Source organism: Zingiber officinale, chromosome 8A, assembly GCF_018446385.1.
Source record: "Zingiber officinale cultivar Zhangliang chromosome 8A, Zo_v1.1, whole genome shotgun sequence".
NCBI classification, from domain to species: Eukaryota; Viridiplantae; Streptophyta; class Magnoliopsida; order Zingiberales; family Zingiberaceae; genus Zingiber; species Zingiber officinale.
The window spans coordinates 52,275,242-52,347,330 of record NC_056000.1 but is presented as its reverse complement, the minus strand read 5'-3'; the positions used below and the strand labels follow the sequence as shown (position 1 = coordinate 52,347,330).

General features: G+C 37.3%; 5 protein-coding genes and 1 pseudogene across 5 annotated transcripts; 2 read left to right on the top strand and 4 right to left on the bottom strand.

Moving 5' to 3' along the window:
• The first annotated feature begins 9,596 nt into the window (after positions 1-9,596).
• LOC122009065 (probable transcription factor KAN2) lies at positions 9,597-11,950 on the top strand. The gene is made up of 6 exons (XM_042565062.1): positions 9,597-10,305; positions 10,416-10,492; positions 10,649-10,697; positions 10,774-10,873; positions 11,456-11,510; positions 11,591-11,950. Exons 1-6 carry the CDS (start codon positions 9,774-9,776, stop codon positions 11,669-11,671), a joined length of 894 nt encoding a protein of 297 aa, XP_042420996.1. The 5' UTR covers positions 9,597-9,773; the 3' UTR covers positions 11,672-11,950.
• A 28,754-nt stretch (positions 11,951-40,704) lies between these two features.
• LOC122010802 lies at positions 40,705-41,487 on the top strand. The gene is made up of 2 exons (XM_042567275.1): positions 40,705-40,995; positions 41,041-41,487. The coding sequence occupies exons 1-2, from the start codon at positions 40,705-40,707 to the stop codon at positions 41,485-41,487; spliced, it is 738 nt and encodes a 245-aa protein (XP_042423209.1).
• A 3,062-nt stretch (positions 41,488-44,549) lies between these two features.
• Positions 44,550-45,584, bottom strand: LOC122010800 (annotated as a pseudogene).
• Positions 45,585-46,738: 1,154 nt separating this feature from the next.
• On the bottom strand, positions 46,739-47,260 carry LOC122010799 (glutathione S-transferase T3-like). The gene has a single exon (XM_042567274.1). It carries the CDS (start codon positions 47,258-47,260, stop codon positions 46,739-46,741), a length of 522 nt encoding a protein of 173 aa, XP_042423208.1.
• A 993-nt stretch (positions 47,261-48,253) lies between these two features.
• Positions 48,254-50,005, bottom strand: LOC122011998. Its single transcript, XM_042568443.1, has 2 exons — positions 49,653-50,005; positions 48,254-49,574 (listed from the first exon to the last, which is right to left on the bottom strand). The coding sequence occupies exons 1-2, from the start codon at positions 49,958-49,960 to the stop codon at positions 48,299-48,301; spliced, it is 1,584 nt and encodes a 527-aa protein (XP_042424377.1). The 5' UTR covers positions 49,961-50,005; the 3' UTR covers positions 48,254-48,298.
• A 2,211-nt stretch (positions 50,006-52,216) lies between these two features.
• On the bottom strand, positions 52,217-64,255 carry LOC122010798. Its single transcript, XM_042567273.1, has 4 exons — positions 63,905-64,255; positions 53,133-53,332; positions 52,538-52,679; positions 52,217-52,477 (listed from the first exon to the last, which is right to left on the bottom strand). Exons 1-4 carry the CDS (start codon positions 64,253-64,255, stop codon positions 52,361-52,363), a joined length of 810 nt encoding a protein of 269 aa, XP_042423207.1. The 3' UTR covers positions 52,217-52,360.
• Between the last annotated feature and the right edge of the window lie 7,834 nt (positions 64,256-72,089).

The following is a 72,089-nucleotide window of genomic DNA, read 5'->3' as shown; positions in this document are numbered from 1 at the left end:
GTCAGTAGGAATTAATTTCTTCTAATTCTTGAGTAGTGAGGTTCGAGTTCCGAGTCCGAGCAACAGAGTTTGAGCGGACTGATGGACCGGGTGGACAAGCATAGGATTGGTCGACCGAGCAAACAGGTCGAGCAAGCAGTTAGACCATGTGGGTGAGCAACCAACCCCGCATGTGAGTCGCACAACAGAGAGGTCGATCGGGTAGTAAGGCCAAGCAAATTCGACCAGACAGAAAGCCGACCAGCGAGAGGTCAATCGGGCGAACAGACAAGTCGAGCGAGCTGGTGCTGGCCGAACAAAGAGGCCGAGCTGATAGGCTAACCGGGCAGACGAAGATTGATCGGGCGAGACACCGACCGAGCGTGCAGACGTAGAGGGTGATCGAGCTGACCGAGCAAGTGGTCGGCCGAGTGAGCGAATGGTTGGACAAGTGAGTGTCTGACAAGACAGATCGTGAAGAGCAGTTCACAAGCAATGCCACTCGAGCGATAGAATGAGCCGAGCGAGCTAAGAATCCGAACGGACAAATAAACTGAGGCCAATCTATTGCATGTTTCTTCTGCCTGTGTCAAGCATTCTCTTGGGTGTCAATGTGAAAGCGAAAGCTAGCTGCTGTGGTACATACAAAATCATTACGATAACTATTCGGTATTTGCAATTGTTCGAGTATGAATTTAGTTATCTTTGATCGTCATTCATTGGCTCTGTAAAAGAATGTGCAACGACGCTGCTAGATTGCAAAAATGCGAACTTGTATCACAATGTGTACTAGAATTCAACAAAAATGTAATGCCTTTTGCTGCTGTTGGTTCGGAAAATGGAATGAGCTATCAGGAAAATTCAGACAAATTCAGAGCTAAGGACGTGAATCTGTTAGTCTAGTATAATGATTTGATTTAAAGTGATTTAGAAAATTTTAAATTATTTTATATGGTTAATACTGAAAAGTAGAGAATCTTCTTTCTTAATTTGTCTATCTGTCTGTCGGATAAATTTAAAATACAACTTATACACACAAAAAATTGACCTCCAATAATGATTATTTATAAAATATTTAAATTATAGTGGTGTTATACTTTATTTTTTTCTAAGAGAATTTCTTTATCTTGGATTTCTCCGAAGGCTAGAAAATGTTTATCATTTGTGCAAATTAGAATAAAAAATATATAACTAGTCTACAAAGGAAACACAAATAAATTAAAAAAAAAAAAAGGTTGAGCATTGGGTCGGGAAGACAACCATGATAAAATGCTATGGTTTGACAATGATAGGGCATCCAATTGAGGAGCAAGAGTAGGAGAAAAGCACAATATTGTTGTGGCAATATCATGTATATGATGACATGTTAGGACCCTTGGCGATCAGTTGAGGGGAGGAGGGGTGAATAATCCTTAAAAAAATAAAACAAAAAAGACCTTTCTCGAACTTATAATTTAATTAAAATACTTATATAAACATAGAAATAATAATAAACTAAAAAGACGAGGCTCAATAGATTTACTTAGTTACAACCGAGGAGTTTGTTAAAACAAGACAGATAAAAAAGCATACTAAAAATCTCTTCTAGACAGAGAAGCCTCTTACAGTAATGAACGCACAAAATCAGAAAGCTAGACACAGACAAACTAAAGCACAAGTGTTGTTACTTTGTAATTCTTACTTTTTTTTACCTTCTGGGAGCAAGACTGTTTATATAGCCCTGCTCGGGGCGTCTGGAAGGGTTCCAGACACCTAGAATGAGATAAAATTATCTCTGAAGCAACGTTCAAACGCCACGTCAAATTGGCTAAAAATTGGGTTCCGGGCGCCCCGGACTGGTCTGGGCGCCCCAACCAGGTCCGGGCGCCCCGGGGCCAAAAATCAGCTTTGGCCCCGGTCTTCTACTTTGGTTCCGCTCGCATCGATCCGGGTCTTCTGCTCCGGCTCCGCTCGCTTGGGTGATTTCGGCCATTCGGAATAGGGCTCAACCAAACCCAACTTCCGGCCTTCTTGAGCAAACTTCCGCTTCGGCTTCTCGTCCCTCGGAATCGTTACTTGCTTCCTTCTCGTCCGCCAGTATACTCTTCCATAGCTTTTCGTCCCTCGGACAGCTGCGTCTTTTGCTCCTCGAGCAATCTTTCGTTCCGGCTTCTCGTCCCTTGGAAACACCGCACACTCTCTCCTTGTCCGTCGGTATACTTTTCTGCAGCTCCTCGTCCCTCAAACGCACCGAGTCCGTCGACTCTCTCCCATGTTGTCATTCTCGCTAATTGCATCTTTTGTTTGACGTCCTTACTCCTATGTTTCTGTACATTTAGACATAAGGTTAAATATAATAAGACTTAACTTAACTTGTTTGATCAACTTAGTAGACTCCATGTATTTCTACATCTCATGATATTTGTAGTGTTATGGAGGTCAAGTTTGACATAATGATGTGCCTGATGCATTGTGCTACTTTAGAATAACTATTGCATCATCAAAAAGTGAAGCTGTTACTTTAGGGACCTCTTAGAATGACCCTATACATTCCAGAATAGGGTAAATCATGGGAACTTAATTAATCTTAAGTCGAACGGCCTTCTTAATTGGGGGATGAGATAATTCGAAATAATATTTATACACAACGGAAATTGAACCATGCTTTTTTAATGACAAACAGTATTTGAGTACCAACTCGCTATACCAGCAGAGGCGTTTTCCTATTAGTCCTTAAATTCAAGACTTGTGGATGTGTGCATTCCACAACACACATAATACTCAAAAGCATTATTAATTACTGATTTCTACTTGCAACAATGCATATATCAAACGTGCTAGCTCTCTTTTTTCCTATTGGATTCATCACCACATACACTCTTCCTTGTTGGTCAATTCATAATTGTAGCAGGATCAAGAGTGGTGGCAGTGTTTCAGCTTTACAAAAAAGATATATTATTAATTATTTGTTATGCAATCAATAGAGTTAATTAGTTGTTTAAGTGGATACAGCATAGTATGTTAGGTACAACATAGTATGTTAGGTACACAAATTCTATCAACGTATCCAGAACAATGAAGCTGATGTATGTGTGTGTGGTTTCTATGGTAATAAATATGGTTATCAAATGTGGCAATAAATATGGTTATCAAGATGTATGTGCGTGTTGTTTATATGGTAATAAATATTTATTAGCCCCCACAGACTCAGCTAAAGTGGTACGTGGTTAATAAATAATTATTAGTCTCCTCGGATGGGTCTAGTGGTTAGCGCATGAGGTATTGTCATAATAAGGTCTGGGGTTCGAATCTTGGCAAAACCGAGGTAAATACCTTTTTTATATGTTAATCATTATTCCAAAGACTAGTAGCCGTCCGTGATTTACCTCCTCCGTATTGACATTGGGATGAATTGACGGGGGCGCTAGGGACGAACGTATTCATCTTTTACCATAGTAGGGGCTAATAAATATGATTATCAATTGACCATGTGGTGGATAAAAAAAAGCATGCAAGAATTGTGGCTTTAGTGAGATAGAAGGTTCCAACAATGAGGAACCCTTTGAATGAATCAAAGTTGTGTGCTTTCGATCTACCTGTGTTAGTTGTCCAAAATGAACTTTCTGTTTGGTCACCCTTTGTTTCAGGTACATTAGTAGGACTTAGCATTTTTAGGTGACTAAAATTTGAATTCTGGTTTATGCCAATAGATATTTTGTTGGACATTAGGAGACCAGTGATGGAGTACTAGTCGGCATTCTCCATTCTATAATGACACTGCATTTTAGAATTTGATGGTCTTGACTCTTGTGGCACTTTTTCGACTGAATTAGTTATTTCGATCAATTGAAATATGAGTTTTGATGAATAAAATATTTTTGTTTGAGGTCATTCGATTGGATGACCTTAGTAACTTGACTAAACATTATTATTCGGCTAATTGAATATTTAGGTCAATTGACTCAACAATGTATGTTGGCATTTTAACGTTTATGTAGATTAATCAGTTGAAGTTTTAGTTTAATTAGTCAACTGAAGGTATGAAAATTATCTTTTCATATTGAAATCAAAGGTATATAAGCTCTGACAGAGCGTTTCGAATATTCTCCCCATTGTTGTGATTCCTTAAAGCAATGCAAGAGTTCTGCAAGCTTAAATGTTTCATATATCTTTGTCTTGCTCTTGCTAATCTTTTCTCTCCTTGTTTTTTTTTTCATTGTATTTAGAGGGAGAGTGAGTGTTACACTTGTCAAGTGGTTTTCTTACTTCTAAAGGATATCTAGAAGCTTGGTTTAACTAGAATTGTAAATTATAATCATTAGTTAATTAGAAGGTTCATGGTGCAATTGTGGGCTTCTACTCAAGAGTTTCATAATATAATATCAATTCTAGATCAAGGATTCCAAGTAACAATCCTACTTATTTGTTACATCAATGCTTTGAAGTTCATCATTTTGTTAAGTTGTAATGATGTATTATTTATCTTTGTAGAGGTTTACCCCATTGTTTCATTTAAAAGGTGGATTATTTAGAGATGATGCACCGAACATATCTTAAGTCATGGGGTAGAAGCGATGTCTCGAAACCACGTTACGGTTGGTGCAAGAAGTACCAGATGATCGAACCTAAGTTTTGATAATAACAAAGGGTTTAAAGTTAAGGGTTGTTGTTGTTCTAACAAGTCTGACTAAGTGTACCGGAAAGTTCTAAGTGATCTTAGGCAAGGTGAATGCCTTAGTTGAAGCTAGGCAAAGAAGTCATAGTGGAAACTAGGCAAGTTGAAAGTCCTAGTTACGGCTAGGCAAGGAAGTCCTGGTCTGTAGGACTGAGCGAAGTCAAGGCAGGTCGAGGACATCGAACAAAAATCCTAGGATCGAGGACACTAGGTGAAAGTTCTGGAGGTTGCGAACACCAGGCGAAAAATTGGACAAGTCGGGATTCGGATGTCTAACAGAAAGTCCTGAAGTCTCGGATACTGAGCAAAAACCCAAATGGTTTGGAGGACCGGTTTGACATCAGGTACACTTTCCTAAGAGGATTAGTTAAGGACTCATTCCCCGTAAAAAGAACTGTAAACGTCAATTCGACCTAGGATTTTTAAGAAATCCAAAGTTAGAACCAGACAGTCTCGAGACTGTCCAAATTATATTATGTCTATTCTTTTCTAACACTATGATGCAGAATAATGAAAATGAAAGTTGGCTGGAAAAGGCGGCCCAGGCTCCCAGATTAGGTCCAAGCGCCCAAGAAGGAACCGAGAGGGCGACTAGCAGGCGCTGAGGTGGCGCACACAGATTGGTCAACCTACGTTATAGTCCAGATGCCCGGAGTTGGAAAAAGTTTCAGATATAAACTTACGATGAGGAACAGCCACATCAGCTTGATGGGGGAGCCCAGGGACCAGACTAGGGGCTTGGACAGGGTTATACAAGGAGGGTTTGACTAGCACCTTAGAGAGACTCATTCCAACGATCTTCTCTCTTGCGCATTGCTTAAAAGATGACTCTACGATGTTGTAATACTACTCCAACAACCGAAAGCTCGAAACTTTAATTCTTTAGTTGTTGGTATAATTTCATTATTTCATTTACTACACTTAAATTATTATCTCTTTGTATTTTTAATATTTGGATTTATTAGTGGATTGCCCAATAAAAACACTCTCACGTGAGGGTCTTATAGTAGGAGTCGTCACAGATTCTGAACCAAGTAAAAAATTTTGGTGTCATTATTCTTTTTTCTTACTTTCCACTGTCTCTATACTCAATAGTTTTACGAAAAACGTGAAAAAACCACGAATGCTATTCATCCCCTAGTACTTTCGATCCTACCGTTACAATAACTTGTAAGCATGTGCATTTAGTTTATTTTGCTTTCATTGCCATTATTAACAAGAATGGAAGGGACTTTGCTTCTCCAACCTTTTAATAGAGAGTTCCTATTAAGGAAGTCCAAGGAAGAAGGAAGTGAGCCTGTTCAAGGTCATCTCAAAATACAGAGCTCTAGATTAGATACAATTAAAATCAAAGCAAATTTTCAGAATCTTGTACTTAAAATGTATTTATAAATATAAATATAGACGTATTAATCGTTCAATTAAAAGCATTCAAAACTTATCATTTTAATATTTTTGTTTAAACTACAACCACTAGACCAAAAATCTCAAAGTTTAAAACATTCTAAATCTTAATTATTAGTGTAGATGAAGGATTAATTTTTGTCCTCCTTTTAATTGAATTGGACTCCTATGTTTTCACCAGCAAACCTCACCTCTAACTCATATATGATGGAAGTACTATCTAGTGTTTTTTTCACATGAACATCAAGAAATCTCGAAACGGTTGATGACACCATCCTATATCATTAAAGTGTAGCAATTTAAATGGAGAACGATTATAAAAATCTAACTTAAATTTAAAGTCTCTAATCAATCCATAGATCATTTCAATTTCATTAGAAAGCAAATGAGGATTTAGAATATTCCATATTGATCGATCAAACAGAGATTCAACAATTAAAAGAAAATTTGATTATTTGGAGTTTTTTCTTTTTTCAAATGGAACGAAGAGATAGAATCATATCAATCCCGAAATATCTTTTTGAATTTTTCTCAATGTCCCGGCTATTCATCTACTTCTAGAAGAAATTGAAAAATTTTGTGAGAAGCCTACCAGATAAATTCATTCCTTTTATCTTCATTTGGATTGTTGCTACAACAATTTGGAGATCAAGAAGGAACAGTTGATATTCCAAAGGAGCAAGGAGATACGTCCGTTATTTTCTTCCGGATGGGATGGAAAAACAATTCCAGACACCCTATCCTATAGGGACTCCAGCTCTTTATATACCTTAGGCCCATTGTGCTTAATTCTTAATGACAATACCATGTGTTACAATCTTAACATGCAAACTCACAAATAGAGAAATACATTCCAACAACATATTCTCTTCCAGCCAAATTTCGTCATTCAAACGAAAGGCATGTATGTGAATTTTCTCTTGCTATCTCATATCTCTCAAGACTTTTGATGACCATTGATACGGTGAATATAATATATTACGTGGTTCGATCAAAGGTTTTAGTCAAAAGTCAAAATAGATGTTAAAATTGTCATCCAACTTTTTCTATTCAATCACCCGACTCCTTCAATTAGGGATGACAATGAGTCAGGTTCAGATCGGATTCTATATCCTCCGTCCTCATACCCATCGGGTATACGCTCTCCGATGGATATACTCATACCCATTAAATGATCGGATATCTTCTATAATTATAGTTTTTTTTTCTTTCTATCCAACTATTATCATTCAACAAAAATATATTTAAAAAAACAACTTATTAAAAAATATATATATAATTAAAAAAATAGATTAAACATCTATACAGTCTCCTCCTAATATCAACAAAAATAGTAAATTGATTTTAGAAAAAGAAAATTTTCTTTAATATATATATATATATATATATATATAAAATTTAATCGGGTATTCGAGTCGGATATCGGGTATTGATAGTCCCTCCATATTCTCCTCCATTCGGGTCGGATGTCGGATCCTCCATCGGGTTTCGGGTGAAATTATCATCCCTACCTTCAATTTGATCATCTGACTCCTGCTACTCGATTAACAAACCTCTTCGACTAGGTTCACCAAGCTCTTTTGGCTTGATCACTCTCGATTAGGACCTACATCCTATGCGGCTTGTTGTACCGTGTTGGTGCGGGATGCATCCGACGATCAAACCTTAGTTTTGATAATGACAAAGGGATTCAAAGTTAAGCTTAATTGTTATCTGATGTGTATGATTGAGTGTTTCAGGAAAGTCCTACCTGCGGTTAGGCAAGGGGAAAACCCTAGGGATGATAACCCTAGGTCATAGGGGGTGGTAACCTTATGCGGAAAGTCTTGGCGGGTCGGAGCTTCGGGCAAAAATCCTAGGGGGTGGTAACCCTAGGTTAAAATCCTGGTGTCGCGAACTGGGTAGAAGTCTGGATGGGTCGAGGGTTGGACATCCAGCATGAAGACCGGAAGCATCGGACGCTGAGCAAAAAGTCTAGTCGATCTGGAGGATCACACTGGCAACAGGTAAATCTCCTGAGAGGAGTAGGTGAGGGCGTGTTCCCCGCGGAGGGAACAGTAGGCGTCGGTTCGACCTAGGGTTTCCAGACGAAAATCTGAAATCAGAACCGGACAGTCCGGAGACTGTCAAAATATTCTATTCATATTATTGTTTTGTGTTAACTTTGTTTTGCAGGGTATTTTTGGGACTAACATACTTTGCAGGTACAAAAGAGCACCTAAAATCTCGGATGAATAGTGTCCGAGCCGCCTCCATGGAGCTTGGAGGCACCTCGGGTGCAAGCCGGAGCCAGCTGTCCAGAGGAGCTGGAGGCGCCTCAGATGAAGCTGGAGGCACCTCGGACCAAGGCTGGAAGGTGCCTTGAGGAGGCTTTAAGGCGCCTTGAACCAGATAAGGTTCGACCTGGTCTGTGCTGATCCAACCGTGCGACTTGGCGGGCTGGAGGCGCCTTGGACAAGCTTGGAGGCACCTCCAGCACTGTATAAAAGGTGTATTCGAGCAGCACCTTAAACAATCAATTAAGAAGTTATCTCTCACTAATCTGCTGCTCAAGAGTCGACGCTAAAGTGCTGTTGCAGTCCCCGACGACCCGAAGCTTCATTTGCTATTACTCTGTTGTCGATATTGTTTCAATTTCAGTTGTATTTATTCCTACTTGTACTCATTCACGATATTTTAATGATTGCCCAAAGTAAACGCTCAAGGAGCGTGGGCCTTGGAGTAGGAGTCGCCCAAGGCTCCGAACCAAGTAAAACCACTTGGGTCTTCTGTGTTTGTTTCTTATTTCCGCTGCGTTACTCGTTATTTTTACGAATTCGAAAATAGTGAAAGCCACGAGCGCTATTCACCCTCCCTCTAGCGCTTCTTGATCCAACATACCGTTTGTTTCAGGAAATGTGGGTAATATAGTCGTTTTTCCTAGAAAATGTTTACAATGTAGCCATTTCTCTTGAAAGAGATGTGGGCAAACACATGTGCATTATAAGGGCACAACTATATCCCTATATCTGTGTCCACCTGCACCCACTCTTATACGGGCACAGGTGGACACCGAGAGTCATCTAAACTTTTCTACTACTACACAACTTTAACTTTTCCCTCGCTCTTTCCTAACTTAAGTGTTGGAATGATCATCCAAAGTCTAATCTCAGTGCTTATTCTAACCTCTTGCTGAGTGTTTGTAGGAAATTTATGATCCCTTTGCCATAGTGTCATCTGCAACTTACTTTACAACAATTACTCTTAGCTTACTCACCTGACAACGATACCAAACAGGAACAACCATAAAACACCAAATGCAATTATGTTCGTTTCCATTTCATAATCAATCAATCACTCTCATAGTAATTAATTTGACACTCGACAACTAATTCAAAGACTTCCCTTCTCAAGTTACACTTAGCTTTTTGAAAGGTGCAGTTCTTATGAAAAAACACTAGTCCAGTTTGCCCCAGAGATATATGTTATCTTTATGGGCATGCACAGTTACCCAAAGAAAAAGAGGAAGAGGGTTTATAGTGATGTACCACCCACATGTGCAGTATGCATAGATCATACATAATCTTTGACACTGTAACACCATTCAATACACAAATTCCTCCACGTATATCTTACCAAACCATCAGAGTATTCCACACACAGCTCTAGCAGGGACGACTACTATAATAGAAAGTGGGAGGAAGAGTAAGAGGAAGAGGAGGAAAGATCTCGAGTTTAATTTCTTCAGAAGAAATCCATGGAGCTGTTCTCGGCGCAGCCGGAGCTGTCGCTGCAAATCAGCCCGCCAAGCGGCTCTACACCATCGACATGGAGGCCGAAGCCAGGCCCAGGCGAGGAGAGCATTGAGATAGGCTTCTGGAGGAACCCGGCGGTCGACAGAAACATCAAGAGCTCCTACTCCAGCGAGCCGGCTGCTTTTGATCTCTCCTTGGCAGGCCCGCAGCAGCATCATCACCGCCAGTGCCACCACCAGGTTCCATCGGAGCCAGGACTCCACGGCATCAGCTTGCTGAAGCCCATAAAGGGAATACCGGTCTACAACCGCTCGCTGCATGATCTGTGCGACTCCTCTTCCACCTCCAACGCTTCTTCTCTCTTTGCTCCGACCCACTTGGGGCTGCTGCCGAGGTCGTCGCCGTCGTCGAGATGCTACTTGCCGTCGAGATTCTTCCTCGGAAAACGGGGGATGAGGGCGCCGAGAATGCGCTGGACCGCCACGCTCCACACCCGCTTCGTCCATGCCGTGGAGCTTCTGGGAGGCCATGAAAGTAATCGATCATATATCGATCTAGTCGTTCTTGACGGACATGTATATGAGTAGAAGCTAGCTAGCACATCATCTAGCTCTTAACCTCCTTGTATTACTTTGCTTGATCAGGAGCCACACCCAAGTCGGTTCTCGAGCTCATGGATGTCAAAGATCTCACCTTGTCCCATGTCAAATCTCACTTGCAGGTAACGTAATCACAAGGGGTCGGGGAAGACATACAAATCTGATATAATTTGTTCTTGCTAGCTCCCCACCCAAGATTTCAAGAAGTTAGTTCACTCTTCTACTCCTAGCTAGCTCTTCCTTAATTCTAACACATATCTTTTGTATGCATACTGCAGATGTATCGGACTGTGAAAAATACCGACCACAGGGCAGCACTCTCTTCAGGTAATTCATTCATTCTCGTCCCTGAAGCTACAAATTCATATTTCTTGCTATATTTTTGTTTCCCCTATCGTTTTAGGTCAACTTGATGGGATTGAGAACGGGTTAGCCAGGGAGGTCTCTGATGACAACTCCCCTGAGAGCCCAAACCTGCGTACATTGGGATCATATCACAGAAGGTGAGCTTACTTAATTCATGCATTCCTTTGTAGCTAGCTAGCTAGCTAGTCGATATGACTGCAATTTAGCTGGCTGAAAGAGATCTCAAGACTTTAGCATATGAACTGCCTTATCATTGAAGTGGTCACAGTGTGTGAGATGGCTGCAAGTTTCCCATTTCCTCTTTCTAGCTAGTACCAATATCTTTCATGCCCTTTGCATGAAAGCCTCCCTGACTCCTTTTTAACTTTCTACTTGTATTGATCTCCTCACAAATGCTCAGAAAAATTGCAGTCTATTTATACAAATTCTAGCTGTACCTTCATCATAGTGGTAATGATGATTTGATATGATCCGATTTCTGCATTCCAAAAAGGACAACACAGAGACCAAAATTTTCTCTCTTACTCCAAGACAATGGCTCATCTGAGAAATCTGCGCAGAAGAGACAAATCAAAGAGCTGCTGTTTATATTATTAAATACGCCTTTGTTTTTTACTGTTGGAAGATCGTATTTTTGACAATAGTCTACTGCGAAGCTTAATTAATACAATAAATACTCAATTAATTAAGTGGGGGTGGGTTGATTTTTACTGCATCAGGGAAGTCTGCTTCACTGGTGAACTCGCCACAAGGAATGCTGCTGAATCAGTTGAGGTACAGAAACAACTTGAAATCGGTTGAGGCAGGCAGAAAATATCGCAGCTAATTTCCTTCTTCCATGTGTTTTCTTGCAGGAGGACATGCAAGCAAACATGTTTTCAGAGTTGAGTCCAAGCAAACTCAATCTCGAGTTCACGTTGGGTAGGCCGCAGTGACTTACAATACACAAGAAGGATCCACTGGCAAATAAATGATTCAAAAGATTTTCAAAAGTGAAAGAGACAAGAAGACAATTGAGGCAAACAAAGAATGAAAGGAAAAGGTAGAAGAAGGAAGGAAGGGAGGTTTGATTGAAGGAATATTGGAAAAGCTATTTAACTAATCAACAGATATGCTCTACTACATATTAGATATGGCTAGCTCTAAGTGAGTGTAAAGATTTGTTTGCCAGGACTTTGTGTTTAATTTTCTTTCATAAAAGTGAAAAATTATAACATGAGATGCTTTGCTTCCTCTCCTGATCAATGGATGAGCATGTGATGTGCCTTTCTTTGTACTCTCCCAATAACGCCAAAGGACAGTCATGAGTCTAAGCATGAGAATTGTACAAAGCAAAAAATGCCTCATATTGCTGTAGAAATAAGTATAATGAAAACTAGATCGACTTCATATAGATGAGATGGTATCATTTTTGTTCACATAATGCATATTATGGTGCATCTAATAATTATCTATTCAAGTAGAAATTTGAAAAAAAAATGATCCTTTGATAGTGCAGCTTAGGAACTATTCTGGAAATAAATTTCTGAAAATCTTCCAGATGCATATTAAGTTGAAAAAAAAAACATCAAAGTTTGTGTGTGTGACCTATAATGGTGTAATAGGATCAAGCATAGAATCTTCAACATCTTTCCATCTTTACTTCAGTGAAGGAGAATGATTTACATTAGGAACATTTGACTTCTCCTTTAGTACTGGAGAATAATTTTCTACTGATGAGAAACACTAATTAAGGAGAATGGCATCAACGTTGCCAAAAGGGAGGTCCTGCAGAGTTTCTTTTGGCCTTTGTTCATGTGGTCGTGCTCCCTGTAACCATTCTCTGCATCTCATGCACTTGGAACCATTCTGTTTTATGCTCACTTTTTCTTTATAACAAATCTTAGTTTCTCCAGTTTCCATATCTAATTAAGATGCGATCTCATGTTTCATAGTTTTTTTTTTTTTTGCAAATATCAGACACTTATCTTCTTATTTGAATTATCAAAATCCTAAGTGGACTTGTTGCCTGTTAGAGATGGGGAAAATAAAATTGGACAGATGAGAGAAGGTAGGGCAATTAAAAGCAGCAGCAGAAGCAGCATGGTAAAGCAGTAAAGTTAAATGGATAGGGAGTAAATAAAGGCTCTTTAGAGCAGCAGCTGGATGATAAAAGACATCTTTTCAGAAATCATGGTACATCAGCATTTGTTGCTTTCAGACCCTCTTTATTAAAGAAAGAAATTCACTCTCATTCTCTTTTTCTTCTCTCAAGTTTTCCTGAGAGAAAAGAAAAGTAAAAGAAAGAAAGAAAAAAAAAAAAGAATGATTGCACCATGATGATATATAGCATGCACTCATTCTCTCATCACAAGGTTCCAAAGCTCGTGGCTTTTTTTTTTTTCAATTATCCCCCTCTTTCTTCGCTGTCACAGGGACAGAGCAATGTGTAGTCCTCTCGTGGCCTTGGCTCGGCAGCAGAGATGGTCGGGCCTGCGAGGTGACGTCTCTTTAATGGATTCCTTGTTTTCATGCAGAGCTTTGCTTCTTTCCCATATGGCTTCATTTTAGGGCACTGTGCTTTGCTAGTTTACCTTTTGACTCTCATGGCTTTCTCTCTTGTAGGGTCAAACTAGGATGTCCTTGTCGGTAGGTAGCTACCTGGCTAGGCAAGAACTTGGTCAACACTCAAGGTGTAGGGTTTGCTGTGAATGTGAGAGCCTGTGAGCAGGAGGTGCAGGTAGAGAGTCATTGGAAGGAAGAAATTCTATGAAAATTGATTCAATATTTTGGTACAATTTACCATCTAATTATTCTGTTTATCCACACAAATTATATGGATCAACATAGCCATTTCTCTTAAAATAATAATCCATTCTATCATTACTCAAAGCTAATTACTTTAAACTATATATATATATATATATATATATATATATATATATATATATATATAAAATACTTTTTTAATTTTAAATCAACCAAGTGTACATGTTGTATGACGAGGAATAATTGATCCTAGAGATTTCATACACCATTTCTTATATCTACTTACACCAATGGGACTTTGCCCTTTTGGTAGAGAAATTGCTCAAAAGTGTTATTCTTTTTATTTGCTTAATTGGATATATCATTCACCTTGTCCCTCCCTTCAATGGTCATACCGGATGTCCCTATTAGTATGCCATAGTAGCTCGTGGCCTAGCTAGATTATGGCTCATCAAAGTTAGAAGATGATGATAAAAGGGTAAATTGATGGAATTATGGATTGACAAAATCCCAACATAAAATACTAAATTCTATCCAATTCTTAAGAAATCATAAACATAATAATCAGAATTGTGGGAGCATACCAAAATCCATAATTTGTAGTTAATCTTGGATGATGATCTTTAATTTATAGATTTCCTAATATCCAAAGAATTTTGTCTATAGGAAACAAAACATAATGCCTAAGTTTACTTTTTTCTAATTTAACCCCTCGACAAATTAGAAATTACATATAGTATCCACATTATTATATTCATAACAATTAAAACCTTAAGTTATATTCCTTAATTATAAATTTGATCACATTAAATTATAACTTATTTAATTGTTGACATTAGACTTTTATAATTAAAATTATAACCCTAAATTTCTAATATAAATATATTTTATCAAAAGAATACACAACTGCGAGGATAATAATGTGCATGACAATTAGGAGGCCACTCGTCAGAGGGTGGTAATTGTTGGGGTGAGGCTACTCGAGAGTGTTAACTCATGTTTATTGAGACCTACATTAGCATTTAGACATATCAATTGTAGATATATATATAGTGAACATACACAAAAGAAAACTTCATGATATATAAAGAATACATAAAAATAGAGTTGTAAATGAATCAGTTATTCATCACCAAGCTTGGTGTTCAATTCTATAAAACCCATTAAATTTTGTTCAATTGTAAAATATAAAATAAATAAACTTGAACACTAGTGAACTTGGTTCAATATCGTTCATGAACAATGTTCTTGGATAATGTTAAAAAAATTATGCACATGAATAATTTATAAATAAACTTATTTATTAACTTATATAAAATTTAATTTTAAAAATACTATATATATGAAAATGTTCATGAAAATTTTGTAAATTTTTTTGTGTTCTTTTCAAATATAGTATTCATGATATGTTAAAAATAGTATAAAGTTCATAAATAGATAAAAAAAAATTATAACAATATTGACAATTGAGCTCATTAAAAGTTTGAACAATATTCACGAACAAGCTTGAGTTTGGCTCAAACTCAATAAGATTTTTAATAAACAAGCTTGAATAAACTTAATAAGTAAATAAATAAACTTGAATACAACTAAGCTTCACTTGGCCCGGTTCATTTGCACCTCTACATCAAATTAGGTAAAGTTAAAAAAAAAAGAATGTTCATTCCTTAATAATATAAGATACTATTAAAATAAAAAGAGATCAATTTTTAAAATTAATCATGTATTTTAGAGATTTTTTCAGTTAGTACCTGATATCTAACTTATGCAACTAAACCTAAGGCTAATCAGTCAGGTCATACAGAAGTTTTCCACCGGTCACTAGGGTAAATCGAGAAACACTCTCATGGGGCATGCAGCCCATCAACCTATTTTTAGGCCAACTATTCATTAAGAAAAATTCATCCTAATTTATCGAGGTTAAGACTCGATCCTTAAATGCATAGAATATGAGAAGGTACTCCTGTCGCCATAGTATTACCCTGGGGGCTGAATTTTATAGATTTGAAGCATATAGACATACTATTTTGTTAGAAAATGTAAGCATCATCACCTAAAAGAATTTGTGTTAGAGTCAAACTCTTTGTTAAGAAAATGCTATTTGGCTATGGGAACAACAAAGGGTGCAACTTCAACACAAACCAACAAGGAGCACATGCTTAGATTTTTTTTTTTTTTTTGAGAAAATAGTATGTTTACTTGTTATTTTTGCACCATATTTTTTTAAAATATTAATACTACTTTATCCTTGAAATAAGTCTTGCAAGGACAAAGTAGGAAAATAATTTTTTAGGTAAATAAGCAATGTGAATTGGAACCTTTATACTTGAGTGCTAAAGTCACATATTTGTTCATGTTTACTCATCTTTGCTGGTTGGACTGCCTCAATAGCTTTATCATTTTCTTTCCTTAGACTCATATATATTCAAAAAGTTATTGTCACTATCATTAGGTTGGTATGATGAAGATGTCTCACTTGTAAGAAATGTTAATTCTCTATCAAACATCTCTATATTATACTCCTCTACTACTAGAACAAAAGGCTCGTCTAATTCATCTGCTATATTTATTAAATGATTACTCGATCACGTTGAATATTAACCTCCACAAACCTATATTTTGCATTGATATAAACTCTCTTTCTAGTGTTGTTCTATTTGAGAAATATATTGATCAATTGCAACTTGGTTGTATTGAGTGTAACTCCATCACCATTGGAGTACTAATTCATTTCCAAGTGTTGTTCAAGTAAAGTGTCATTAATTTTAAGGGATTACAACCTTGTTTGTGCACAAGTTGATCCATGAGTTTTAATAATTCATTAATTAAGTAAAATAAATAAATGTGTTATATTATACTCGACATCTGAGTTAATTACCTTTCGATTAATGGGCATAACTCTTACAATATATATAATAAAGTCAAAAGAAATTGACCTTAATTAATATTTTTAGCGATATCGATCATGCCTAAGCTGTGCATGGGTGGTCATGCTTAGGATGCCTCATCTTATAGCTCATGCCCAATTTTGGCCAACTTAGGTGGAGCCATGTCTAGTTGCTCTTGTTTGGTCATGCCTAGCCTATCATGATAAGCTAGACAACAATTTTAAAATATAAAAAACTGTTTTAAATTATATTTCATAAAAAAAATTAAAAATTAAATAAATAAACTTCAAAATATCAAAAGAATTTATGAAATTAGAAAAAATATATATATATTTTTGAGGTGTACATCTAACCTATCAATCTATTGTAGATTTCTCTCCTCATATAGTACTAATTCTGGCACATCTCATTTATACTTTGGATTGATGTAAAATGTACAATTCATCAATTAAATATTTTATATCTAATATTTTATGATCGAACCTAAATCTTGATTATGAAAAAGGGTCGAAAGTTAAGATTACTTGTTATCTAACAAGGTTGAATGAGCTTACGGGAAAGTCCTAGTGAATTCTAGCTAGGTAGGTGAAAACCGTAGGGGAGGTAACCCCAGGTCCTAGGAAGAAGTAACTCTAGGTGGTGGAAAGTCCTAACTGTAGTTAGGCAAGGCGAAGTTTTGGCAGATCGAGCACTTTGGGCAAAATCCTAGAGTCGGGGACTCTAGGTGAAAATCCTAGTGGTCGCAGACTAGGTAGAAGTCTGGACGGGTCATGGAGCGGACGTTCAGCATGAAGGCTTGAAGTCTCAGATGTTGAGCAAAAGTCCAAACGGTCGTGGAGGACCGATCTGGCAAAAAGTAAACTCTCCTGAGAGGAATAGGTGATGACGCGTTCCTTGAAAAAGGAAACAGTAAGCATCGGTTCGACCTAGAGTTTCAACGAAACTCAAAGTCAGAACGGATAGTCAGAGGCCGTCAAATTTATATTATATGTATTGTTTATTGCCCATACTAACTTCGTTTTGAAGAAAAAAAATAAGGCTGAAAAAAATTGGTCCGGGGGACTCGGACTAGCCTTGCCCAGGGCAGGCGGTAGTCGCCCAGGCGGTCTAGGCACCCAGACTCGAAAAATCATCCATAAGCCTACATAAAGTGCGTCAATTGGCCAGGACACGTGGTTCAGGTGCCCGGAGGGGGTCCAAGCGCCTGGAACAGCCTATATAAGTAGCATTCAACCAGGGGCTAAAAAATAACATTCAGAACGACTTCTACTCTTGCACGCTACTCAGAAAACACCTCCTCGATGCCCAAACGTTGCTCTGACGACCAAGAACAAGAATTTTTAGATCTGTAGTTGTCGGTATTTTCATTTTACAGTTGTTTTAATATTGTAATTCCATATTTGTACTTATTCGGAACTGATAGTGAATTACCTAACGAAAGCACTCTCACGTGAGGGCCTTGGAATAAGAGTTGCCATAGGATCCGAAGCAAGTAACTCTTGGTATTTGTGATTGCCTTGTTACTTTCTTTCTTTTCTTTCTTATCCCGCTGCATCTTAACTTGAACATTTTTATACGGACGTGAAATTCACGAGCACTATTCACCCCCCTCTAATGCAACGATCCTACAATTGGTATCAGGGCAGGATCGTTTCGAATCAGTGAAATCACCATTCAAGCAAGCTTTTTTTCGTGGTATTAGATTTTAAATTTTTTGGAGTCAATCGGAATCGATACAGTTGCCTCATTTTGATCAATTTTATCGTACTTGAGCTTTCTTCTCAAAACTAGTGCAACACCACTCGAGTTCGTTTATTTGATTAATACTTTATTCTATACTACTAAAGCAAGACCTAATCTTGGGACAAGTTCTATTTTTGTTGTTTGTGCAAGATTATTTTTTATGACCTACCAAGAGGGGTATAACACTGCACGCCCTCCCCTCTTCGCCGGCAAAGACTTCGGCTATTGGAAAAGTCGAATGGAGTACTACCTCAAGACACAAGTCAAGATGTGGATAATCATCCAGACGAAATTTGCATATCCCACCAAAGATAGAGTCCTCGTCCCGTGCGACAAATGGGTGTAAGGAACTAGGGCGCTAAACATGTGAAAGCACAGCGAAAAACATCTAGTTCCTTATCAAGAGGATCCATGCGAAGTGAAGAATAAATAGGCATCTATACTAAGTTTCATGATAGTTATACTTTTGGTGCGTGCACACGATCTCCCGACAACTAGGATCTCAGCATAATCAAGCATTTACACCTCTAACCGTATCCACACGAACAAGCTTCTCGTTTGTCTCACAAACTCACAAAGTGGAAAAAGTAACAACCTTTGGTTGTGCTAGCAACCACAAGGTCAATATTCGGCCAAGATGAGGAAGAAGAAGAAGAAAAGTTTTTCATCTAATAAAATTATCATCCATAAATTTTCATTTATATCAATCTCATGAATATCAAAGGGTTTTACCCTTTCATCTTCCAATCTAATGGTTCAAAATTGACCATTCAATCCAATAGTGTAAAATTGACTATTCATATTCCTTGATGACTATTCATCTTCCTTAGTGAACTCAAGTTCACCCAATTAGTCTAACTCATTGAACCATCACCCAATGAGTCTAACTCATTGAACCATATCAATCTAAATTGGCTCCATGAACATCAATCCAAATTGGCTCCATGAATCTAATTCAAATTAGACTTAATCCAATAATTAGATCCAATTGAGTCTAACTCAATTAGTCTAATTTGAATTAGATTTAATTCAATGACCCATCACATGAATCTATCTCTAAATTAACTTATTCTTTGTGTGTGACCCAATAGGTTCTCGTAACGTTGGCAATGTATCCAAATCAACATTTTGATACAAAGTAATGAGTGACATCTAGCAAGGTATCATTGCTATCCAAGTGATGAGAAAGTCGAGATCCGATCTAACCTGTCTGAGACTATTATCTTATATGACTTTGCCCCTCTATTTTTGATATCTAGATTGATTAATAAGGCATAGACCGTGTCATCCTATTATCCACCTTTGTGTTTCTTGATCTCTAAGTAGACACACTTAATCAAATAAGCTCAATATCTCATATTCATTCATTTGTGTATTGTCATGCTTTCTTGTGTCCTACTAATCAAGGGACTCTCAAATATCACTTTTGTCATATGGAAGGGATAGATCTCATCTACCTCACTCACATCTCTTCACATAATTCATTGCATACCCAGTAATCGACTTTATTGTCCACTTTGTTACAGGTGATGTTTGTCGATACCAAAGTACATAACTCCTTATGTAGGGAACCGTAGTGACTTCAGGTCTAAAGACTATTCATACCAATAGTCACATGAGAATGAATATGACACTTATATAACGATCCATGAAACATTCTCATGGAGGGTTATTCAGTATATATTCTCTAATATATACTCATGTGTCAACCTGATATCTCATATCCATGGCTTGTGAGATTAAGTTATCCGTTGATCTACATGCTAGTCTCAACGTATTAATATTGTTCTTGTATATTAATGCTTGACTAGGAATAGTTAAGAGTAGTTTTCTATATATAGTTACAATCTCACTATCAATTCAACCAATTGATATGTTGTAGATAAGAACTTACTACCCAATGATATTATTATATTTATTCAATCAACACTGAACTGAAATAAATATAATAACCAACTTTATTTTTTATTAATAATAAAATATGATATAAAAATGAGTTTTTATAATCATCTCATAATTGATGTTATTTTATTATTAATTATGAGCTCATTTGAATATATATATATATATATATATATATATATATATATATATATAAATTTTTAGTATCGTTAAACTCCGCCCATGACGACCGATCATGGCCAGTCCCAAGCCCGGATAAAGGAGGAGGGTTGCGTTAGGTTGCCAGCCAGCGTCAAACTATGACAAATATTAAATGAATCCATTAAACTATTGTGCTAATGCTAGGTTGTTCCCCGAAAAGAGCGCGTTGTAGGGTCTGATTGTAACGTCTCGGCAAGGATCGCTACATCTCCAGAACTCGAGTGTAGTGTTAAATATGCAAGAGTTCGCGTTACAGGGTCTGATTGTAACGTCTCAACAAGGACCGCTACATCTCCATGAGAACTTGGGTGTAGTGTTAAATAGGCAAAAGTTCTTACACCATAGGTTGGATAAGAACAAATATGATAGGAAAACTAATCTAAGATTTGAAACATGGAACATAGAAACTCTCACTAGTAAATCAATGGAGGTAGTAGATATGATGATTAGGAGAAAAATTAATATTTTGTGTGTACAAGAGACAAAATAGACAGGCGAGAAGGCAAAGATGATAGAGAACTCAGGTTTTAAGTTATGATACATTAGAAAGAGTAAAGTAAGAAATAGAGTGCCTATTATTGTAGATAGTTTGTTAAAGGATGAAGTTGTAGGAGTAGTTAGAAAAGGGGATAGAATTATAGCCCTTAAGATAATAGTGGCGAAAGAAACTATGAACATAATTAGCGTATATGCACCACAAGTAGGATTAGATGAAGCTACCAAATCAAGGTTTTGGGAGGACTTAGATGAAATATTACAAAATATTCCACCAAATGAAATGATTTTAATAGGAGGTGATCTAAATGGGCATGTTGGAGTGAAAAATGAGGAATATGAGAGAGTACATGGGAGTTATGGGTTTGGAACGAGGAATGAGGAAGGGAAAACTATATTAGATTTTGCGATAGCATATGACCTTATATTAGCTAATACGTTTTTTAAGAAAAGAGAAGAACACTTAGTCACATTCAAAAGTGAGAATAATAAATCACAAATTGACTTTCTTATGGTTAGGAAGAAGGATAGAAAGATTTATAAAGATTGCAAAGTCATCCCTAGAGAAAGCTTAACTACCAACATACGTTAATAGTATTGGATATACGTATCAAACATAGTATCAATAGAAAAAAAATATATACAATTCCTACAATTAAGTGGTGGAAGTTAAAGGATGAGAAGAAAAATATATTTAAGGAGAAGGTAGAAGTACAAGCATTAGATGAAATATACGATGACTCTAATACAACATGGAATAAGATGACATCAAAGTTAAAAATAGTAACTAAGAGTATACTTAGTGAGTCAAAAAGACATGTACCACTAAGTAAGGAATCTTGGTGGTGGAATGAGAAAATGCAAGAGAAAGTGAAGGAAAATGTGTAGCTTATAAGGAATTATATATTTGTAAGAACGAGAAAAACTTAAAAAAATATACAATAGTCAAGAAAGAAGCTAAGAAAGTAGTGACTGAAGGAAAAAATAAAATTTTTGAATGATTATATCAAAAATTGGATACAAAAGAAGGAGAAAGAGACATCTATATAATAGCTAAAGTGAGAGAAAAGAAAACAAGAGATCTTACCCAAATAAAATTTATTAAGGATGAAAGTAATAGGATATTAGTAAACGATGGAGAAATAAAAGAGTGGTGGAAGAGGTATTTTCATCCACTTTTTAATGAAGGTTTAAGTGACCAGCTTAACTTAGATAATTTAATTAGGTCAAATGAGCATAGAAATTTTAATTTTTATCGTAGAATTCAAATTTCAGAAGTAAAATAAACTTTAAATGAGATGCACAATGGAAAAGCTGTTGAACCAGATGATATTATGATAGAGGTATGGAAGTGCTTAGGGAAATAAGGTATTGAATGACTTACAAAATTATTACATGATATTGAAAACGAAAAAAATGTCTGATCAATGAAGGATAAGTACTCTAGTTCCCTTATATAAGAACAAGAGAGACGTACAAAATTATGCAAACTATAGGGGTATTAAACTAATGAGTCATACTATGAAACTTTGGGAAAAAGTAATAGAAAAAAGATTAAAGAAGAAGATCAAAGTGATAAAAAATTAATTTGGGTTCATGCCTGGAAGGTCGACAATAGAAGCTATACATCTTCTTAGACAATTAATTGAAAAATATCGGGAGCAAAAATAAGATCTACATATGATATTCATTAACTTAGAAAAACCTTATGATAGAGTCCCAAGAAAAATTATATGGAGAATTTTAGAAAAGAGAGGTGTTAGTATAACATATATTAAACTAATTAAGGATATGTATGAAGATGTAACAACCAGAGTAAAAACTTCAGTCGGAGTAACTGAAATATTTCCAATAAAGATAGGGTTACATCAAGGATCAGCTCTAAGTCCTTATCTTTTTACACTAATTATGGACGAACTCACTACGCACATTCAAGACACAGTACTGTGGTGCATGTTGTTTGCAGATGATGTTATTTTGGTAGATGAGACACGTGAAGGAGTAAATGCTAAACTAGAATCTTGGAGGGAAACACTAGAAGGGAAAGATTTTAAGCTTAGTAGATTAAAGACATAATATATGGAATTTAAGTTTAGTAATATTAGAAGTAATGATACAATTGTTAAGATAGGAGAGGACGAGTTGTCCGGAACCGAGAGATTTAAATATTTAGGATCATTTTTGCAAAATGATGGAGGGATTGAGAAAGATGTCTTACATAGAATACAAGCAGGATGAGTGAGATGGAGGGGAGCGTCGAGTGTTTTATGTGACCGTAAATTATCTCTTAAACTTAAAGGTAAGTTCTATAAAATCGTAGTTAGACCTGTTATGTTATATGGAGCTAAATGTTGAACTATGACTCAAACACATGAGCAGAAGATGAGAGTTGCAGAGATGAGGATGTTAAGGTCGATGTGTAGACATACGAGGATGGACAAAATAAGAAATGGAAGCATTAGAGAGAAAGTCGAAGTTGCATCTATTGAGAAAAAACTCCGAGAGACACGTTTAAGATGGTACGGATATGTACTTAGATGACCAATAAATGCTCCAGTTAGGTGATGTGAAACTATGATAAACATGCATATCAAACGAGAAAGAGGAAGACTAAAAAAGATTTGATTAGGAACAATAAAACAAGATAAAATTTATTTAAATATAGATGATAATATAATAGAAGATAGAACTCAATGATTAAAAAAATTCATACAGTCGATCTCATCTAATAGGAAAAGATTTGATTATTATTATTATTATTATTATTATTTTTATAATAGAATCGTTATTTAATTAAAAATTTCAAACCTCACTTTTACAGTCAAGTTTTTCTATTAAAATTTTTTAATTTTATAAATCTTTGTAAAGTTTGCATGGGAGATGATGTTGGAGGGACGTTTTTGCCCTTTTATTTTTTTTCTTTTTGTTTTTGTTTTTAATTTTGCTTGCCACTTGTGGGAACTTCACTGTTCCCAAACGGGAAAAGGGCACGAGGCAGACGAGGGAGAATTAAAGGCAAACATTAATTGAGAGGAAGAAACTGAATAGGAAAAAAATTAAACTCGCTAGAGACGTAAGCCACTTCTAGATTAATTAATACAACCACAAGGAGAAAGAGAGAGCACGCGAATCGAGGTAAATGATACAGCCATGGATTGCCGTATGATTGGGAAACAGCATGCTGCATGGATGGATGAGCTCGCCCTGCCTTGCATGCTTTGCCATGGCACGATGGGACACTATGCAGATCCACCGCCTTGCCTTCCGCCTTCCTCTTCTCCTCCTCCCAAACACCAAGCGGAGGAGATAAAAGCTGAAACAAATACGGCAGCTTTCGGAGTTGTCATGCATGCTGTAACATACGTACGTACTCGAGGCCTCCCTCATGCGATTGTTTTGACCGATCGAGGACACTGGGCACGGATGCCTGGAAAAGAGAGGAGTGCGGAAACTGGCCGACTTTTCCCGTTGATGCATGCGGAGTTTCCTGTTTTCCGAAAGGTATATCACTGTTCCAAACAGTTGTAAGCGTGCACTCCAATTGGATACGTGTAAAAAAAAAGCCCTTGTATCTGTATATTTGATCCTGAATTTCCTTGCTAAAACGGTGGTTCGTCGACTTTCGTTTCATCCCCACTGATTCTTGCACTGTATCAACCGATCCTCCAATTTATTGTCGGTGAATTTGTTTGTTTAGGTGATTGTTGAGCTTTGTCATTTCCTAGGAAGTTCCTTTGATTATGGAAGAGGAGTATAATAATTTAAAAGAGGAATATAACTTTTGAAGAAATGTAATTTTTTTTTAAATATCTTTTTTTATGTTATAGCTGGGCTTATGTAGTCATGACAAAGGAAGTCCAAACACAATTTAATTTTTGATTTAGACTTCTAAGCATGCAATTTGGTTTAGATTTTCAACATATATATTCACCCGTCCATGTGATAAGGCTATGCTTGGTAACACTCTACACTTGATAAAATGATCAAAAGTTTAGTGTTGCGGTCAATTTGGACTTGCCTTCTCATCTGGAAGTGTCTTCCCATGCTTAAGCCACTAAAGAGGAAGAAGATCTTAGATTATTGGAAGTTTAATTCTAATTAGTGTGTCCTATGAATATGGGATTATACTTTTTTATTTACTTGTCTCCTGATGTTGTAACCTCTTCGCATTACTACGTACATCAATTACGATTCGTGGTAAATTATTTCCTGCTTAGTGAGGGCCCATCCAAGGATCTTCTTCTCTTCTCCAACTCGTTCCTGGGTGTTGGACCGCCAAGGCATCCGCATCCCGGCCGAATCTAATTATCTGTCTACTGAGTCCAGGTATCTGGATTGGTGTAACAGTTAGCTATGTTATATGAAATTATCTACCTTTTTAATCTACTACATCCTTTTACCGTACGTGCGAAAGTCTTGCGTCTTCTTCCCGACATCAAGTGCTGCTGCTTTGGGATGATATCGATGGCAAAGTCAGAAAGTTATAGTTTGGCTTTTTACAATGCGAGACAGTGTCGAGTTCACTCAAACAACTAAACAGTGAGGATTTTGTTTCATACTGAAAATTTTGAAAACGCCAATTTATAGCAAGTCAGTTTCAGTTTGAGGGAGATGGACAGTGATCTTGTGTGAATGTCTTTCTGAAGGAACGAACGACAAGATTGATGTGACTATATAAGATGGAAAACAAAAGAAGTTAAGGCATGATTCATCACACTTATTGGGGATCATTATTATGTAGACATTACAGAGACATGAGAGTGATTCTGATGCATGCATGTTATCACTGCTATGTGTCTATGCTCAAGCTATTAGGATAAGAAGAGATGAATTATCCTGTATAATGTAAAACAGTAAATATCTTTTTCAAATAATTAGATTTTATCGATTACATACATAAATAAAATATAAAGGAATTAAAGAAACATACCAGACACGTAAATTTTTTACATAGTTTGTAAATAGAGGATTGTTATTTCAAAAAAAAAAGTCGATTTAATAGAAAAATCTTCTCCTTGAATAAAACGTCGGAGGCGGAGAAACATTATATATAAAAATGACGCTAAAAAATGAAAGATAGAAAAAATACTTGAAGTACAAAGTGTGTTGTTCGAAAAGGAGAAGACCAAGCTCTATTTATAGTTCACTAGTCGAAATTGACCGTTTACTGACATGACACGGTCCAGACACCTGGACCCTCTCCATGCACCCCCAGCGTGACAAATCTTATCGTCTCGCAAACGGCTATACAATGGATAAACTGTAAAGTTTTATATTGGTCCGGGTGCCCGAACGCCCTTCCTTGACAAGGCGGGCGTCGAGGTGCTCTTGGGTTGACCCAGGGGATCCTAGTGCCTGGACTTGACCGTTTGATTCTGCTCCGATTTGACTCTATTCGCTTGGGCGATTTCGGTCATCTAGAATAGGGCTCACCCGAATTCATTTTCTGGCCTTTTCCTTGAGCGAGCTTCCGCTCCGGTTTCTCGTCCTTCGGAAATATCACGCGCTTCCTTCTCGTCCGCCAACATACTCTTCCACAGCACCTCGTCCCCTAGACGCACCGAGCCCGTCGACTCTCTCTCGTGTCATCCTTCTCGCTAATTGTGTCTTTCACTCGACTTTCTGTGCTCCTAAGTTCTTGCACACTTAGACATAAAGATCAAAACATAACAGAACCTAACTTGACTTGGTGGATCATATTAAAACTACCACGGGATACTTACAATCTGTCCTTTTTTGATGTGAGAAATCCAAATTAAGTTAGGGTAAAATAAAAATAAATAACAGTAAAATTGCAAGTACATAAATTGTAATTAATAACATTTAATACAAAATAAAAAAATATACGCTCTGTCCAAACTTAATCTCTAATTCTTCTCTTTTGATCATATTAAAAATAAGAGAAATATTGGAAAAAGACTTCGAAATAAATTTGAATTAATCTCTAAGCGATAAAAAAATTACTAACATTCAAAAAAAAAAATTATGAAGTTTAAATTTTGAAAATATGAACTTTTGCGATTTATAAAGGATTTTTGTAAAAATAATTTTTGGAGAAATTATTTTTAATTACTGAAAAATTATGAAAATTTTTATATTAGTTAAATAGACATATGCAAAGCATAGATAAAATATGCAAAAAAAAAAAAAAATTAAAAATAATTTAGGCAATAATAAATTATTTCTACATAAAGATGTAGTTTCTTTAAAAAAATAATTAAAAATAGTTTTTGAACTTTAAAAATCTTTAAAAAATTTTCTGAGAATAGGGCAATTATTTTTACAGAAAAATAAATTTATAAAAATTTAACATTCGAGAATTTTTAATATTTAAAAATTAGCATTAGGATAAATAATTCATAAAAAATTCAATAATAGGCAAAAAAAAAAATTTCAAAAATATTTTTATGGACAAAAAACATGATAAACTTTCACAGAAAAATAAGGATACATTTGGTTTGTGTATTTTCCATTTCCATTTTTTGAAAAACACTTATTTTTGAAAAATGATATTTGGTTTACATTTTTCATATTTGTTTCTTAAAAAAAAAATAGATAGTATTTTCTAGAAAAATAAAGAATGTCTAAAAGTCATTTTCTACTTTAAAAAAATTGCAAAATAGAAAACACGAAAACCAACGCACGCAGTTTTTAAAAATAACTCTGCGAAATATTTAAAAAAATATAATTTTTGTTAAAAAATTATATAAAATAATTCAATGGTAAAAAAAATTTAAAATTTTTTCTACATATAAGTAATGAACTTTTCTTTCTCGGAAAAATTAAGATCAAATTAATTTCAACTAGAAATTATACGATACAATTTATTTAGATAATTCTAAGTAAAAATAATATTAAATTAAATTTAAAGTAAGATATGCATAAAAATTTAATCTAAGCATGATTTTGAAACTCAATACAGGTTCCTACCTACTGGATTAATTAAAAAAAAATTGAAAAATATTTTGATGATAATTTTCTAATTTAGCCTTTATTATATCTAAAATGTCAATTATGTTCTTGATAATTTTTAAAATTAGTAAAATTCAAATATACAAAATTTTTAAAATTTTCTATTTATTCTTTCAGTTTTTAATTTTCTATTTTTATTTTGTCGAAATCTTCTAGTCGATTTTGCTGAAGTTCCTTTTAGCTCTTTATTTTCCATTAATAATCATTTATTATCATTTTCTAATTGACAGTAATTTTTGGACAATATTTTAATAAACTTGTAATGTTAATCAGGAAGTAGAGACTATATTTGACTTACGTCGTCGATCCCTTTATCTGAAGCTCCTCCTATAGTGCTACTTCCATCTGACGTTGCTCCCCCTTTATCGATGCTTTCGATGCTCATCTTAGATGAGGTTGCTTCATCATCACCTTCGTGACTTGCCATCAACGCAAGTCCGACATAGGATTTAATTTTTGATTCTGATGACATTTCATCCCATGTTGCTTTTAAGTTCTTTTGTTTTTTCTGAGTCAGTCTTTTGTCCTTCTTCTTGTCCTTGTTCTTGTTCTTCAGTTTTTGATAGTTATCTTTGGCATCTCCTTCTTCATTGTAATGATAACACCTCACTTTCCTTTTCCTTCTTTTGGTTTGCACTTGATTGAACTTATTAGCTTTAAAAAATCTTTTAAACTTCCTTATCGTGAATGCCATATTATCATCGTCGAGAGATGTTTCAAAATCTGGTTCGTCCATTTTCGCTTCTAATACAATATTTTGCTTCAACTCCTTCTTTAGATCTACACATCTAGACTCATGAATTTTAAATGTAGAAAATAGCTCTTCTAAATTACTTACCTCTAAGTCTCTAGAAATGTAATATGCATCTACTAGAATTGACCATTTAGGTGTTCTAGGAAAAGCATTAAGTGCATACTTTAGCGAATCTCGGTTGATTACCTTTTCTCCGAGATTCGTGAGTTCGGTCACCCGCTCCTTTAACTTGGTGTACAGTTGAGGAATTGTTTTACCTTCCTTTAGTCACAGATTCATTAGTTGATTCCAAAGAAGATCTCTTATTGTAATTTTGGTTTCGGAGGATCCTTCATGAAGCTCCGAAAATTTTTCCCAGAGGTCTTTTGCAGACTCATAGACTCCGATTTTATTTACCTCTTGTGGTGGCAATGCATTTAGTAGATGGAATTCTTCTTTCCCGTTGGCCACAAACTCGGCTTGTTCCTTCTTTGTCTAACTTTCTTCTTTCTTTAACTCGCTGTTGTTGTCGGTAGGTATTGCAAAACCATTTTTTAAGATAAGAAATATATCAAAATCAGTTTTGAAATAAACCTCCATCTTCTTCTTCCATTGTATGAAGTCTCCCTTAAACTTCAACTGATGGATACTTGTTCCGACCATCGTCTTTTGTGCTTCATTCGATGGTTAGTCCTTCTGAAGCAGTTGGACTCTGATACTAATTGTTAGTCTCTTATGGTCGTCAAGAGGGCGTGAATTTCCTAGCACAAAACAAAATAGCAAACATCTTTCTCAAATAATCGGGCTTTATTAATTACACACTTAAACAAAATATAAAGGAATTAAAGAAAGGTACAAGACATATAAATTTTTTACTTGGTTTGTAATTATAAGATTGTTATTCCAAGGAAAGTCAGCTCAGTAGAAAAATCTCTTTCTCAAACAAAATGTCAGAGGCGGAGAAGCTTCTAACACTGAAATGACACTCAAAAATGAAAGACAGAAAGAATACTTAAAGTACAAAATCTGTTGTTCGAAAAGGAAAAGACTAGACCTCTATTTATAGTCCACTGGTCGAAACTAGCCATTTGTTGACATGGCACAGTCCAGGAGCCCTGACACTCTCCTAGCGCCCCCAACATGACAAATCTTATCGTCTCGCGAACGACTATGCAACGGATAAACTAGAAGGGAAAGATTTTAAGCTTAGTAGATTAAAGACATAATATATGGAATTTAAGTTTAGTAATATTAGAAGTAATGATACAATTGTTAAGATAGGAGAGGACGAGTTGTCCGGAACCGAGAGATTTAAATATTTAGGATCATTTTTGCAAAATGATGGAGGGATTGAGAAAGATGTCTTACATAGAATACAAGCAGGATGAGTGAGATGGAGGGGAGCGTCGAGTGTTTTATGTGACCGTAAATTATCTCTTAAACTTAAAGGTAAGTTCTATAAAATCGTAGTTAGACCTGTTATGTTATATGGAGCTAAATGTTGAACTATGACTCAAACACATGAGCAGAAGATGAGAGTTGCAGAGATGAGGATGTTAAGGTCGATGTGTAGACATACGAGGATGGACAAAATAAGAAATGGAAGCATTAGAGAGAAAGTCGAAGTTGCATCTATTGAGAAAAAACTCCGAGAGACACGTTTAAGATGGTACGGATATGTACTTAGATGACCAATAAATGCTCCAGTTAGGTGATGTGAAACTATGATAAACATGCATATCAAACGAGAAAGAGGAAGACTAAAAAAGATTTGATTAGGAACAATAAAACAAGATAAAATTTATTTAAATATAGATGATAATATAATAGAAGATAGAACTCAATGATTAAAAAAATTCATACAGTCGATCTCATCTAATAGGAAAAGATTTGATTATTATTATTATTATTATTATTATTTTTATAATAGAATCGTTATTTAATTAAAAATTTCAAACCTCACTTTTACAGTCAAGTTTTTCTATTAAAATTTTTTAATTTTATAAATCTTTGTAAAGTTTGCATGGGAGATGATGTTGGAGGGACGTTTTTGCCCTTTTATTTTTTTTCTTTTTGTTTTTGTTTTTAATTTTGCTTGCCACTTGTGGGAACTTCACTGTTCCCAAACGGGAAAAGGGCACGAGGCAGACGAGGGAGAATTAAAGGCAAACATTAATTGAGAGGAAGAAACTGAATAGGAAAAAAATTAAACTCGCTAGAGACGTAAGCCACTTCTAGATTAATTAATACAACCACAAGGAGAAAGAGAGAGCACGCGAATCGAGGTAAATGATACAGCCATGGATTGCCGTATGATTGGGAAACAGCATGCTGCATGGATGGATGAGCTCGCCCTGCCTTGCATGCTTTGCCATGGCACGATGGGACACTATGCAGATCCACCGCCTTGCCTTCCGCCTTCCTCTTCTCCTCCTCCCAAACACCAAGCGGAGGAGATAAAAGCTGAAACAAATACGGCAGCTTTCGGAGTTGTCATGCATGCTGTAACATACGTACGTACTCGAGGCCTCCCTCATGCGATTGTTTTGACCGATCGAGGACACTGGGCACGGATGCCTGGAAAAGAGAGGAGTGCGGAAACTGGCCGACTTTTCCCGTTGATGCATGCGGAGTTTCCTGTTTTCCGAAAGGTATATCACTGTTCCAAACAGTTGTAAGCGTGCACTCCAATTGGATACGTGTAAAAAAAAAGCCCTTGTATCTGTATATTTGATCCTGAATTTCCTTGCTAAAACGGTGGTTCGTCGACTTTCGTTTCATCCCCACTGATTCTTGCACTGTATCAACCGATCCTCCAATTTATTGTCGGTGAATTTGTTTGTTTAGGTGATTGTTGAGCTTTGTCATTTCCTAGGAAGTTCCTTTGATTATGGAAGAGGAGTATAATAATTTAAAAGAGGAATATAACTTTTGAAGAAATGTAATTTTTTTTTAAATATCTTTTTTTATGTTATAGCTGGGCTTATGTAGTCATGACAAAGGAAGTCCAAACACAATTTAATTTTTGATTTAGACTTCTAAGCATGCAATTTGGTTTAGATTTTCAACATATATATTCACCCGTCCATGTGATAAGGCTATGCTTGGTAACACTCTACACTTGATAAAATGATCAAAAGTTTAGTGTTGCGGTCAATTTGGACTTGCCTTCTCATCTGGAAGTGTCTTCCCATGCTTAAGCCACTAAAGAGGAAGAAGATCTTAGATTATTGGAAGTTTAATTCTAATTAGTGTGTCCTATGAATATGGGATTATACTTTTTTATTTACTTGTCTCCTGATGTTGTAACCTCTTCGCATTACTACGTACATCAATTACGATTCGTGGTAAATTATTTCCTGCTTAGTGAGGGCCCATCCAAGGATCTTCTTCTCTTCTCCAACTCGTTCCTGGGTGTTGGACCGCCAAGGCATCCGCATCCCGGCCGAATCTAATTATCTGTCTACTGAGTCCAGGTATCTGGATTGGTGTAACAGTTAGCTATGTTATATGAAATTATCTACCTTTTTAATCTACTACATCCTTTTACCGTACGTGCGAAAGTCTTGCGTCTTCTTCCCGACATCAAGTGCTGCTGCTTTGGGATGATATCGATGGCAAAGTCAGAAAGTTATAGTTTGGCTTTTTACAATGCGAGACAGTGTCGAGTTCACTCAAACAACTAAACAGTGAGGATTTTGTTTCATACTGAAAATTTTGAAAACGCCAATTTATAGCAAGTCAGTTTCAGTTTGAGGGAGATGGACAGTGATCTTGTGTGAATGTCTTTCTGAAGGAACGAACGACAAGATTGATGTGACTATATAAGATGGAAAACAAAAGAAGTTAAGGCATGATTCATCACACTTATTGGGGATCATTATTATGTAGACATTACAGAGACATGAGAGTGATTCTGATGCATGCATGTTATCACTGCTATGTGTCTATGCTCAAGCTATTAGGATAAGAAGAGATGAATTATCCTGTATAATGTAAAACAGTAAATATCTTTTTCAAATAATTAGATTTTATCGATTACATACATAAATAAAATATAAAGGAATTAAAGAAACATACCAGACACGTAAATTTTTTACATAGTTTGTAAATAGAGGATTGTTATTTCAAAAAAAAAAGTCGATTTAATAGAAAAATCTTCTCCTTGAATAAAACGTCGGAGGCGGAGAAACATTATATATAAAAATGACGCTAAAAAATGAAAGATAGAAAAAATACTTGAAGTACAAAGTGTGTTGTTCGAAAAGGAGAAGACCAAGCTCTATTTATAGTTCACTAGTCGAAATTGACCGTTTACTGACATGACACGGTCCAGACACCTGGACCCTCTCCATGCACCCCCAGCGTGACAAATCTTATCGTCTCGCAAACGGCTATACAATGGATAAACTGTAAAGTTTTATATTGGTCCGGGTGCCCGAACGCCCTTCCTTGACAAGGCGGGCGTCGAGGTGCTCTTGGGTTGACCCAGGGGATCCTAGTGCCTGGACTTGACCGTTTGATTCTGCTCCGATTTGACTCTATTCGCTTGGGCGATTTCGGTCATCTAGAATAGGGCTCACCCGAATTCATTTTCTGGCCTTTTCCTTGAGCGAGCTTCCGCTCCGGTTTCTCGTCCTTCGGAAATATCACGCGCTTCCTTCTCGTCCGCCAACATACTCTTCCACAGCACCTCGTCCCCTAGACGCACCGAGCCCGTCGACTCTCTCTCGTGTCATCCTTCTCGCTAATTGTGTCTTTCACTCGACTTTCTGTGCTCCTAAGTTCTTGCACACTTAGACATAAAGATCAAAACATAACAGAACCTAACTTGACTTGGTGGATCATATTAAAACTACCACGGGATACTTACAATCTGTCCTTTTTTGATGTGAGAAATCCAAATTAAGTTAGGGTAAAATAAAAATAAATAACAGTAAAATTGCAAGTACATAAATTGTAATTAATAACATTTAATACAAAATAAAAAAATATACGCTCTGTCCAAACTTAATCTCTAATTCTTCTCTTTTGATCATATTAAAAATAAGAGAAATATTGGAAAAAGACTTCGAAATAAATTTGAATTAATCTCTAAGCGATAAAAAAATTACTAACATTCAAAAAAAAAAATTATGAAGTTTAAATTTTGAAAATATGAACTTTTGCGATTTATAAAGGATTTTTGTAAAAATAATTTTTGGAGAAATTATTTTTAATTACTGAAAAATTATGAAAATTTTTATATTAGTTAAATAGACATATGCAAAGCATAGATAAAATATGCAAAAAAAAAAAAAAATTAAAAATAATTTAGGCAATAATAAATTATTTCTACATAAAGATGTAGTTTCTTTAAAAAAATAATTAAAAATAGTTTTTGAACTTTAAAAATCTTTAAAAAATTTTCTGAGAATAGGGCAATTATTTTTACAGAAAAATAAATTTATAAAAATTTAACATTCGAGAATTTTTAATATTTAAAAATTAGCATTAGGATAAATAATTCATAAAAAATTCAATAATAGGCAAAAAAAAAAATTTCAAAAATATTTTTATGGACAAAAAACATGATAAACTTTCACAGAAAAATAAGGATACATTTGGTTTGTGTATTTTCCATTTCCATTTTTTGAAAAACACTTATTTTTGAAAAATGATATTTGGTTTACATTTTTCATATTTGTTTCTTAAAAAAAAAATAGATAGTATTTTCTAGAAAAATAAAGAATGTCTAAAAGTCATTTTCTACTTTAAAAAAATTGCAAAATAGAAAACACGAAAACCAACGCACGCAGTTTTTAAAAATAACTCTGCGAAATATTTAAAAAAATATAATTTTTGTTAAAAAATTATATAAAATAATTCAATGGTAAAAAAAATTTAAAATTTTTTCTACATATAAGTAATGAACTTTTCTTTCTCGGAAAAATTAAGATCAAATTAATTTCAACTAGAAATTATACGATACAATTTATTTAGATAATTCTAAGTAAAAATAATATTAAATTAAATTTAAAGTAAGATATGCATAAAAATTTAATCTAAGCATGATTTTGAAACTCAATACAGGTTCCTACCTACTGGATTAATTAAAAAAAAATTGAAAAATATTTTGATGATAATTTTCTAATTTAGCCTTTATTATATCTAAAATGTCAATTATGTTCTTGATAATTTTTAAAATTAGTAAAATTCAAATATACAAAATTTTTAAAATTTTCTATTTATTCTTTCAGTTTTTAATTTTCTATTTTTATTTTGTCGAAATCTTCTAGTCGATTTTGCTGAAGTTCCTTTTAGCTCTTTATTTTCCATTAATAATCATTTATTATCATTTTCTAATTGACAGTAATTTTTGGACAATATTTTAATAAACTTGTAATGTTAATCAGGAAGTAGAGACTATATTTGACTTACGTCGTCGATCCCTTTATCTGAAGCTCCTCCTATAGTGCTACTTCCATCTGACGTTGCTCCCCCTTTATCGATGCTTTCGATGCTCATCTTAGATGAGGTTGCTTCATCATCACCTTCGTGACTTGCCATCAACGCAAGTCCGACATAGGATTTAATTTTTGATTCTGATGACATTTCATCCCATGTTGCTTTTAAGTTCTTTTGTTTTTTCTGAGTCAGTCTTTTGTCCTTCTTCTTGTCCTTGTTCTTGTTCTTCAGTTTTTGATAGTTATCTTTGGCATCTCCTTCTTCATTGTAATGATAACACCTCACTTTCCTTTTCCTTCTTTTGGTTTGCACTTGATTGAACTTATTAGCTTTAAAAAATCTTTTAAACTTCCTTATCGTGAATGCCATATTATCATCGTCGAGAGATGTTTCAAAATCTGGTTCGTCCATTTTCGCTTCTAATACAATATTTTGCTTCAACTCCTTCTTTAGATCTACACATCTAGACTCATGAATTTTAAATGTAGAAAATAGCTCTTCTAAATTACTTACCTCTAAGTCTCTAGAAATGTAATATGCATCTACTAGAATTGACCATTTAGGTGTTCTAGGAAAAGCATTAAGTGCATACTTTAGCGAATCTCGGTTGATTACCTTTTCTCCGAGATTCGTGAGTTCGGTCACCCGCTCCTTTAACTTGGTGTACAGTTGAGGAATTGTTTTACCTTCCTTTAGTCACAGATTCATTAGTTGATTCCAAAGAAGATCTCTTATTGTAATTTTGGTTTCGGAGGATCCTTCATGAAGCTCCGAAAATTTTTCCCAGAGGTCTTTTGCAGACTCATAGACTCCGATTTTATTTACCTCTTGTGGTGGCAATGCATTTAGTAGATGGAATTCTTCTTTCCCGTTGGCCACAAACTCGGCTTGTTCCTTCTTTGTCTAACTTTCTTCTTTCTTTAACTCGCTGTTGTTGTCAGTAGGTATTGCAAAACCATTTTTTAAGATAAGAAATATATCAAAATCAGTTTTGAAATAAACCTCCATCTTCTTCTTCCATTGTATGAAGTCTCCCTTAAACTTCAACTGATGGATACTTGTTCCGACCATCGTCTTTTGTGCTTCATTCGATGGTTAGTCCTTCTGAAGCAGTTGGACTCTGATACTAATTGTTAGTCTCTTATGGTCGTCAAGAGGGCGTGAATTTCCTAGCACAAAACAAAATAGCAAACATCTTTCTCAAATAATCGGGCTTTATTAATTACACACTTAAACAAAATATAAAGGAATTAAAGAAAGGTACAAGACATATAAATTTTTTACTTGGTTTGTAATTATAAGATTGTTATTCCAAGGAAAGTCAGCTCAGTAGAAAAATCTCTTTCTCAAACAAAATGTCAGAGGCGGAGAAGCTTCTAACACTGAAATGACACTCAAAAATGAAAGACAGAAAGAATACTTAAAGTACAAAATCTGTTGTTCGAAAAGGAAAAGACTAGACCTCTATTTATAGTCCACTGGTCGAAACTAGCCATTTGTTGACATGGCACAGTCCAGGAGCCCTGACACTCTCCTAGCGCCCCCAACATGACAAATCTTATCGTCTCGCAAACGACTATGCAACGGATAAACAGTAAAGTTTTATCCTGGTCTGGGCGCCCGGACATCCTTCCTCAATGAGGCGGGTGGCGAGGTGCCCCTGGGCTAACCCAGGGGTCCGGGAGCTCAGAGCATTTGAGCACCTGGACTTGGTCCAAGCTCCCAGACAGTCAACATCTTGTTGATTGCCCGGTTCTACTCCGATTCAACTCCGTTCGTTTGGATGATTTCACTCATCCAAAATAGGGCTCACCCCAACCTCTTTTCTGGCCTTTTCCTTGAGCAAGCTTCTGCTCTGGCTTCTCGTCCCTAAAAAATGCCACGCACTTCATTCTCGTCTGCCAACGTACTCTTTTGTAGCACCACGTCCCTCAGGCACACTAAGCCCGTCGACTTTCTCCCGTCTGTCCTTCTCGCTAGCTGCATCTTTCGCTCAACTTCATGTTTTTCTAAGTTCCTGCATACTTAAACACAAGGATCGAAATACAACAGGACCTAACTTAACTTGGTTAATCACATCAAAAATACCATGGAATACTTACACAAACTACTATGAATGTTCTTTAGCTAGTTCACTCTATCATAATGGTACTGATAAGTGTTATATGAAATGTTGTTGTGGTGATTGTTCCAGTCTCAATTACACAAGAAAGAATAGGATTGGGTTTTGGTGAAGAGCAGAAGGGAGCACCTTCTATTTTTTGGCTAACAAAAGTTTATAGATAGATACTTCATATGAGTTTTGACGATCTCATAATCAGTTTAAAATTTAACTAAATTCAGATTGTTGCCTCCTCTAGACAAACACAAGCGCAACATAGAAGTGATGATCTTTGAAGCTAACTGATACAGCGAATAAGGTGGGGCCCCTGAAATCAAGGTCGAAGTTAAGAAAGTCGGTTGATATGGCGATCAAAGTCAAGGAGGGGTCAACACTCAGGGCTAGCACGATCACAGGTCTAAGCAAGTGGCCTTGCCAATCAAACCACTGGTTCGATCAGATCTCGAGTCCCTCAGGATCGATGAAACCTCGAGTTGCATTAGTGTTATTCAGAGCTGAGATAGGTGTCTTTGTTGAGCAGTCTGGCCGATCGGACTGTTGGTCCTATCGAACATTCTAGGCACACAGCCAAACTGAATCAGACTCTTTGGCCAAGTAGAAAGGTTGAGCTGAGGCAGAGTCCTTGAGAGTGACATCATTCCTTAATTTGACTCAACCACTTCTGCAAACGAGATCTAATCGGGCTACAAAGGGGACTCGATCGGCCTACCAACAAAGCATATTAAGGGTCTATCAACCCAACGGTCTAATATTCCCTTTTGGTGATTTGTATAATGATTGTCAGAGAAACAAAGGAATTTTACATGTGCGGTCTTTTTGAGGGAAGCTTCTTTTTTATAAATCACAGAGATGGTGGATACATTTTTAAAAAGGTGTCATAATAATAAAAGGGTTGGTTCTTTTTTGGAATGTATTGATATCCGTGCACAGAGGAAAATTGACACTATATAAAGGTTCTCCTCCTGAAGGTGTAGGTACGCTACGCAACATTAGACAATTAGAGTCCACTGTTCTTTGTTACTGTTCATTATATTTTTTTTTCTCTTGGCCACCTATTTGACTTGAGCATCAGAGAGTGTACGATAGAGACCCCTCCCTGGCCTGATTACTGACACTTTTCCTCTCTATTTTCCTTTTTTGACATGCGTTATCACCCGAGGTTTTCTACTTCTAGCTCACAGTCTTCTCATAGTCAATATCAGAGTCACCTGCCCAACACATCATCTTCCTTGATTTCAAATAGAACCACTAACTAAAGTTTGATCTGAATCACACATTGAATAGAACACAAACAAACTCCTCTATCTTAGTTCATTAATCTTCCACATTCTACCTTCTAACTACATGACGATCGGATATAAACTAACATCATAATTTATCTTCTTTTAAATAATCTAAAGGCGGACTACAAAATATACTTGGGATAAATAGAATCACCTTTTGCTACCATCAGCCTTCCACATTCATTTGTGAATCCCCAGCCCATTCCCTCGTTATTGAAGAAAGTTTTAGAGGAAAAACAATACAAAGTTTCCTCCGTGCATAAAATATAAAAAAAATATTATATATAAAAATAATTTAAAAATATTTTATGTAAAACAAACAAAGGTGTTTCAAACTAAGTTAAAACTTACTTGATTATTTGCATTGCACGTATATTATTGTGTAAATAGGGTTGTAAAGAACTAAATCAAGTTAAGTTTTATAGTGTTTAGGTTTATTTAATGAGATAATTTAATAAAGTCGAGTCTAAAATGAATCAAGTCGTTGAAATAGTTATTTAAACTTGACTCAATTTTTTTACAAGCTTTAGTTTGTTTTAAACTTGACTCGAGCTTAGTTCATTTAAAAATTATCGAGCTCTCAATTTTTGATTTATTTGATTGTTTGTAAATTTTACAATTTTAAACTTATTTGATTGATTATTAAGTTTTATAATATAAGTTTAATTATTCATTTTAAAAAATTCTTTGTTAATTTATAATATTGATGTGATTTTTATTAATGAGCATTGATATGGGGAGTATTAAAGGCCTCCATGTGTGTTGGCGGTCAAAGTCTAAATGGGTCAACTCGATCAGGCTAACCAAGATGAGAAAGGTGGTCATTCGGTTTGGATAAACTAAGATGACTCTTTGCCTTTCTCCGATCCGTCCTACCAATCGGATGATCAACTCTATTTGGCCCCACCGTCTTAATGTCTATCGCATCTCCGCTCGGCCTATCCAATTGTAGCAAAGATGATATATTAACATTAAGAATGCCCTTCAAAGGTACACCCGATTATTCCAGTTGGTTCGTCCAACTCTAGGGGCTCAACTCTCCCGACAACCTACTCAGCTTTGTCAGTTCCATTCAATTCCTCCAATCAATCCGCCCGACTCCAGGAACATTGGTCCCAGGTAACCTACGCCGCTCAGTTCCACTCTGTTCCTCTGTCTAACTCCAAGGGATCAGCTCTCCCGACAACCTGCTCCGCTTAGTCAGTTCCAATCGATTACTCCAATCGATCTACCTGACTCCACAAACTCAGCTCCCCCAACAATCTTCTCTGCTCAGTCAGTTCCACTCAGTTCTCTCCAGTCATTCCGCCTGACTCCAAGGGCTCAAGTCCCCTAACATACTGCTTCGCTCGATCAGATCCAGTCGCCTGACTCCTCCAATCGATCTACTAGACACCCTACTCAGCTTCATTATTCTGACACACTCATGCCATTCGAGTCAATTCATCTCTTTAGCCCAACTAACCATGAGCTTATACCAGCACTTGGATTGACAGAACAAATGGGGTGGCGCATGAGGTAGTATGATTATACAGATATAGGATATAAGTGATGTGATTGTACTATATAGCATAGATATAGTGATATAATGTTTTTCTACTATGACATGACATCCAATTAATAAAGAAAGAGATATTATCTCTCCTTTAGTAGTATTATAAAGGAACCATCCCGCGGACAAAGATACACCTACCCATTCGTACACACAAATATTCACCTTTCCTCTATTGCTCATCTTCTCTTTTTCTCCGCCGTCGGAAACTGATTTAAACATCGGAGTGACTGAACTAAGGCATCTCGTGGCTTCCATTATAACACTCTTTCTTTCTTCTTCTCTTAGAGCATCCGCAACGCCGCGTTAAAGCGGCGTTATTACGTCACTATAGCTTTGATGCGGCGTTGCAGAACGTCGCGTTAAAATTAATCGCTTGAACGCATTCAAGCTTCATGGGGTGGCCCAGGGCTGGCCCACCCCATGTTATAAATATAATTTTAAAATTTTATTTATTAAATAATTTATAAATTATAAAATTAAAAAAGGTAATAACGGTTAGTCTAGCCCACCCATGTTATATATATAATTTTAAAATTTTATTTATTAAAAAATTTATAAATTATAAAATTAAAAAGGTAATAACGGTTAGTTTTTTAACGGCTAGTTAACGGCTAGTTCAAAATTTCATCTATAAATATCCATCAATATTTACACATATTTTCATTCCAACTCACTACTCTTTCAATTCTACTCTCTAAATTCTCTCTCCATCTATTTTTTCAAGTTCCTACCATCTTATTTTTTATCCGAAATGGATGAAAATAATAGGGCATTTTTTTTTCAAATTTCTTGAATTCTACAAACAACTCGCAAGAATATTCATCTTCTCAAAATCCACAAATTCCACTAAATTATCAATACTCACATTCATTTCCCAATATGTCGTTTCCTCCACAAAATCTTCAAAATTTCCAAGGTTTTGGAAATTCTATGAATCATCTGAATTATGCCCCTCGAGGTCCATATCAACCGCTTCCAGCTGAATATTGGCAAAACATGAGTCATCCGTATTTCATGCCGTCGGTTGTTCATGGATATGGTACCCCACTCACAACTGGTATGTCTTTTACTTCTTCGATGTCGAATGAACCTGCACCTCCGACTTTTGTCCCGGAGACTCAACTTTCCGACCGTGAATCCCCAATAGAGGTGGTCAATTTAGAAAAGACGGTTTCAAATGCTGAGGGTACAAGAAAGCGTTCAAGTTGGACATAGGTTGAAGACGAGGTCTTAGCGAGAAGTTTTGTCACTATCAGTGATGATCCAATAATCGACAATGATCAAAAGGCGGATGCTTTTTGGGGACGGGTTGCAAGCTACTACAATGAGAATCTTCCCCTACGTTCAAACACCAAAAGTGCAAATGTTATACGGTCACATTGGCACAATACAATCCAAAATAAGGTATATCGATTCAACGCAAATTACAATAGTGTTTATAGTTCATATCGAAGTGGTCACAGTGATGAAGATATATTGAGGTTTGCGTACGAAATATATCGATCCGAAGACAATGGTGTTGCATTCAATCTCGAACATGTGTGGAGAATTGCCAAAGATCGTCCAATGTTGCTCCATAGTTCACTGATCACTTTGTGGTCACAAAGAAGACGAGGACCTCAGAGTCGGGAGCAAGCAATACCTCCTCCAACCAAGATGTGAGTATAGACCTTGATTATGAAGATACTCGTCCAATGGGACAAAAGACAGCAAAAAGAAAGGAAAAAGATAAAGAAAAATCGACCATGGAGGATCTGACAGTAAAATACAACAATATTATCACAAAGTTCACTGATTACGCAAGCGTGAAGAAGTCCGAAGTCAATTTGAAACAAAAACAACTCGACGTAGAGGAGATTAAGGCAAAAGCTGCATTGTCCAAATCTGAAGCTAAAAATCGTCGCTTGAAGTTGAAGGAGTACGAAATATTGAACAAAGACACCTCGCAGATGACAAAGGAGCAGCTTATCATACATGAATGCCTATGCCAGGATATTAGGTTGAGATGGAATATCTAAATTGTTTACTAAACGTTCATTTTCTAGTATTATTATATTTTCGAGTGATTGTAATTTTTAATTATTGTATTTCTCATTTCGATTAATGTAAGTTTTAATTATTATAATTTTGCTAAATAGTCGTTATAAACAAGCCTTAGAAACTAGTTGTTACAACTAGCCGTTGGAAACTAGATATTGCAAACTAGGCGTTACAAACTTACTGTTGCAAACTAACTGTTGCAAATTAGCCGTTGCAAACTAGCCGTTGCAAATTTACCGTTGCAAACTTACCGTTGGAAACTTACCATTACAAACTTACCATTGCAAACTAACTGTTGCAAACTAGTCGTTGCAAACTAGTCGTTGCATGAGAAAAACAATATATATAGACACATTATGCTACAAGATTTTCATTCTACTATCATACCATTTCTCAAACACATATACTAAAACGTGTTTCCTCCAATATGCCTCATTCTATAGGAATTTCTAGCTCAAGTTCCAGCTTGACAAGCGAAGACGAAGTCCATATTGAAATCGATGAGCAAGCTTATGATCCGGGTGAAGAATTGATGTTATTGGTTCTTCAACAACACCAACAACTTATAGAAGCATATCAGAGGAGGGACATGTGCAGAAGAAGGTTCGTCCAAAGAAATCGTGAAGCCAGGCATGAGAGGCTCGTCAATGATTATTTCTCTATAACCCCGGTGTATCATGATGAAATATTTCAAAGACGATTTCGAATGCGAAGAGAGTTATTCCTCTGCACAGTGAATGCATTAGAGAATCATTCAACATTTTTTCAACATAGGGACGATGTTGTACGAAGAAAAAGGTTGTCACCACTACAAAAATGCACCACCGCGATTTGTCAACTTGCTTACGGAGTCCCTGCCGATCATCTTGACGAGTACCTACGTATGAGTGAATCAACTACCATCAGGTGCCTTTTCAAATTTTGCGAATACGTGGTTGAAATATTTGGTGATAGGTACTTGAAAAGGCCAAATGCTGATGATGTTCAATGTCTTCTTCAAATGCATGATGAGAGACATGACTTCCCTGGCATGTTAGGTAGTCTTGATTGTATGCACTGGAAATGGAAAAATTGTCCAGTTGCTTGGAAATGTCAATTTACAAGGGGACATGAGTCACCAACAATCGTATTTGAAGCGGTCGTGTCTCATGACTTATGGATATGACATGCATTTTTTGGGGTCGCCGGTTCACGTAATGATATTAACGTGTTATATGAATCTCCCATATTCAACAACGTCTTGCAAGGAAATATGTCGGAGATTAATTTCACGGTGAACGACACTGCATATACGGACGACTATTATCTAACAGATGGAATATATCCCGAGTGTGCTACTTTTGTTAAGACTTTTCCTTGCCCGGAGGATCCCAAGAGAAAGTTGTTTAAGGAAAGACAGGAGTCTGCAAGAAAAGATGTTGAACGGGCATTTGGGGTGCTCCAATCTCGATGGGCAATTGTCAGAGGTTTAGCTCGTTATTGGTATAGGAAAAAGTTTAAACAAATCATGTTAGCATGCATTATTTTGCATAATATGATTGTTGAGGATGAGGGAGGTCACGTGACAAATTGATACAACGATGAAGGTGACGAACCCGCACAACCTATCCATGGCTTAAACCGAGGATTTCAGGATTATCTTCGAACAAATTCTGAGCTACATGACACTCAAGTTCATCACCAACTTCGCGCCGACTTAGTTGAGCATATCTGGGGGCAATACAACAACAATCCATGAATTAGTATTTCATATATTATTTTTAATTTCATAATTGTATGGTTTATTTAAGTGATTGTTACATTTCAATTTCAAAATTACATGGTAATTTAAAATAAATGTTGTTTTCCCAGCTTTGTAAATTTAGCCGCTCAGTTATAATTTCATTTTCTCAACGTTATAATTTTAGGTGCTCAGTTGTAATTTCGTTTTCCAACTTTATAATTTCATTTTCGTAACATTGTAATTTCGTTTTCTCACAACCATCTATTTTATTTAATAAATATATTTTAAAAATTAATATTATTTTTGAAAAATAATAAAATTATATTTTTAAAAGTAATATTATTATTAAAAATAACAATAATAATTTAAATATTTTAAAACATATTTCAAATATATTTATTTAATATGATATAATTTTAAGATAGTTGAGTGGATTGTTGGACCCATAAATAATGAGTGTTAATGTTAAAAGGGATATGGGTGAAAGAAAGATGTTATTATAAAGAGTATGTGGAAGTGCGCCTAATGTTTTTTGATGAGGTGATGGATGTTATAACATTATAGTATTAGAGCATCCACATTGGTGGGTGTTGTAATACCCACCATCTCATCAGAAAGTGTGGGACCCACATGCCACATATACATCATATTAAAACATCCATTCTCTCACATTCATTTTAACAACCACCTTCATTATTTGTGGGATCCGTTGTCCATTCATCTTTATTTTTATTATAATTTCAATTATATTTACACAATTTAAATAATTATTATTTAAAATAATTAATAATATTATTTTAAAATATATTATTTATGTAAAATTAAAATATATTTATTTAAAATTAAAATAAATAATAATATTAATAATTTTATTTAAAATTAAAATATTAATATAAAATTGAAATGAAGGAGTACAACATAAAAAAAAATTACACTTGCATAAACTTAAAATACAATACTTTCAAGGATTATTGTTGTATTGTGACCAAATATGTTCAACTAAATCTGCACGAAGTTGGTGATGCACATGATTGTCACGTAGTTCGGAATTTGTCCGCAGATAATCATGAAATCCTCTATTTGAATCTTGGATATGTTGTGCGGGTTCATCACCTTCATCATTGTTGTACCAATTTGTCACCTGCTCCCCCTCATCTTCAACAATCATATTGTGCAAAATAATGCATGTTAACATAATATGTTTTAACTTTTTTCTGTACCAATAACGAGCTGGACCTTTGACAATTGCCCATCGAGCTTGGAGCACCCCAAATGCTCGTTCAACATCTTTTCTTGCAGCCTCTTGTCTTTCCTTAAACAACCTCCTCTTGGGATCTTCTGGACAAGGAAAAGCCTTCACGAAAGTAGCCCATTCCGGATATATTCCATCTGTTAGATAATATCCCTTTGTATATTGAGTCCCGTTGACCGTGAAATTAATCTCCGGAGCATTTCCTTGCAAGACGTTATTGAATATGGGAGATTCGTACAACACATTAATATCATTACGTGAACCTGCGACACCAAAGAATGCATGTCATATCCACAAGTCTTGAGACGCGACCGCTTCAAGCATGATTGATGGTGATCCATGACCTCTTGTAAACTGACCTTTCCAAGCAACTGGACAATTTTTCCATTCCCAATGCATGCAATCCAGGCTGCCCAACATTCTAAGGAAGTCGTGTCTCTCATTATGCATTTGAAGAAGACGTTGAACATCATCAGCATTCGGTCTTCTCAAGTATCGATCACCAAATAGCTCAACCACATAATCACAGAACTTGAACAGACACTTGATGGCGGTTGATTCACCCATGCATAGGTACTCATCAAGATGGTCGGCTGGAACTCCATAAGACAATTGGCGAATCGCAGCTATACATTTTTGTAGTGGTGACAAGTCTTTTCTTCTCGTAGCATCATCCCTTTGCTGAAAATAGGAAGAATGACTTTCAAGTGCATTAACTATGCGACAAAATAAATCTCTTCACATGCGAAATCGTCTTCGAAATATTTGATCTGGATACACCGGGTTTGTGGAGAAATAATCATTGAAGAGCCTCACTTGTCCGGCTTCACGATTTCTTTGGATGAACCTTCTTCTTCGCCACATCTCGTTATTACTTTGATATGCTTCAACTATTTGTTGACTTTGTTGAAGTATCAATGACATTAGCTCATTCCCCGGATCATAACCTTCGTCGCCAACTTCAACTTGGACTTCGTTTTCACTTGTCGAGTCAGAGCTGGTTCTACTTGAAGATTGAGATATTTTGGAGGAAACTAATGCAAGTCTATGTTTAGAATAAGAATTGTAGAGCACAAGGTGTCTATTTATTTTTTTCTTGTCAACGGATATATTCCAACGGCTATTTTCTATTAATCTAATTGTACACATATTCCAACGGCTATCTTACTAAAATAATTCTCATTAATTAATTAATTTAAAAAATATTCAACGGATACTTGTTTGGGTGGGTCACCCAATTTATTTATTTATTCATGGATGACTAAAATATTTGGTTCATTGAAAATTGTAATAATAAAAAATTAGACTTAGTGATCAGTACAATAATTGAAAGTTACATTAATTGAAAAGTACAATAATCGAAAATTACCTTAATTGAAAATACAATAATTGAACATTACAATAAATGAAAATTACATATTCCATCTCCCCTTAATCTCTTGGCATAGATGTTCATGGATGATTAATTGCTCCTCTGTCATTTGCGAAGTGTCCTTTGAAAGGATTGCATATTCTTTTAATTGAACTTTGGCTAAGGCAGCTTTTGCTTTCATCTTGGCATAGTTTGCTTTCATCTCCTCAACTTTGAGTTGTTGTTTTTTCATTTCAACTTCAGTCATTTTTATGCTTGTATACTCAGTAAACTTTGCAAACATATTGTCCAAATTTGTTGTCATACCTTCAATGTCTGATTTCATTTTGCCTTTCCCCTTTCTTTTTGCTGCCTTCTGACCCATTGGACGAGTTTCTTCTTCATTTAGGTCTACATGCTGACCCATTGGACGAGTTTCTTCTTCATCTAGGTCTACATGTAGACTCGCATCTTGGTTAGATGAGGTATTGCTTACCCCCGACTCCGAGGTCCTTGCCTTCTTCGTGCCAACAAGGTGATCAACGGACTATGGAGTAAAGCTTGGACGATCTTTTATGATTCTCCATATATGCTCGAGATTAAATGCAATGCCATTATTTTCCTCGCGATACTTTTCATATGCAAGCCGTAATATGTCCTCATCACTGTGGCCGCTACGATACACACTATAAACACTATTGTAATTTGCGTTGAAGCGATATACCTTTTTTTGTATGGTATTGTGCCAGTGCGATCGTATGACACTAGCAATTCTATTTGGTGTACTTGGAGGATGATTCTCATTGTAGTAGCTTGCAATACGTCCCCAGAAAGCATCCACCTTTTGATCATTGCCGATTATTGGATCATCACTACTAGTAACAAGCGATCTTGCTAAAACCTCATCTTCAACCTTACTCCATGTTGACCGCTTTCTTCTACCTGCAGTGTCGGAATCCACCTTCTCCAAATTTACGAGCTCAATTGGGGTTTCACGGTCAGACAATTGAGTCTCTGGAACAAAAGTCGGACTAAACGGCTCATTTTCCGCCGGAGATGTAAAAGGCATACCGGTTGCATGTGGAATAGATGGATAATTTTGTGGATATGGATTATACGAATAATTTGGTGGATATGAACCGTATGGATTTGGTGGATATGGATTATGTGGATAATTTGGTGGATATGGAAAAAATGGGTAATTTGATGGATTTTGTGAATTTTGAGGAGAAGGATTTTTTTCTGGCAAATTTTGGTAATTCACAAAATTTCTAAAAAATTCTCGATTATTTTCATCCATTTTGGAGGAAAATAAGAGAAGAATTTTAGAGTGATTTAGGTGTTGAAAGATTGAAATAAGGTAATGAGTATTTATAGATGAAATTTTATATTTTTTAAAAAAATTATCCGTTGAAATTTGAAATAGCCGTTGAAAATAAAAAACTATCCATTGCGTTGCCGTTGTTTCCCAACGTCTAATTGATTTTTTAAATTTTTTTAATAGATTATATATATTGTAGAATAAGTTTATGGTGGACCATAGAGATAATAAGTTTGTGGTGGGCCATAGGGATTTTTTTTATTTTCTTCAACGTTATTTCCTCTCTCTAAAATGTTTGTGGTGTGCCATAGGTATTAAAAAAAAAAAAAAAGACATTGAACGCGTTCAATGAATTGAACACGTTCATGCCTTTGTGTGGGCTCAACCCAATTAATTCTTGCGCTACACTGATTTTAACATTCATTGAACGTTATAACAGTCCATAAATATACCAATACAGGTGCTCTAATGGATACCCTAGGATCGACAAGTATCCTAGACGACCTCCGGATGATTGGTGACAGTTAACATAGAAAATAACTTACAGGTTACTTATCCATTGACTATCTCAACTAGGAACAAACATAACTCATGAATAATATATAATTTTTATTTATAAATATTAATGAACTATATATATATAAGTTTATTAAACGAGTTTGACTTTGTTAATTTTTTTTATTGAATGAATCTAAATAAATTCTTATTAAACTGAAGAACAAACTTGTTTGCGAAGTAATTACCAAGTCATGAAGTAATTAACGAACCAAACGCCAACTGACCAATTCAAACAGACACGAGTCCCCTTCCTTCCGCTCCTTGCGCCAATTTTGCAGCAGTCAACCCCGCCGGTCTCTCCCCCTTTCCGACCTCCTCACTCACATGCCCGGTCTCCGCCATCCCTTGCACACTGCTAACGTTGCCAAAGATCAATAGAAACACTCCCACGAAGGCGGCCAAGAACGCTGCAGCGAAAGTGGGTTTGATGTTCCCGGGCGAGGAGGTTCCGACGGCGAACCCCACGCACTCGCCGGCCGCGCACAACCACGCCAGCCACATGGCGAAGGCCCCCTCTTTGCCCGATGGCGAGCAGTCCACCAGCAGTGCCTTCTCCGACGCATGTAGCACTCCGTTGGCCGCGCTTTGCAGGAGACCCACCACGATTATGTTGGCGTGCGCCCAGTTCTGATCCTTGAAGTAGAAGGCGAGCCCCGACGTGAGCGCCGCCATAAAGAAACCGAGGAGTTGCATGCGCACCGAGTCGGCCCGGATGGAGAGCTGCAGCGGATGCAACAGGGGAAGCGCCACCAATGGGAAGGTGAAGTAGATGAGCCAGAGGAAGAGAAAAATCAGGGGCCGGATACAGAGGTCGCCGATGATGTAGAGCGTGCCTCCGGCGAAGATGCACATGCACGCGAACGAGGAGAAGAATGAGGCCGCGAGGGCGGCGACGGCGTGCGGGTACTTGAACACGGCGAGAACGTGAGCGGATTTTTCCAGATACGTCGGAGCGGATAGCAAACTCGCTCCGGGCCGGATTGAGAGAGCGGCGTGGGCGACGCCGGTGAGCCACTGGAGGCCGCTGAAGATGAAGACCACCCACAAGCTCGTGAGCTGATCGGTGCGGCGGAGCATATGGTACGTGAAGGCGGCGATGACGGCGGCGCCGAGCGAGCCGACAGCGGTCCCATGCGAGGAAAGGAAGCTACCGACGTGAGGGGAGCGGCGCGTGGTGCCGATTCTGAGGCCTCTGACCATAAGGGCGAGGTGGCGAACGTGGGCGGCGGAGCCGACCACGCTGGAGAAGGCGATGACGGCGATGAAGACTGGGAAGAGCCAGTTGGTGTTGAAGAAGCCGGTGAGGAGGCAGCAGAGGGCGCCACCCACGATGGTGCCAATGAGTATCACCGGCTGGTGATCGCCGTGGTCAAGGTGGTGCGCTATGAACGTGAAAACAGGGACGGCGACCGCGATGCCGGCGGCCCATGAGATCGTGGTCCACTGCAGCGGAGAAAATTCGGAATCGCCGATCACGATCGAGTGGGAGACGATCCTTTGATATCTGCACTCAAACAAGAGTCATTTTTGTCGATCACGATCTCTAAATCGAAGAAATTGCATAGATGCGCGAGGAACTCACAGGAACATCTCCGTCTGAGAGCACCGCACGCCTCTTTCCGTGAAGCCCGGCGAGGAAGGCAGGGCCGTGGACGCCGGCCAAGCTCGCTGAGTGATCATGAGAGGGAAGAGCACCGGCAGGAGGAACGCCTGAACGAAGTACGAGCTGAAGCTGAACAGGTGCCAGACTGCGAGCTCCAGCGCCGCCGGCGGGTGCGGCGCGTCGGCCGGCACGACGGCCAGAACATTCTCCGCCGCGGCCTTCGCCGGCGGCCGCTGCATCTCTGAGCTCTTGCTCTCGTCCTCCTCTACGATGAGCTCTGCCAGCATATTGCTGCGGGGCGTGGCCGTGGACTCGTCGCGCCCGTCGTGGGCGCTCGGCGTCTCAGCCATGGCTGCAGCGGTGGGTTGTCGAAGGTGGATTTAAGGCGAGGAGGCCGAGCCGCTGAGGTGCGGGTCTTGTGGTGTGGAATTTCCGAGGTCGCCACAAGCTTAGTTTGCGTCGACGGAGGCATCTCCGATTATACTAGTGGACCAAGCGTACGCCATTTCGTAAGCTGGTGACCAAAAGATTTCGAAGCCTGCAGTTCAATTTTGTCGTTTCTGATGTTTTTTTTTTATATTCTATTCAATGCTTACATGTCATCCCACTTTTCGAACCTTCCGACGAATTACTCTGGATATGAATGGGAAATGCTCTGATCGAATTGCCGTAACGATGACTCTTTTTGGACTCACGCCCACCCTGCTTCGTGCTCGTCAAAAACAATGGCATCATTTAAAAAAAAAAAACAAAAACAAAAACAAAAACAAAAACAAAATCAAAACATAACAAAAATAAAAATAAAAATAGAACACCTCAAATTTTATAAATCATGAAAAAGACGTTTTCGTTTTAAAAGAATATATCATCGGAAATTATTTAAATTTTATCAAAATAATTTTAAATTAAACAAAATTACTTTAAAATAATTATAAAAACTACTAATACTATAAATATTTGCTGCAGTCATCAAAATAACTTTAAATTAATTAAAATTATTTTAAAATAGTTATAGAATATACTAAATAGATATTACAATACTATAATAATATTATAGCACTAACTATATAATAGTTTCTAACAATTAATCATAACGGTTACCATTGTAGCAATTATTCAGTAGATTCTACTTGTAGTAATTATTGATAGTTACTATAACAATATTAAAATAAAAGATATTTTGAAAATAAAATATTTCAGACATCTTTTTAGTTTTTTTTTCTTAAGAAAAGTTAGTTTCTTTTAATTTGAAATGTCATTTTGATTTTTATAAAAATATGTTATTCTAAAACTGTTGTAATAATTATACTAGTGTAACCATTTTCTCATGAATAACATAATAGAAGATGGTTTGTAAGCTATTCCACAATAGAATTGTTGAGATCATGGGAGTTTGTGAAGCGGATTGTCTAAATCATGCGTCTTCTGATTTATTCTAATGACTAATAAAATAAATTATAAAATCAAATTGATCATCAGTTCGAAGAATTAATATTTAATGTCAATTAAGAAAAGTCCAATCTATTTCTCCTCAAGTTATAGCACCCAAATACAATGGGACCTCGCACTCGATAAGTGCGAGATCATCAAAGGTGTTTTACCATCAAGAACTCATTCTCTCAATTTGTTCAACTCGCCCAATTCAATTTTGGCCTATTTGACCAACTCGGCTTACTTGATCAATCCCACTTTTTAAAAATATTTTTGTAGCATTGACCAAAGTAGTTTTTTTAGATAATGGAATAGAATAGGAAAAGCTACCCCTTCAAATGAAGCAATAAATAGTTAAGAAAACTAAACTTCCATCAAGAAACATTTATTTTGTGTGAATTGTGAGAATAGAATAGTTATGCTTACGAACGAAATGCACCATTAATATATGTAAACAACTACATAAGGATAATAGGAAAGTTTTGGCACAACGTTATTTTCATGTAACCTGATGATCCCAAGTTCGAATTATGAAAATAACTTTTTGCAATGTAAGTAAAACTACGTGCAATGAACATTGAACTCTTCTCCATAACTCTGCATTGACGAAAGCTTCATATACTGAGTTATCCTTTATAACTACATAAAGATAGTATTTTAATGTAACAATTGTAAACATAATTTACTAAACAAGTGAGAATTGCTCATCCTCCAATGAGACTAAATTTACAATTAAACATACATAGGATGTATAACCATGAGTCCCAACCATTTAAAATTTTCTAGACTGTCTTATCCCTTCCATAAGACTTGAACTCTACTCACAGCTATAATACTAGCAATACATAAATCTTCCAAATCTCTTTTTTAAGTGTTAGCTATGTGTCATAGAGTTCATTGTAAAAGATTGAGATAAATAAACTTCCTAAATAGCAATAGAGCAGTGCTCTCAACACTAATGGACATTTAATATTTGATAGGAAACATGGAACAGCCAAATGCTGCAAAATGCATGATCAACAAGAGTAACAGGAGCAGCACCTCTTCCATCTATGGAGTTGCTAATGTAACAATACAAATCATAGACAAAAAAACATTCAACTATATACTCATTGAAAAAAAGCTAAAAGTCTCAAGCAATAACATTGTATATTTGCAAAAATTTCAAACAGCACTCTGAAGTAGTGAGTGATTCTATGCATATGGGCAGGTGAGGTGACAAGCAAAAGAAAATGAAAATAGAGAGTTGACAAGGATCAAACATGCTTCATCTCTACAGGTTGTAACTTAAGAGTACCCTCGTGCAGAAATGCTGGAGGAGTATGAGGATCATCACCAAATGGAATGACTTGACTTTGTTGTTGATCCGAACTCTGCACGTTCTTAATTGATAGGGATGAGATGTAATAAACAATCGCGAGGGAAACACTTACAAGAGACAAGAGAGCGCCTCCGGAAAATACTCCAAACTTCACAATGTAGCACAATTCACCAAAATACATCTTTTCTTGTCCCCACCGGTCGTTCAGGGCAGCACCACTCAATAGAAAAACAAGCGCTGCTACCAAGCTACCCCTGCACGAATTTAATCAATATATTCCAGATATAAGATGAGTTTAAGAAAAACACCAAACATAAGAAGAATATATATATATATATATATATATATAATTCACCACAAAGAGAACAGGAAGTACTTACTTTCAAGAGAAGTTACTAAAATTAAAGCAGAACTAGTGAAAGATGGATGAAATTAACCCAAGTTTGAACCAACAATTACATATTGTTATTTCCCTTAATTATTTTTTTTTGTAAAACTATTTCATTTATTAATACAAGCATGACCATAGTAAGATTTCTTTCAATTCTAGTATTCTGCAAATAGTGTATATTTTTTGCCCTAACAAAGGTTTAACCCAAAGAAGCAGCTTTATGTTTTCTATGAAATCATCCCAAGTTGATGTTAGTGCAGAATAATGTGGATAATTGTTGTCTACTGGAGAAGCAAGTCAAATGTAAACAAGTTACCAAGAAGCAATAAAGGAGATCAACCCTTTTCTCCAGTTGGTGTCTGATGGATTAGGATGATTGCAGCACATATGACAAGCTACAGAATTTATGATGACCTGAGCAATCACAAGAGCCACTGCTGATAGTAATCCTAGAGCTACTGCTGGGCTCCTTCTTGGGTACACACACGTACCTAGTATTGTTTGCACATCAGAAACCTGCAAGGCAAAGTATAAAGAAAAGAAATATTATAATTGACAAGTGATCATCCTACATTTAATGTAGCTTTACTTTCCAACTGCAAGCTTGCCCTTTAGAAAGTATGTTTTCCATTGACAACAACTAAGACTCCTGATGGTTCATGCATGGTAGATATCGTTGTTTGTCTCATGTTCTTCTTCCTTGTTTTGTGTTGCTCTCTTATGTCATGTGAATACTCATGTCATGTTTATGTTCCATTTGGATCTAAGATTTGGGCAATTGAACAATCCGGTTGACTGGATGTCAAATACATTGAGTAACTGTCTTGGAAGAATGAATGCAAAAGGCACTAAAATCATTGTAATATTAAATGGGTTGGCTGATTTTGGGATAATAGTCATCATGGAGGCCTTCGCACATTGTATTGTGAGCAGTGTCAGCATCTCGACCATTTTGTGGGTATCCTAAGCACTCAATATTAGTGCCAACAACTGAAACTAGTATTGTGGAGATTTTGGAAAGCAAAAGAACGACGTGCTAAAGGGGATAGAGGAGTTTGCAGGTCAAAACAACTTCTCTATAAATGAATTTCATCTCAGGTTATTGCGAGAATCCAAATTTTGAAGGTTGATTAGCATGAAGCAATTTGTGTCAGTTGAAAAAGTATAGGTCTAGCTGTCTAGGATCTATTAGAAGCAAATACAAGTCATATCTCAATAATAAGAACATAACGAAATGTTAGAATACAAATGCAATTTGCAATCCCCAAGATGATTGAAAGACAACTTACAAATATACCTCCATGGAACATCTCTATGCAAATAATACAGTAATAATATTTATATACTGAATGGCAAATTATAAGTTACAGTGTAAATATGAGTAATGTATAGCTTAACCTTAAACACAATTAAACCATGCAACAAGCACAACATGCAAATCCAAATTCATATGAACAATAGAATATTCAATTCAAAATATAACAAATTGCAATGGAAATGAGGACATTGAGAGGCTCCTAAATTTAGTCAATCCTCCATACTCCTATACAGAACAGCTTACCTTGGATTTCATGCAAATTTTATTAATTTTCTAATTTCCCAACTTGTTAGTTTGTAACACTAAAATTCTCTCACAATATTTTTTTTATCACAATCTAGTTGAATGAGGTGTTTCCCCAAGATCATACAACAAGCAATCAAATGATAGATTCTCATTCACACAATTGTCTCTCTTGCAAAATATTAATTTATTTACATAAACAGTCTTCTTCTTACCCAACAAATTTGTCACTGAATACTCAAAAATATAAACTGACGCACAATAAGTGTTTTTCTTTAGTCTTTTACCTTCGACTCACTCTATTTCATTAGGATCCCTCCTACCTTAGTAGGTAGTTGTAGTTCACCTCTTACTCTTCTCTAACCTTTCTTAGAAAAGAGCCTGGTCATGGCATACAAACGAATGCATGCAGGGAATTTTTTTTTTTAACAAAATACAATTATGCAAAGTGAATAAAAAAAACACAGTGTCTAAATTGCTCATTCTGATGGGTTGCTCCTAGAATTCAATGATAGGCTCTCAAAGGCTTGGAATTGAAAGGAATTTCTTGAAGATGAAGATGACAAGGAACTTCTTGAAGATGAAGATAACTCAGATAAGCATAAAAGGCTCTCTTGAAAACGTAAGAATGGAAAGATAAATTCATTGCATCATCAAAAGGATTAGAGAGGCAATGGTTCCTAGTCTCAACATTAACATACGCATGGGATTGAATTCTAGTTGTTGTAGATGAGAATGGAACAGAACAAATCAAAGAGCAGGGATTATGTAACTACTAGTTTCTATGGATCATGTGATCATGGATTTAGTTCAGTCATCATGATGCCCTAAAACTTGATACAAGATATATCATATTCAAATTTTGAACTTCTTAGGCTATGGGTATCAGTTCTACAGGTTTATCCTATGAAAAGGAAGTATATAGTAGGCATTTAGATGTCAAGAATAAGGCTTTGAAGAGTGATAAAGATTAAAGCATTTTCATAACTAACCCTACCTAAACTACTCAAACTAGATACAATGGCCTCTTTGAATTATTCTTGATGCAACTTGATAATGATTAGGGACATTTTGATCCTTGAGATACCCTGAAGTCCTCATGCGCCTTTTTAAATAATTTCTCTATTTTGAAAATTTTCAATGTTATTGATTGTCCAGCTATTAATGGTAAAACAAAATTTTAAAACAATTGCAAAACAGCTACTGAATCATTAGAATTTTCTTATTTATATTAGCATGCCAGAATGCAGAAAATGTAGTCTTGTAGTTCTAATATGACAGATGCATAACACATAGTGACTTTGTTAGACAGGTGATTGGCTTGCATGGCTTTATCCTCGGCCATTGTCTTTGACAAAGATTTGAGGCTTGTTAACCACTTTATGAGAACTTTAGGATGGTTTATGAAACTCAAATTCTCTTCAGCATTACAACCAAAGATTGAAAGGAAAATTGAAATGATAAATAAGAGTCTTGAGTAGCATTTTTAGTTTTTTGATGCTTTGTAGGTAAAAATAGTAATATTTGCATACAATGGATGGCTTTGGTTAATTGCTTGATTGGTTCAAGCTTATTCTAAGATGTTCTAGATCACCATCTTTACAAACACATTGATGTTAAATGCAACAAGATAGCAAACAACCAATGACATGTGCTTTGTAGACAGACATAGTAGGTTCAAAGAGTTAAGTGGGGAATAGTGCTTGTGATAGTGGAACTCAGAGATCTTCTCATGAATCATTAATGTTGCATTTGGTACACTAGGAGTCACCGATGGAATGGAATTGTTCATTTCAGATCCAACTAATTTTGTTGTTTGGTTCATATTTCTTAAGCCATAATGAAATCAATAATTCCCCAATAACCGGAATTAACATTCTAGACCCTGCAACTTAGATTCAGTCATTCCAACCCAACTCACTCCTCCCAGTGTACTTCCCCATCGCCACCATGGGAAATCGCCCACCCCCTTCCTACATACTTCCTCCATGATCACCATTGAACGCCACAAAACAGCTTCACTTCATCATTGCTCTCTCTCTCAACATCGTTGCTACCACAACGGGGAAAATGATGGCCTTCCTCTTATGTGATACCCTTAGCAATGGAAGTAGGTCGAGCTAAGAGATGAATCTCCTAGGCATACCAACGGGCATAACTACTAGGGTAGTCATCTCCACTGTAGTTGGAGAAGTTAGTGGCATCGAAGTTGTCGTAGAAGATGGCAATGTCAATGATGTGGGCAACGAAGATAGTGGCAACGACAATGCGGAAATAGTGACAAAGATGGTGATATCGAGATATAGATATGGAAGTAGTGACAAAGATGGCAATGTGCCCTTCCTCTTCAGTGGTTTCAAAGGCGATGACATAGATAGCGATGTTGGTAATGTGCAAGTTGTGTAGTGAGGAGGGAGAAGGGAGAGAAGAATGCAACACTGAGAGAGAACAACAAACATAGTTCCAAGTTGTTAATATTATTTTTTTCATTTCGTTCTATAGTCCAACCAAACATAGGAATAGAATTTAGCATTTCATTTATCATTCTCTCTAATCCCTTTCATTCACATTTCAATCACTCCATTTCAATAATATGTATTAGACACAGACTAAAGGTAAATGTCACGTGCCTAAGACTATAATTATCCAAAAAGATATGACCAATAGTACTTATATTTTAGAGTTTTGATGTGAATATTATGCTATCTGCAAAGTGAAAGATCTCTTGCTTTTTCATGATCCTCAAAGAGAGAAATACCACTATACCACAAAATCCTACTAGGGTTGCATCAATATCATCGCCATTATTAGAACAAGAGTGGATTTTGTTAGTTCTTGATGATAGATCATTATGCCTACAAGAGGAGGGCATCAATTCTTTGATTCTCTTAGGAATATGCTAATTTTATAGACATCATTCTAGATGTCTATAAAATAATAATTTTTAAAATAAAGTAAATTAATAATAATCCAGAGGGGCATTTAGAGGTCTCACCCTGTGCCAATCTCTCTCTGTTCGGGCATTAAATCCTTCTCTCCCTTACCTGTTTTTCTTTCCTTCTCTATTTGGAGCAAATAGAGATCCTTAAGTAACAAGCAAATATGGGCAAAAATCTAAAGGGTGTTTTTTATTTTTCAAACTGATACAAAGGGTGTCCCTATTTTGGGTATTACCAAATGTCTATTATACGTCTCTTTATGGTGTCTTTGAAAAAATGAGCAGTTTTATTGAAAATGTTCATTGATCATGTCTGAAAGCGGGAGAGACGGCGCGCTGGCTAGGGGGGTGTCGAGATGGCTTGTATGTTGACTGAGAGAAGACTCTGAGCTGGAAGAAGATGACGCTAAGCGATCCTGGAGCTAAGAGCTGCGAACCTGCGCACACCACATACGGAGCAATGGGAACGTTTGAGCAAGAATTAGGGAAGGGTCCCTGGCGTAAGCACCTCGACGTTCAAATCTGAACAATAGTCGAGCGAAATGGAGAAAATGATGAGCAGTAGAACAACAATGTAAATGTACGAGTATACAAATGCGTATGCATTCTTGCGCGTACCTAGCCAACGGAGAGGACCACGCTTTTTAAACCGTCCCTCATAATCTCCGCAATCAATATAGCGACAGAGAATGTCTAGTGTCAGAATATGTCTAGTAATGAAGGATGCACAGTAACTTCCCCATGGTTGGAAAAATGTTCTGTTGTATGTATATGTCAAAATAATGACATATTCTTTGGCAGCTTGTCATGATTCTCTGACAATGTTGTCTCCTTGAGAGAGTCCGACCGACTCTGGGCCGACCAACTGTAGTTTAGGAGGCATGCTCGTGTGGGGAATTGTGCTCTGAAAGTCCGACCGGCGCTAAGCCCACTGGCAATATGATGAGAGTCATGCTCATGAGAAGTCGAGAGCTAACCCTTAAGTCCAACTGGCACCAGACGGATGCAAGTTGAGAGTCTTGCATTTGGAGAAGTGGGAAGCTGAGCCAGTAAGGTCCGACCAGCCCTTGAGCCGACCGAGTTTATGTTGGGGATTCGACATATGCTCAGACAATATGTCTGGTCAAACTTTATGTCGAGGGTGCATCTTGCACTCGGCCGCTATACTTGAATATAGAGGCCGGTCCAGCCGAACGATGTGTCTAGCCGACAGGCAGAACACTCGGCGATGACAGTTATTTCGGCACGACACCGATACAACCCAAGCCTTCTTAACTTTAACTGCCACATCATGTAACTTTCTTAACGTCAAACCCAACTTTGGGGGTCTCACCTTACTTGTTGTATCACTAGCCTCTCCTTCAAGTCTAGTCAAAGGAGGTCGCAAGCTCGATTGACTAGACACTTGTGTTCTTTATGTTATTGGCTCAAACGCTCGGTCCTATTTTTATCGTTCGAGTTTTATGATGGGAGCATTGCCCATTTGAATAGTTTGCAGTTGTGGTAAGAGTTGAGGATAGGCACGAGAGCAAGCCCGCTTGTAACTTGACCGGTCGGCACAAAAGTTTGGAACACAGGCGCGAGGGCAGGCTCGCCTATAACTCGGTCGGGACTTGGGCGCGAGAGCATGCTCGCTTATAACTCGACCGAGTGACACCAGAGTTTGGGACATAGGCACGAGGGCATGCTCGCTTATAACTCGACCGAGTGGCACAAGAGTCTGGAACTTCGGCGTGAGAGCATGCTCGCTTATAACTCAGTCGAGCGGCACGAACATAAGCACGAGAGCATGCTCACTTATAACTCGGTCGAGCGGCATGAGAATCTGGAACTTGGACGCAAGAGCATGCTCGCTTATAACTCGACTGGATAACACAAAAGTCTGGGACATAGGCGTGAGGGCATGCTCCCTTATAACTTGACCAAGCGGCACGAGAGTCTGGAACTTGGGTGCGAAAGCATGCTCACTTATAACTCGGTCGGACGACACGAGAGTCTGGAACATAGGTGCGAGGGCATGCTCGCTTATAACTTGGCCGGATGACACAAGAGTTTGGGATGTAGGCGCTAGAGCATGCTCACTTACAATTCGGCCAGACGGCTCGAGAGTCTGGGAGATAGGCACGAGAGCATGCTCGCTTATAACTCAATTGAGTGGCACAAGAGTCTGGAACTTGGGCGCGAGAGCAGGCTCGCTTATAACTCGACCGAGCAGCATGAGAGTCTGGAACTTGGGCGCAAGACGATGCTCGTTTATAACTTAGCCAAGCGGCACGAGAGTCTGGAACTTGGGCGCGAGAGCATAATCGCTTATAACTCGGTCGAGCGACACGAGAATCTGGAACATAGGCATGAGAGCATGCTCGCTTATAACTCGGTCGAACAACACGAGAGTCTGGAACTTGCGCGCGAGAACATGCTCGCTTATAACTCGACCAAGCGACATGAGAGTCTGGAACATAGGCGCGAGAGCATGCTCGCTTATAAATCGTCTGAGCGACACAAGAGTATGGAACTTAGGCGCGAGAGCATGCTCACTTATAAATCGGCTGAGCGACACAAGAGTATGGAACTTAGGCGCAAGAACATGCTCGCTTATAACTCAATCGAACGGCACGAGAGTCTAGGACATAAGCGTGAGGCAGGCTCGCTTATAACTTGGTCCAACGACACAAGAGTCTGGGATTTAGTGTTGTAGGCTATGACCCAAATGCCTTGGAGTTCTAGAGGCACAGTATATGACCCGAATGCCTTGGAGTTCGGGAGGCATGGTGTATGACCCGAATGCCTTGGAGTTCTAGAGGCATGGTGTGTAGTCAGAATGCCTTAGAGAGTTAGAGGCACGGTGTATGACCCGAATGCCATGGAGAGCTAGAGGCACGGTGTATGACCCAAACTGTGTATGACCCGAATGCCTTGGAGTTTTGGAGGTACAGTGTATAACCCAAATGCCTTGGAATTCTGGAGACACGGTGTGTGACCTAAATGTCTTAGAGAGTTAGAGGCACGATGTATGACCCGAATGCCTTAGAGAGCTGGAGGCATGGTATATGACCTGAATGCCTTGGAGTTAGGAGGCACGGTATATGACCTAAATGCCTAGGAGTTTTGGAGGCACGGTGTATGACTCGAATACCTTGGAGTTCGGGAGGCACGATATATGACCCGAATGCCTTGGAGTTTTGGAGGTACGGAGTATAATTCGAATGTCTTGGAGAACTGAGGAGGCACGATGTATATAACCTGAATACCCTGGACTTTTTGTTGTGTTAAAGATAGAGATATATTTTGAATTTTAAAATATAAAATTCAAATTTTAGACTTACGTGTCAGGTTGGCTTGAGCGGATAATCTCAAGTTGTTAAATAGGGACAGATGAGTCGTTTGGTATGGTTGAATTGTCGATCGGAGCATTCCTGCAACTGGAGTTGTTTCGGAGCTGTTGATCGGATTTGACTTGCCAGTTGGATGTTGTCCATTTTGATTACTGTTGATCGGCATTTGTTTGGGGATGCCGGTCGAACTTCACGTGAAGATGTCGCTCGAATGTTTTGATCCTCGAATTTGTCGATCGGTTATTTGCTTTGAGTGTTTGCCCGACTCTTCCTACTTCTTGAAGGAGATCCTCGAGCGGAGGGAGAAGTTGATCCTTTATTTGCTTCTCTTAATTCGGTTGTTCACATACTGATGACATTCACGGATAGCATGATGAGGAGATTGATGGTAGTCACAGAAATGTCTGTACCTTTCAGACAGTGACTGATCAGCTTCCCGCACAACCCTTTTTTGCAAAAAATTCGGGTGGGAGTTTCTGGGATGTTCCAGAGGTGGTAGTAGTTTCTAACCGACTTGACCCATCAGAGACAGTCACCTCCTTCCAGGCGACCTGGTCTTCCTCTACACTAATGTATTTGACTGATTTCCCCAGCAGGTCGTTGAAGTCCTTTGGGGGCTTTCTGACGAGGGCTAGAAAAAAATCCCCTTCTAAAAGACCTTCGGAGAAGACGCTTATTAATATTTAGGAAGTGGCGAATGGAACATCTAACGTCACTTGGTTGAATTGCCTAATGTATGCTCACAGGGATTCTTTGGCTCCTTGCTTGAGCATGAACAGACTCAAGCTATCTTTTGATACCTCCTGCTACCAGCAAAGTGGTGTAGGAAGGCTTTGCGAAAATCTTTGAAGCAGCAAATGGACTCGGCCCGAAGCCGGCTGAACCATCTTTGTGCCAAGCTAGAAAGAGCGGTAAAGAACACTCAACACTTAACGTCATCCATGTATTGATGAAGGAGGGTGTTTTCAAATTTAAGTAGATGATCTTTTGGTTCGATCGCTCCTCCATATTCTCCGATCGTCAAAGCGCAGAAGTGACTTGGCAGTCTGTCTTCTAAAATTTCTTGAAAGAATGACACACTTCTCCGCTCGAGGAAAATATTGGCCATCGGCGCTTTCTTCTTTCAAAGGCCCCGAGTGGCCGCGTCTCCAGAAGATGATATTTGGGGCTTTTCCGCTCGTCCCATATTGTCAAATGAGGTGGAGAATAGTGCCCTATAATACGCAACTGAGGAGGGCGGTACAGTCGGCAAGCTACTCGGCTATGCAGGCACTTGCACGAAGCTTGCCGAAGGAGGAATTGGATGGAACCTCATTAGGCCTTCCACTCGGGTCCCTCGTTCGGTGTGAGGGCCCATCATTGACGCAACAGAGTTGTTCTGTAAAGGACATTCGGCTACTGCCTATTGTTGCTGCACTAACTTCTGCACTCGGGCAGCTATTAGCAACTCAAGTCTTCTTGTGACAAGGTAACGGTAGTGAGTCTTCCAGCTTCTTCCATCTCTGCATTTTAGTTTCAAGCGAAGTTCCCACAGATCGTGTCCCATTAGAGCCACAGGCACTCCGACGCTCAAGTCAGAACAATAGTCGAACAAAATGGAGAAAACAATGAGCAGTAGAACAACAGTGTAAATGCACGAGTATACGGATGCGTATGCATTCTTGCGCGTACCTAGCCAACGGAGAGGATCACGCTTTTTATACCGCCCCTCATAAGCTTCGCAATTAATGAGGCGGCAAAGAATGTATGGTGTCAGAATATGTCAGGTAGTGAAGGATGCATAGTAACTTCCCCATGGTTGGAAGAAAGTTCCGTTGTATGTATATATCAGAATAATGGCATATTCCCTTACATCCTATCTTCTAGAGAGAGTCTGATCGGCTCTGGGCCGACCGATTGTAGTTTAGGAGCCATGCTCATGTGTGAAACTGTGCCCTGGATGTCCGACCAGTGCAGGGGTCAACCGACTATATAATGGAAGTCATGCTCATGAAAATTGGGGAGTTGGGCCCCATAAGTTCGACCGATGTCAGGGTCGGACTGTAAGTTGAGAGTCTTGCATTTGGAGAAGTGGGGAGCTAAGCCCCTAAGGTTCGACCGACCTTTGAGCCAACCGAGTTTATATTAGGGATTCGGCTTCTACTCGAACAATATGTCCGGTCGGACTTTATGTAGGGGGCTCATCTTGCACTCGACCGCTATACTTGAATATAGAGTCTGGTCCAGCCGAACGATGTGTCTAGCTTGACCGATCGACCCTTTAGTTCGATCGGCCAAAACACTCGGCACTGACATTTGACTTATTTCAACACGGCACCGATACAACCCGAGAGTTGACCCCTTCTTGACTTTGACTACCACATCAGCCAACTTTCTTGACGTCAAACCCAACTTCAGGGGTCTCATCTTACTCGTCGTATCATTCATTTTGTGAGTTTAAGGCAAACAACATTCCAATTCAAATGAAAATGTATATGAATGTTCACTTCCCAAATTGTTAATTGTTCACAAGTGAGGTTAAGGAGTTTTTGTTTTCAAATTAACAAAAGTGAACAGTTTGAATGCAAATATTCATTTTAATTAATTTAAGAAACCCTGCTCAATTAAATGCAAATATTCTCTTATAATTAAAGAAATAGATTAGAACAATTTTTCTTTAAATCAGTAATAGTCTGAATTAAAATGGTTCTGTTTTCAACAAATCATGGTAAAGAGAGGCATAATGGGTATATTAAAGATGGTGAGGTGCCCCTTGGATGAATAGTCCAAGGTTGATAAATACTTAAAGGTTCCCTTTTAATTTTTGCCTAATATAGTTTGCGGAGGTCAAAAATATATTAGTAAATCTACTCGACCTCCAAATCAAGTTCTCGAAAATAGCATGAAACAAGAAAAAAATGGAGGGAAATAATAAATCTATAGCAGGAACAGTAGCACAAAAACGCTAGAATAGGGCTTTTGTTGACAAGTTCCAAGCTTTGAACCCTAATTCGATAGAATTAGAAAATATATTTATTGCACGAGTCAGCTCCAAGAAAATAGAGTGGTTATATAAACAAAGACGCGCCTTCAAATAGGAAAACTAACGCAAGAAATATTGCCCTAGATCGTTCGTCAATTTGAAAGCACCGAAAGCAGAAGGCCCGACGGACGTGAGAAATCGCTCAAAGCGACAAATTCAATGCACCGTAAATCGATGAATAAAGCGAATTGGGAAGGAAGGACGAAAAAAATAGCGTTTTGGGATGGAAAACCTTAATCCTTGTGGCTTCTGCAGCAAAGGCGAGTGCTGCGGAGAGGAGGCCTAGAAAGCCCGCGGACGCACATATGATCAACGCCTTCTTCTCCATCGCCAACCAGCTCGTCCCTCTCCGACAGAGACAAAGAACAAAAACAGTGGCGGGTGAAGATTGCGACGCTGGGATGAGTACGGCGGTGGTGCTGGTGGCGAGTACGAGGAGTGGGCACACCGCACTCGGCACTCTCTCCCCGTCTCCACTTCGGTGTGAGGCGGTGGGAGTGGACTGCGTAGCAATTTGAGTGGGGGACGCAATTTTTATACAGGCGCCCCAAAATCCTGATATTTTACTAATGACCCCTTCCATCCATTAAAAATTTGTCGAATTTAAATAATCTTACTATTTATTATTTAATTAAGAATAATAATTCTTTAATAATTAGTTTTCATAAAGTCTAAAATTATATTATATTAATATTTTTTTTCTTTTCTCATTACATATAATTTTAATATTTATTATTTTTTAATTAAAAATATGTATTGTTATAATTTTTTAGTCGTACATTTTATAATGTAGAATTGGTAACATCACCAAATCATAGTTCATATGGGACAAAAGATGGGGACCCCATAGATCATCCGAGTTGGTATGTAGTGGGATGCTTACCACATGAGGTCGCGGGGTCGAAACTCAGGGTAGTCGAGGCGTAAATCCCCGGTCCCTGTGTAACTCACCCCACCTGTCACATGCTCACTCAGGATGCTGTGATTTACCTCCCTCATGATGGTCTTGGGTCGGATACGACGAGGGTACTAGGGGCGAGTGATTTCGCCTTTGCCACATATGGGATAAAAGATGGGAGTTTATATCAAGGAGAAAAACCCTTTTGTGCCCTCATTCATATTGACAATAAGAAACCCTAATAAACTAATGGATATGCATATATATGGGATTCTCATATTATACTTTGCTGATCAAGTTTAAGTATGACTCACTAATATTGTACTTTATCTTCCCCCACTTTTGGACCTTTTCATTTTTTTAAATTTATATCTTAAATAATTATTATAGCAAAATTAGTATACATTCAAAATAAGATAATTTTATTTAAAAAATGTAAATTATGTCATGCTAATGTTGTATTTTTCTTATGTAAAGATCCTCTGATCCGTAAATTGTGGACTAGAGGATGATCCATTAATGTGGACTTTTGATTTAGATGGATCCCACCTATTTAAAGATGGGATCCATCTAAATCAAGGGTCTTCATATAATGAATCATCCCCTGATCTGTAATTTGTGGATCAGAGGATCTGTTCTTATTTTTCTTTTGGTACGGTTGAGGACGGAAGGCGGTGGCCTTTGCAAAGTAATAATCAATTTTAGAGGCATTGTTTTGCAATTGCCCAGTTATTTTATCCATTATTTGGAAAGGAAAGCAAGTATTCCTTGCTTGATTATTTTAATTATTTCAAAAATTACTTGTTTTGATCTAATAAAAAAAAATTAATTTGCAACAAAGACTTAAATCAGATCCTTAAAATCTTTGCACTGTATTCGAATGGGAGAAGGAAAGATTCATTAACAAAAGAAAGAAAGAAGAGGAAAAAAAATATTATTTAAGAGGGAGGAAAGGTTTACTAATTTATTTGGAAGGAAAGAAAGGTGAGGAAAAGTAAAATATTTAATTTTTTTTATTTAGGAGAGAGTGAAAGTTCATTAATGTGTTAATTTATTTGAGAGGAAAGAAAAGGAGGAAAAGTAAAATATTTAACTTCTCTTTATTTAGAAGAGAGGGAAGGTTCATTAATGTGTTAATTTATTTGGGAGGAAAGAAAGGGGAATGAAAATTAAATAGATAAAGTTCTAAAAATACATTTATCTTTTAAATTAGATATTTTTTATAATATTAATATTTATGTTATAAATATAAATTAGATATTTTTAATAACAAAATTAATTCTTTTATATTATCATTTAAATTAGTTACTTTATTAATAAAAAAATAATTCTTTTATACTATCAATAACATAATTATTAAAATACGGATAACAAAGTAATTTAATGAGAAATAATGAAAATAATAATTCTCAAAATCTTAAATAAAAAAATTGAAAGATAACCCAATAACTAGAATTTTTGTTTTTTCAAAATTTATTAAATTTTGATAGTAAAATTAAAAAAACTATAGATCTCTTTTTAAATTTTGATTTTGATGACAAAAATGATTTCTACCTTTAATTCAATTATAAAATGCATTGGATCCCCTCCTCTAATGATCTAACAGTAAGCGAGCTGTGAAGAAGGCGGGGGAATTAGATTCCGATGACATAACAAAGTTAGAACTATTAAGAATATGGATAAAATTGGAATAAAAAATCTTTTATTTTCCTTTCCCCTTCTTTACACTCCAATTTAGGGTGTAAGAAAAACTCTCCTTTTATAGGTAAGAAAGGTTAAAACTTACCCATTCTTATCTTTTCTTCCCTTCCCTTACTCTTTTCAAAACAAGATTCAAAGTTTTCCGTCTCCTTCCCTCACCTCCTCTCAACCATTAATATTTTATGTAATTATTATTATTATTATTATTATTCACCCCTCTACTCTTCCATCATTGTGCACTCCAATTGTAATTGACATGCTATTCAAAAAGTTAGTACACTAAAAACACGATCCATAAAAAAAATACTATAATTCTCTATTATCCTATTTGAAAGCTGGAGAGATTGCACTCTAGTGATGATGACCGGATGGTTGACTGGAGCAAGACTTTTCCCTTTTTGAAAAGACCTCCTTGCGATCCTGCACACACGCCGACGATCCAACAGAAAGTTAGTGATCAAAAACTAGGGAAGGGGGTCCCTGGCAAGGCCCTCTAACGCTCAAGTTAGTACGACCCTAGAGGAATGAAGAATCACAGAGAAAAGTGTTCCCGTGAAAATAAGGCTCAAATGTTATAAATTGCATACCTTTCTAACGGAGATGAACCCCTTTATATACCATCTATCATAAACTCCGTGATCATGAGGTGTCATAGTGTGTCGGAGTTTGTTGTGTAACGAGTATCCGAGGAATCTTTTATCTACCCACAGATGTATCTCGTCTGTCGTTTATGGCTTAAGCCTTTGATGAAGCCGTTGAAGGAATATGCTGTCATAAATGGTCGACTGATGGGAAACAAGATAACCTCCAAAGGTGACCCCAAAGGAATATTCCTCGATAATTCTAATAAGTTGTTAAAATGTTGTCTATTGCTTGTCTGCGAAATGTATCTCAGCTGGTTAACAAGGTTGACCATCCTTGTGTTTGTCTTTATATTAAGCTGCTTTGTTATGTATTGAATGTTGTCATGAATCCGGTCAGAGATTCATATGATACATTGGTCATGCAAAAAATCTACTTAACCAACCATATGATAAACTGTGTGTATTAAAGATCCATTTAGAAATAAATATGCAACTATATTTCTTAATTACGGTCGGCTTTATAATGGTCGGTTGTACATGGAAAGCTTTATAAAGTTAAATACCTCAAGTCTAACCGGTCCTTCATCTAGTCGGGCACATATGGAGAGATTTATAAGGTCAAGCGCATCAAGCCCGGCCGGTCCTTCATCTAGCCGGGCGCATACGGAGAGATTTATAAGGCTAAGTATTTTAGGCCCGACCGGTCTTGCGTCTAGTCGGGCGCATATAGATATTTATAAGGCTAAGTGTTCTAGGTCTGGCCAGTCTTTCATCCGGTCAGGCACACATAGAGATTTATGAGGCTAAGTGTTTTAGGTCCGACCGGTATTTCATCTAGCTAAGCGCACATAGAGATTTATGAGGCTAAGTGCTTTAGGCCTGACTGATATTTCATCCAGTCGGGGGCACATAGAGATTTATAAGGCTAAGTGCTTTATGCCTGGCAGGTCTTTCATCCGGCCGAGCGCACATAGAGATTTATGAGGCTAAGTGCTTTAGGCCCGGCTGACCTTTATTTTAGTCTGTCGGCCCTCTCCCACACGACTTGTAATCTGATAGAGCTAGACCCAAGAGCCTTGATACCAAGTGAACAACGAAGTTAGAGGGGAAGTACACTCTATAAGTACCCAAGGTAGTTTTGATGTGATCAACCAAGTCAGGTTAGGTCCTGTTTGTGTTTAACCCTTGTGTCTAAGTGTGCAAGAACTTAGAAGCACAAGAAGTCGAGTGAAAGACACAGCTAACTAGAAGGACGACATAGGAGAGAGTCGATGGGCTCGGTGCATCTGAGGGATGAGATGCTGCGGAAGAGTACGCGGGCGGACGAGAAGGAAGCACGCGGCATTTCTGAGGGATGAGAAGCCAAAGCGAAAGTTTGCTTTAGAAGGCCGAAAGTTAGGTTTGGGTGAGCCCTATTCCGGATGACTGAAATCACCCAAGCGAGTGGAACCAAAACTGAATATCCGGACCAATCCAAGCGGCTTCGAGGAGCGGGTTTAACCCAGTCTAGGCGCCCGAAATTGGTCCAGGCGCCTAGATCGAAAAAGTTATCGACATGCCAGGTGTCGCGAATCGTTGCGACACGGATAAAATTTTATCCATGTCCAGACACCTGAAATTCTTCCAAGCGCCCCCAAACAGGGCTATAAATATAGCCCTGATACAAGATGCTAAATAGAACACTTGTAATCAATTCTCTTTCTGTTTAGCTTTGTAATTGAGTGCTTTGAATGTTGTAAGAGACTTCTCTGCCTGAAGGAGACATTAGTGAGTTTTTCATCTTCCTTAGATTAACAACCTCCCCAGTTGTAACCAAGTAAAATCTTTGAGCCTCTTTTTTCTTTGATTAATTTTCTTTTGTACAAGTGTTTATATTAATATAACTATAAAGTCGAGAAAGAATTTTTTTATTGTGCAGGCTATTCACCCCCCTCTAGCCGGTCGACAAGGGACCAACAAGTGGTATTAGAGCCAGACTTGCTTCAGAAGGACTAACCGCGCATCCGAAGCAAAAGAAATGGCCGGATCTAGCATCTACTCGCCAAAATTTAAGGGAGACTTCGCAACATGGAAGAAGCGCATGGAGGTATTCTTCAAAACTAACTTTGAAATTCTTTTAATTATAAAATATGGTTTTGTAGGGTTGGTGCAGGTTGCACTAATAATTTAGGTTTTAATGTATAACAAATAGGTTAAAGTTAGATGTGTTGTGTGTCTAACCTTTTCTACTAAGTGTGCAAGAGTTGACTGGTCTGAAGGACTTGACACCAGGCTAAAATCTAGCTAGGTCCATGGGGCTAGATAACTAGTGGTAAATCCAGCTAGGTCTGCAGGGCCCGATAGTTGGTGTGAAGTCCAGATAGGTCAACTGGGCCCGATATCTGGTGGGAAGTGTGGTTGGGTCTACGGGACCTGACAATCGGCCGAAGTCTAGTTGGGTCTACAAACCTGACAACTGGCAGGAAGACCTGGTGGGTCAGAGATAAGTCAAGTGACAGTAAATGATAAGTGAAGGTAAGCAACTGGAGGAGAGTTCCAGTGAGGACGCATTCCCCGTTGAGAGAATTGTAGGCGTCGGTCCAACTTAGGTCCATTTGGGAAACCTAAGCTGAGACCTTGACTAGATCCAGATCTCGGGGAGACAGGATCTAATTACTACTCATAATCTACTATGTCGTGCTAACTTTTTTTTGTACGATAAAATTTATTTTTTGATTGCCTGGACTAACCTTTTCTTGTAGGTGGAAACTGCCGAAGAAAAGGGTCTGGGTGCCCGGAGCAGGCACCCCCAGTGGGTGCCAAGGGCTTTTAAGCAGTTCAGGTGTCCGAACCCGAAACTTCATCCACAAGCTGACGTGGAGTGCATCGATTGGCCAAGACATGTGGTCTAGACACCCGAAGGGGTTCTAGGCGCTCGGAGGGGTTCCAAGAGCCCAGAATGGACCTATTTAAAGGACTTCGACCCGAAGCTTCAAAAAAAAACAACTGCAACAAGTTTCCTTCCTACTCGGTGCTCCGAAAAAGCTCTCACAACACTGCTACGCTCCACCAACAACCGGCGACCAAGACTTTTCAATTTTGTTATTGTTGTTGGTAACTTTTATTTCTAGTTCTTGTACTTAACTCCTGTAATCTTTTGTGAACTGTTAGTAGATTGCCCAACAAAAGCACTCGACGAGTGCAGGCCTTAGAGTAGGAGTCGTCAAAGGCTCCGAACTAAGTAAAACTCGGTTTGTTATCATTGGTTCATTTTTTCTTCCGCTGCGTACTTCGATTAATTCGCTATTAATTTTCACGATCGCTATTCACCCCCTCCACCAATCAAGCAAAGGGGGTGATTTTTTTTCTTTCTATTTTTTTTGTCTTTGAGCTTTTTCGATATAATCCAAATTGGTACAATTATCTCTTTGGATAATTTTTTTCTCATTGCAAACTACTCTGAATTGGTGCAACATCAATTCAGTCTTAATATTTTCATTTCTCTCTCACACTGTTAATCCATGACCTAGTCTTGGGACTTCCTTTTCTTTTTTTTTTCTTTGTGTGCAAGATTCATGGCCCAAAATGAGGGATACAACACCGTACGTTCTCCCCCTCTTCAATGGTAATGACTTCTCGTACTGGAAGAAGCAAATGGATGTATACCTAAAGACCGACTTTGACCAATGATTTGGATCACTAAAGGCTACAAGGCTCCCATTGACAATGCAAGAATTCTAATGGACCCGGAAAATTGGAATCCAAAAATAAAGAAGAAGGTCCAGATTGACTTCAAGGCTCTCGACACAATCCAGTGTGGATTAACAAAGGAAGAGTTAAATCACGTCGGCCCACATGAAAGTGCGAAGGAGCTGTGAGACAAACTTATCGAACTACATGAGAGAACCAATGACATAGAAGTAACAAAAAGGAATCTTTATTTAAATAAATTAGTTAACACAGAAATACAGGAGGAAGACAATATGACTTGGGATGACCAAGATGGGAAGCTGTTAGAGTGTATACTAAAAGCCTAGCTTTTGGTATAAACATTTATCAAGTAATAAGAATCACATTGGTCAAATGTCTACATTTATGATAAATGTAGTTGTTCAATTAATTTATATTGTAGATAACATGGTGTGTGGTGTCACACACAGAGGATCATGTTATCAGTACCTTATAAATTATAAACAGTAGCTCACGACCAAAATGGAAAGGAACAAACCATTAGAAGGTCGTAGTGTAATTAGGTATCAGTTTATCTTGACTGTATAATTACACTAGTACACTTAGAGTGTATTGAGTAGGACCATTTGAGGTCGTTTCTTTTATACTGATTTTATAAAGAAACAAAGACCTCGGTTATTATGGAAGTGTGTGCTCTTAATCCTAATATAATAACAAGCACATATATTTGATATTTATTTCTTTAATTTATCAATGGGTGAGATTTAGTTCGATGAATCAATAAGCCCGATAAGTTGGGAAATGGTATCACTTATAGTGTGTGTTGTTGATTATAGAAGGAAACTGTGTCCTAGAGATACTAGGTTGATAATGTCCTCAAGAGGAGCTCATAAGGATTGTCATGTTAAACCCTGCAGGTGGACCTAGTCCGACATGATGATAAGGTTGAGTGGTACTACTCTTGGACTAAGATATTAATTAAATGAGTTGTCAGTAACTCACTTAATTAGTGGACATTCGATATCTTAAACACAGGGAGACTAACACACTCATGATAAGAAGGAGCCCAAAATGTAATTTGGGATTGGTGTGGTAGTTCAATAATAGTTCTCTAGTGGAATGAATTATTATTGATAAAATTAAGTTGTGTGTTCGAGGCGAGCACGGGAGGCTTAATTTTATCGGGAGACCAAAACCAATTCCTCCTCTCGGTCCCTAGCGTAGCCTCTTGTATATAGAGATTTATACCCACCATACCACCTTCTTACCCAACCAATAGGGGTCAGCTTGAAGCTCAAGCTTAGGGTCGGCTAAAGGTTGGCCTTAAGGTGGCTGGCTAAGCTTGAAGCCCAAGCTTAGGTGGCGGCCACATCATATTAAAAGGATTTTTATTAAAATTATTTCTTATGTGGATATCATAGTTTTAAAAGAGAGTTTAAAATTAAATCTTTCCTTTTAAAAGCTTTCTACAAAAGATTAAGAAAAGATTTGAAATCTTTCCTTATTTGTAGATTGAAAGGAGATTTTATTTTTAAGAAAAACTTTCCTTTTTAACCATGATAATA

Bases quoted from the DNA above. Each gene is read 5' to 3' on its own strand.
- LOC122009065 (XM_042565062.1), top strand. From the start codon at position 9,774: ATGGAGCTGTTCTCGGCGCAGCCGGAGCTGTCGCTGCAAATCAGCCCG. The intron at 10,493-10,648 runs GTAACGTAATCA...TGCATACTGCAG, and splicing joins ATGTCAAATCTCACTTGCAG to ATGTATCGGACTGTGAAAAA. The intron at 11,511-11,590 runs GTACAGAAACAA...GTTTTCTTGCAG, and splicing joins ATGCTGCTGAATCAGTTGAG to GAGGACATGCAAGCAAACAT.
- LOC122010799 (XM_042567274.1), bottom strand. From the start codon at position 47,260: ATGCCTTTTACATCTCCGGCGGAAAATGAGCCGTTTAGTCCGACTTTT.
- LOC122010798 (XM_042567273.1), bottom strand. From the start codon at position 64,255: ATGGAAGGGGTCATTAGTAAAATATCAGGATTTTGGGGCGCCTGTATA. The intron at 53,333-63,904 runs GTTTTCCATCCC...TTTGCCTTGCAG, and splicing joins CAGAAGCCACAAGGATTAAG to GTTTCTGATGTGCAAACAAT. The intron at 52,478-52,537 runs GTAAGTGTTTCC...AAGAACGTGCAG, and splicing joins GAGGCGCTCTCTTGTCTCTT to AGTTCGGATCAACAACAAAG.
- LOC122010802 (XM_042567275.1), top strand. From the start codon at position 40,705: ATGTCGTTTCCTCCACAAAATCTTCAAAATTTCCAAGGTTTTGGAAAT. The intron at 40,996-41,040 runs GTTTCAAATGCT...AGTTGGACATAG, and splicing joins TGGTCAATTTAGAAAAGACG to GTTGAAGACGAGGTCTTAGC.
- LOC122011998 (XM_042568443.1), bottom strand. From the start codon at position 49,960: ATGCTGGCAGAGCTCATCGTAGAGGAGGACGAGAGCAAGAGCTCAGAG. The intron at 49,575-49,652 runs GTGAGTTCCTCG...GTTTGAGTGCAG, and splicing joins TCTCAGACGGAGATGTTCCT to ATATCAAAGGATCGTCTCCC.